The sequence below is a fragment of the Macaca thibetana genome, chromosome 2 (genome assembly GCF_024542745.1).
Source record: "Macaca thibetana thibetana isolate TM-01 chromosome 2, ASM2454274v1, whole genome shotgun sequence".
Classification (NCBI taxonomy): domain Eukaryota; kingdom Metazoa; phylum Chordata; class Mammalia; order Primates; family Cercopithecidae; genus Macaca; species Macaca thibetana.
This window is the reverse complement of record NC_065579.1, coordinates 169,864,733-169,936,821: the sequence shown is the minus strand read 5'-3', so window position 1 is coordinate 169,936,821 and position 72,089 is coordinate 169,864,733. Positions and strand designations below refer to the sequence as shown.

The window sequence follows — 72,089 nt, the reverse complement described above, 5'->3', positions numbered from 1 at the left end:
GATTCCTGATATTTAAAGTCAGTACAGAGGTTCTTAACTGTTCTGTGCATGGACAACTAAGGTTAACATGGAAAGTTTCACTGTAAACAAATCCTTTGAAATTTGAAGTTCTTTTATTCTAAAAAGAAAATTTGTGTTACCACATTTTCAAAGACCTGTGTCAAAAAAATATCTAAGAATCACTACTCTAGTCACATATTCTATCCTATCTTTTGAATCAAGTAGCTTACCAGCACTTTTAAATAATTTTAAATTATTCTTGTTATAACAGAAATGTCTAAGTATTGCAAAAGACTGCTAGAAATTTTGTAGAGACTCTGCTTGTGTTACTTTGTTTTACTCTCTAAGGTAAAAGGCAGTAATTAGGCCCAACTTACCAAGTTACATGTAACTTAAATTTTGGAGCAGATTTAATTCCCTGACATATACCAGGATACAGATAAGTAGTGTCAAAGAGTATAACCCCAGATAGCTAAATCCAGAATTATTAAATTTGAAGCTTATTTATGTATGAAATTAATTACAAATACAAGAAATATTTAACCTAAACAACAGAATTTGATGGAAGTGCATTAATATAGGCTATGAGGTTGTTATGTAACTGAGAAACTCAACTAACAAAAAGAAAAAAAGGTGAGGCAATGACAGATATTCATTCAGTAAGTCTTCAATAACAGAATTTTTAGAAAAAATCCTTATTCTTTTAGCTTAATAGATTGCTTTGTCAGAAGCATTTAAATGGGAGGTGAAAGAGCTACTCTTAAAAAATAGTTAGATCATAATGTAATAATAGGATATATAATAGACAGAGGTGAAACTGAAAGGCAAGGTGGGCAGAAGAAACATTATAAATATGCCTAAGGAAAAGGAACTTAATGAAAATTGGCAGTGGCTCTCTGGCCAGCATAGAAAAAGTTATTTTTTAAAAAGGAAGAGCTCGAGAGAAAGTTATGAATTCTCTTGGGGAAAAAACATATTCCCTTCACTTGTCAGGATTAGAAGGATTATTTGATACAAAGCCACAAGTTGAGAACTGGCTGAGACGTCCGTGATGACTTCATAGCTCATAAATTCTCAGAAGGCAGTAACTATAGCAGATCAGAGTACAAACACATGGCAATAGGCGGGTGGTGAAGAGGTAGCTCCTCTTCCAGAATGTAATGGAGAGAATTTTCAGCCCCTTTCTAAGATCCATTGCCTCCTATGTGTGCAAGAAAAGGAAAAAGAAGCATGCGCTGATGAAAAATTGTCCAGTACCAGCCTTAAGGAGTCCGGACGGAGTCCATTTAGTTTCTGGAATACTGAACAGACAGGGATAGTTACATTTGCATCAAAGGCAGCATATACCCAGAAGGTTCCATAGGTGAGTGAGGAGTTTTCAGCCTTGCAAAGGCTGCGATGGCCCAGGAAACTGCTGTATCTTTCTGTGAAGTACAGTTAGTGCTTATTTTGGGTAAAAACTGGTGTTTACAGTGAGAGGGAATATTCCTGATTCTATTACAGTTGTAGTATTGCTAAGTGTAGGAGCAAGTAAGAATTTGACAGATAGACATGAACATAGAAATCTGAGAGACAAGATTTCAAATTCACAGGGCAATATAACTTGTTTTACTTTCTACCGTACACCTAAACTACAGTCAGATTTTCCTGAAAGCTTTTATCCTAGAGAAGTCAATCTTCTATTTTAACTTCAAATAAAGAGCTATAACAGATTTACCGACTAGGATTTCAACTTTAACGCTGTTGACATTTTAGTCAAGATAACTCTTCACTATACGGATTCTCCTGTGCATACTAGTAGCAGGTTCTCCCCTCATTGTTAGAAATGTTACCTGCAGGACAAAACTGCCTTGATGAGAACCAGTGCATTATGCAAGTGGAATGTGGCAATGGCTGGAGGCATTTTTGGTTGTCACAATTGGAGGTTGGAGGTATGCCGCAAGTATCTAGTGAATAGAAGAGATTCTGCTAACTGAGCAAATAATTATCCAGTTAAACGTGTAAATATTGCTGAGATCCTGAAACCCTACTTTAGCATAATAAAAATAAAATCCTCTTCATTGAGAGTGATCTTTGTGAGCAAGCACTTTTTTAAAAAAAATAAATAAAACAAACAAGCATACTTTGTGAGATTTAGCAGAGTAAAATACTAAAAAATCAAAATTGGATTCTAATATTATCACCACATCAAAACCAAACACTGAGAACAGCAAACATAAAAAACAAATATTAGAAGATCAAAGTATATGAAATAATAGAGTTTTGTGAGGTGTCGCCTTAATTAAAGAAGTCTCACACAAAACTTTTCAAAATGATGCATAAAGAGAAGATATGATTTGATTTTTCAAGTGTAAAGAAACCAAGGTGGAATTGCTATTAGCTTCCATCTTCTTAGTGAACAGCTGTAGGCAGTGTGGAGGGAAAAATTCTGAAAATGCAGATTATTTTAAAATGCTTGAAGGGCAAGTGCACAGCTTCCTCCTCATCCATTTCAATGATTCCAGAGGATATCTCTGGCACACTGCTCAATGTTATCTAGAGACATTACAGAGACTGAGTTTCTGGAAATGAGTTTCAAAAGTTTGGCAGAAGCATTTTGCACTAATTTTATGAAAATGTGTACTGGGTAGGTGACAACAAGTGAGTTGTAGGATTCAGCCAACAGAAGACCAAGATAACTGATGCTGCCTAAAACATCCCCTCCTCTCTTAAAAAATACTGACCAGATTGTAGAGAACACAAACAATCCCTTTAAGCAGACACTAAATAGATTAAGAAAACAGCCAGACAGCTTAACACGCCATACGTGACTTTTTTTCCGCCTTTCTCTCTTCCCTTTTCTTCTCATGGTAGAAAAGACTAGAGAGGCATGCAGTGCAAGCTGGGAGATCTGCCACATCTTGCTGCTGCCCAAGACCGCCTCTTTATCTTTGTATGCAAGTTTCCACTGAATAAATCTTTGACTACCTACCAACCTGGAGAGGTCTGCGTCATTTGGTCTGCGCTTTCCTTCTGCTTATTGGGGGCAGTTCTTGGTTGTGGCAGGGAGTTTTCCCAGCAACTGTGTAAACCAGAAGTATTAGGTTGGTGCAAAAGTAATTGCAGTTTTTGCCATTACTTTTAATACAAGGCACTAAAGAAAGTGTTGAAATAAAAAACAACCTAAATAAATGAACTTTGATTCAGAATCTTTGGCCAATGACCTCATGAAAGCGACTAATTTTCAAACATGATACCATGAGAGGTCACTTCTGAAAATTTCAGATGATCTGAGTTGTTTTTTTTTTTAATTATTTAATTTAATTTTATGTTCTGGGATACATGTGCAGGACATGCAGGTTTGTTACATAGGTAAATGTGTTCCATGGTGGTTGCTGCACTTATCAACCCATCCCCTAGGTATTAAGCCCCACATGCATTAGCTATTTATCCTCATGTCTTCCTCTCCCCACACCCCCCCAGTTTTTAACTCAACTGTCAGATACTCTCTAGCTAAATATCTCAAGCAGGTTAGTCACCTTATCTGAACCACGATTCTCAGATCTACAGAACAGTGATATAAAAACATGCCCACCCTACTGAAATATATTTTTATTGAAACAGAATACGTATATAGAGTTGTTCATTTGTATTTACAAGGGATTGGTTCCAGGACTCCCTCAGATAACAAAATCCTAGGATGCTCAAGTCCCTTATATAAAATGGCATAGTATTCACATATGACCTACACAATTTCCCCTGCATAATTTAAATCATCCCTAAATTACTTGAAATACATAATGTAATGTGAATTCTGTGTAAGTAGTTGTTATATTCTATTACATTACAACAAAATAGTTTTGTTATATTTTGTCAAAAAATCCATTTTTTTTTTAATTTTAGGGATACATTTTAAGAAAATTGTAGCCTAAATAATTAATTTAATTTAATAAATGTATAAACATAATGTCATAAATTACATTTTACATAGCTTGTTCCTGGATGGAACATATATAAAATGTCAATTTATATGCTCCCGTTTTCTATTAAAAATTTGCAGGCAAATTTTGTTTTTCTAGTGTCATTTCATTCACTAAGCCTGAAGAAAGTATTTCCCCTGTGCCTAAGCACTATCTTAGACCTGACGTACTTTCGTTGTGGGTCTGTTTCTCCCACATTTTCACTATTTTACAGGATTAGCTCATGTTAGAGAATTCCTTATATAACATCTAACATTTAAAACAATCTTGAATATTCTTCAGTATTCCTCATGTAGGAGACCCATTCAAAGGGATTGCAATTTACATTTTGTTAACACCAAGTTTCATTTGCATTTCTACTCCTTAGCCCAATTTTTCTTGCTATGTTCACTCTACCTAGCTTCTCCACATATACTGTCTTGTATCCTACAATTGTCAGTAAACATTGACCAATTGATATCATACCGCTATGAAAACAATTTTATTAGTCCATTCTCACCGTGCTATTAATAATAAAGACATACGCAAGACTGAGTAATTTATAAAGGAAAGAGGTGTAATTGACTCACAGTTCAACATGGCTAGGGAGTCCTCAGGAAACACACAATCACGGGGGAAGGGAAAGCAAACATGTCCTTCTTCACATGGTATCGGGAAGGAGAAGTGCAAAGCAAAAGGGGGAAAAGCCTCTTATAAAACCATCATAGCTCATGAGAACTCACTCACTATCACGAGAACAGCATGAGGGTAACCACTCCCGTGATTAAATTACCTCCCACCAGGTCCTTCTCATGACACATGAGAATTATGGAAACTACAGTTCAAAATGAAATTTGGGTAGGGACACAGCCAAACCATATCAAGAGTCTAAAAAATTGCTCACTTTATAATAAATTATTAATATAGTCCTGAAGTTAGCCTTATGAGTAAAACTACACACAGTCCACTGCAAAGGAAAATAATTTGAACAACTTAGTCCTAAGTAAATAGAAGTAAGTAGGATAGTTAGTATTACTAATGATTTTGTGACTATATCACTACTTGCTAAAAATTAGTGCAGGGTCTTAAACAATTTGGAAAGCTTCAAATTATAGGTTATATATTTTAGGAGCTTAATGGCTGAATATTGTTGAATGAAATATACATGACTTTTTCAAAAAAATATAAGAATACAATTGCTTCTTTGTAGCCTCTTTTCCTAATCTCTGAGTATATTTTTTTTCCTTAAAAGGTCTTATTTAAAGAAATGGGTTCAAAATACAATCGAACTTTAAAAATATCTTAAAGATCAAATAATTCTTCCAGTTATTTTATAGATGACAAAAATGATGCCCAGCTAGCTCTAAATCAAGGATTAAACCTATCTTCTAACTTTGTCTATGGCATTTATTCCATTTTATTATCCTATTTTCTTTGTCTTTGGTGACAACATGTTAATTGATTCTTTTTAAGTATTTATTACTGAAAACTATCTTGAAAAGAGGAGCTTGATTGGTGGTGCCAAAAATAAATTCTTGGGCAATGTTTTATGAAATAGCAACCATGATTACATGTGACCTTAACTTCCACAGACTTTTGTCCCTTTCCCAAGGAAACATTCAGATTCCATGTCCACATATTAATTAAAGTGGATTTCACATAAAGCCTTGTTGGTTGTTGCAGGTTTCTTTTTGTCTCCCTGAATTTGATATGCTTATTTTACATAATGTTATCTAACGCCACCGGTAAGAAAATGAAAAAAGATAAAAAGTAAGTAAATCTCCTTGAAGAACTAGGGAGATTCTTTGTAGAAAATCAGCTTGCTTTCTTCTGAGTAAGACTGGGAGGAAATAGAATATGAGAAAGCTTATATTAAATGCAGTACAGGCAATGATCCGCAGCTGTGACTGGGCAAGTGGGCAATGTAGAAAATAGGAATTTGTTGCTCGACAAACTAATCACTAAACCCCAAGACTCTTACTTTGTGTATGATAGGCTAAAAGAGATTTGAAGAAGATAATAGCCTGTTGTGATACATATGTTATAAATAGAAGGATAATTTTTGGAGAAAGAAAATTCCTGAACCAATAGAACAATGTGAAAGACCATACTGTGAAAAATAACAAGTGATTGACATCTTTGGTTAAATTTGAAGTAAAATAAAATCTAAGAATATTGGAGGAGGGAGAGGGATTTTGTGTTTAAAGAGCCAAAGACTGTACTTTATAATTATTTTGATTAAAACCATTTGCCATCAGTTGAAGAAGGGTAGTGGCAATGGGAAAGATGGCAGATTGTTATTTTCTCAATAAAGGATGTTTGCCAAAGGTACTGTGGAATAACCTGGGAGACATTATCTTTGGCTAAAGCACCAATTATTTGAGGATTGTGCAAAGTTACTGGTTTAGATTTTCTTTTTTAAGAGGGGAAAAACATAAAGATTAGAGTAATCCAACATTTATTTTTGGGATCTGGGGTTATTATCATGATTTGTGGTGAACAGGTTTTAAGGGGTCCTGCATAATATTCTCCTCTTCATGTTTACATTCTTATACAATACCCTCACCTTTAGTGTGAGTGAGATCTGTGAAATGCTTCTAATCAATCAAATACTACAGAGATGATAAAATGTGGATCTTTTAAGTACATTACATTATAGAGGATTTCATCTTGGAAGACTTACTGTCTCCCCTTCTGATTTTGAAGAGGCCATGTTGTAAGAGGGCCTATGGAGAGGTTCACATGGCGAGTACATGTGTATGGTTTCTAGAAACTAAGATGGCCTATGCCTGATAGCCAGCAAGAAACCAGGGCCTTCAGTAATACCACCATAAGAAAATGAACTGTCATCAATCTTAGTGAGCTTGGAAGTAGACTAGACCCATTGCCAGTCAAGTCTCCTGGTGAGAGTAAGCCCTGGCCAATATCTTGATTCCAGTCTTTCAGAGGACCCAGTTAAGCTATTCCCAGACTCCTAGTTCAGCCAAACTGTGAGACAAAGGTGTGTGTTGTTTTAAGATACTAACTGTGGGATAAATTGTTACTTAGCATAAAATTTAGCATGTTGTAAAAGAACAATGGGAGAGAATTAGCATTTTTAAAGGTCGGCAGAATGGGTATTATTACAAATTGAACTATGCTAAGTGTATATTTATTAATAATTCTGCAAAGTGATCTTAAAAGATAAATTATTTTTATTTTATTAATAAGAATACTGATACATAGAGATATTAATAAGCTTACCTAACTGACCTAAAATTAATAAAGGACTGCCAAATAATATTTATCCTATCAGTGCCATGTCCTGCCTAATGATTTCAAAGCATGAACCTTTATAACTGGAATACCCATTCTTCCACTCATAGCCATCACTGCCTGAGATCAGCTCCCATAACACCATGATCCAGCCCATTCTCTGAAGATTCAGGCTTCAGGTCAGCCATAGCATCAGACCAATCCCAACAGACCTAGTCTCCAGAGTGGCCCCTGGATACCCAGGCTCCAGGTCTTCCCTCATACCAGGACAGCTCAAGGCTCACTCTAGTCTGACTTTTGTGGTTCTAGGCTCCAATTCCACCTAAGTGCCAGAGACACAGTCTCCAAACCTGCTCCAGCTCTAAACTGACCCCTAGGGACCCAGGCTCTAAACCAGCTGTATTAGTCAGGGTTCTGCAGAGGGACAGAATTAATAGGATATATGTGTATATGAAAGGGAGTTCATTATGGAGAATTGGCTCATAGGATCACAAGGTGAAGTCACATCATAGGCCATCTGCAAGCTGACAAAGAAAGAAGCCAGTAGTGGCCCAGTCTGAGTCCAAAAGCCTCAAAAGTAGAGAAGCTGACAGCACAGCCTGAAGTCTGTGGCCAAAGGCCAAAAAGACCCCAGCAAAGCACTGATGTAAGTCTGAGGGTCCAAAGGCCGAAGAACCTGGAATCTGATGTCCAAGGGCAGGAGGAATGGATGGAAGTATCGAGCACAGAAGACAAATGAAAGCCAGAAGACTCAACAAGCCAGTTTATTCCAAATTCTTCCTTCTGCTTTGTTCTAGCCATGCTGGCAGCAGATTGGATGGTGCCCATTCACACCGAGGATGGGTCTTCCTCTCCCAGTCCACTGATTCAAATATTAATCTCATTTGGCAACACCTTCAGTCACACCCAGAAACAATACTTTACCAGCTATCTAGATATCCTTTAATCTGATCAAGTTGAAATCTACTATTAACCATGGCAAGTCCACCCCTAGTCAACTTGAACCCATATACATCTCCTGAAACCATATTTAATCTTCAAATGAAGACAATAGTAAGGTCATAATTATACCTAACATAATACAATTATCCTTCATACAACCGGAAACTCACTAATTATTAACCTAAACGCTATTATTACACAAAGTTAACAACACTTAAATGCTTACATGAAGTCAATAAGCTTTGACTTCATGTAAGAATATGTCACACAATAAAGGAAAAAGAAAAGAAATAAAATGATGATATTTTCTTAGTACAAGTGCATACATGCACAAACATATTCTTAATAAAATAAGGAGGAAATATTCATGATAATTAGAGTCATCGTTTCTGGAAGATCAAATGGTCGTAGCTGGCATTGATAACCACTTTCTTCTATTACCCATTCTGTATTACTTTGGCCTTCAGCAAGCACTTTGGCTGGTCAAAGATTTTTACCTGGTGGAGTGACCCAAACCTTCATTCCTGAAGGGTCTGGGCCATTTGTAGGTTTGCCTGGATTGAGTTGTTGTAGTTTCCCATTGACCTTAATCACAGGTCACGGTAATACTAAGAGATGCCCTAAGGGATCTCCTGTATTCCACAGATGCTCCTCCTTACCTTTGTTGTGAAGTGGTAGACTGATTTCATCTTGATAATCTGGGTAAATCACTCCAGCCAACACTGTAACTCCCTTCTTAGTCTGTTGACTTAGAGGCAGGAGGAGCCCCAAGTGGCCAGGTGGCAATCTTAACTTCCAGTTTAATGGAATCATTGTGTGTCCTGGTGGCAGTATTGCTCTCTCTGAAACTAAGACCTCTAGGCCTGCAGAACATAATATTGCAAGAACAGGAAGCAAAATTTTGCTAGTAGCTCACTAGGGATGATGGTGTGTGGTGCCACTTCCACTTCCAATCCTTGATTTCTGGGCTCATTAATCCTGGCTATGGGAGAAACAGTGCCATATATTGGATGTTGATTCAGAACACATACAGCCTTCTGGAGAACATTGTCTCTGTTTGCAGATGACTGATCATATATATATATATATGTGTGTGTGTATATATATGTGTATATATATACACACATACACACATACACACACATATAACCTGACATTTGTTAAAAATGATAATTTAGTAAAGCTGCAGGATAAAAAATAAACATGCTAATTCAGCTGCATTTATATACACATGATTAATTATCTGAAGAGGAAATCAAGAAAACAATCCCATTTACAATAGCTATAAAGATGGAATAAGGTACATAGGATAAATTTAACCAAGGAAGTGAAGGATCTATACACTGACAACTAAAAGACAGTGATGAAAGAAATTAAAGAAGACAAAAATACATGAAAAAGAAATCCAGTTTTCATGGATTAGAAGAATTAATAATGTTAAAATGTCAAAATTGCCCAAAGTAATCTACAGATTCAATGCAATCTCTTTCAAAATTCCAATAGCGTTTTTTACTAAAATAGCAAAAGCAATCCTGAAATTCATATGGAACTCTAAAGGACCTCTAAAGGACCTCAAGTAATCAAAGCTGGAGGCCTCACACTACCTGATTTCAAAATATACTACAAAATGAAGTCACTCAAGACATGATGGCAGTGGCATAAAAACAGACATGTAGACCAATGGAACAGAAGACAGCCCATGCATTTATAATCAATCAATTTTCTACAAAAGTTCCAAGAACACACAATGGAAAAAGGACATTGTCTTCAATAAATGTTGTAGGGAAAACTAGATATACACATACAAATGAATAAAATTGAACTCTCATCTCATACCACATACAAAAATGAACCCAATAAGGATTGAATATTTACACATGAGATGGGAAATTATAACAGTTAAAAAATGTGTAAAAAAGTTTCTTAACATTTTTCTGGTCAGTGATGTTTTCTAGATGTAACCACTAATACACAGACAGAAAAATCCCCAAAGTAGACAAAAGGAATTGCATCAAACTAAAAAGCTCCTGAACAGCAAAGAAAACAATCAACAGACTGAAGAGACATTTTTTGGAATGGGAAAGAATACTAAGAATACTTGCAATACTTATACCTAATAAGGGGTAAATAGCCAAAATTTATAAGGAGTTCAAACATTTCAATGGCGACAAATAAATAAATTATTTATTTATAAATGGGCAAAAGCTGGGTGGCAGCATCTCACACTTATAGTCCCAAAGTTTTGGCAGGCCAAAGCAGGAGGATTACTTGAGGCCAGGAGTTCAAGACCAGCTAGGGCAACATAGTAAGACTCCTGTCTCTACAAAAAGATAAAAACAATAAACAAATTAGCTGAGCATGGTGGTGCACACCTACAGTCCTAGCTATTTGTGAAGCCGAGGCAGGAGGATTGTTTGAGCCTGGTTCAACATTACAGTAATCTATAAACACATACAAATGACCAATAAGTATATGAGAAACTGCTCATTCACATCACTAATATTAGGGAAATGCGAACTAAAATCAGAATGAGATATATCACCTCACTCCTGTTACAATAGCTATTATCAAAAAGATACACGATAACTGTTGGCAAGGATGAAGAGAGAAGAAAATTCTGTGTTCTATTGGCAGGAATACAAACAAGATTTAAAATGTACTGAAAAGGACCATAATCCTGTGTGATAAGGCAGGTGAAAGAGTCACCAAACTTTAATCCAATCTGAAGAACACATATTTTCAAAATTTAAAAATAAAATCACAGTGAGCTATGGAAAAATATCTAACAATCTATCTAACACACTTCCATCAAAAGTTGCAAGGAGAGAAGCATAAAAACTAGACAGAACAAAAAGACCAAATAAAATAAACAGTGAAAGACCAAATATTTTTATTACAATTTGTTGCAAAATGATAAAAGGGGCCTTGTGCGGTGACTCGAACCTGTAATTCTAGCACTTTGGGAGGCTGAGGCAGGCAGATCACTTGAGATAGGAGTTCTAGACCAGCCTGGCCAACATGGTGAAACCCTGTCTCTACTAAAAATAGAAAAAATAAAAATAAAAATAAAATAAAATAATTAGCCAGGCATGGTGGCCCACTCCTGTAGTCCCAGCTACTCAGGAGGCTGAGGAACGAGAATTGCTTGAACCTGGGAACCAGAGGTTGCAGTGAGCCAAGATTGCGCCACTGCACTCCAGCTTAAGCAACAGAGTGAGACTGTTTCTCAAAGAAAGAAACATGAAAAATAATAAAAGGTACAGATCGAGGAAACTCAATGAATCTCAAACTGCCAAATACATAGATTTCACAGTGAAGCACAAATAACCATATTACTAAAATAGTCAATTACTGAACATGAAAAAAATGGAGGGGATCTTGAAAATAACTAGACAGAAAATTATGATAATATAAACTACAAGTAACTTCTATTGGGAACAGTGATGGCAAGAACATAATGAAATTACATCTTTAAAAGGCTAAGAGAAAAAATAAAAACTGTCAACTCAGAACCTTATACTTAAAAAAAAAGTTTTTGCTAAAAATTCTTCTACAATTAACGTTGAAGGACGTTCTTTGTTCTGTCAAAATTGACAACATATTGAAAATAGTATCTACAAGAAGACATTGGTGACTGAAATAGCAAATATGTAGGTGAATACAGAAGATGATAAATTTATTCTGTTAATTCTCTTGAAAGATGGATGACAACATAAAGCAAACATTATATCAATGTATTATTATATTAATGCCAAAAGCACAAACTTTAAGGGAGTTGAAATAAAAAGTTGTAAGTTTGTTATATTTTGCAAAATATGCAAAATATGTTCTAAATAGACTGTGATAGAGACTCACAATATAAGACGTCAGAAACAAAATAATAAAATAAAATTATGAAAAAAGATATACCTAAAAGATTAAGTGATTCAAACAAAACAATACAAAAGTCAAATAATTTTAAAAAGGAAGTAAAGAAAAAAAATTTTTTTAAATAAATCAAAATAGGTGAAAAATAGAGGATTTCTAATAAGATGATAGTTAAGTATAATCATTTGGAAATTGCATAAACTGTAATCAATGAACACTAACACTTAAGAAGAAAGATATTCAAACTGAGTTTTTTTTAAAAAAATGAACAAATTAAACAAGGCTGTAAGATACGCATTTTAAATAAAAGAATAGATTAAAAGTAAAAGGATGATGAAGTAGATTTCATAACAGCAAAAGTATATGAAAACGAAAGTGGCTATATTAATATCAGGCAAAACAGCTTTAAGGTCAAGAAGAATTACTGACATGAAGTACTGACAATGAGGTATATTACTTATGATTAAAGTCTAAATTCATCAAAAAAGCACAATCATAAATGTGTATATAACCAATAATAAAGCTGCAAAAGATATGAGACATTTAATTCAGTTAAAGGGAAAAAAAGACAAATCAAAAATGATGGTTGGATTATTAAATACTTTTCTCTACAAAATTGATAGTTACTAAAGAAAAAAGAAAATATATTAAAAAAATGGACAATGTCAATCCCCTTGACGAAGCTGACATTTAGAACATTAAAGTCACTAAGAATAACCATTTTTTTCCAGAATATATGGAATATACACCAAAAAAGACCTTATCCTGGACCATAGATAAATTTTAACAAATCCCCAAAGACTTATATTTTCAGAGACTGTTTTCTGAATAATAATGATAATAAACTAGAAGTAAAAAAACACAAACTGGAAAATTCCTATTTGGAACATAAACATCATGTTTGTAAATATCCCTGAGTGAAAATAGGTCTAGCAAAAAATCTAATAAGTCTAATAAAGAAACTTAGAACATATTTTGAATTAACTGATAATGAAAATATATCAGTGATAATTTGAGATGAAATCAAAACAGTTCTCAGAAAAAAATTAATGACTTTAAAAATCCTGGCAACTCAGAGTGGCTCATACCTGTAATCCCAATGCTTTAGGAGGCTGAGATGGGAGGATTGCTTGAGCCCAGGAGTTTGAGACTAGCCTGGGCAATATGGTGAGACCCTGTATTTATGAAAAAAATTTTAAAATTAGAAAATTACCCAGACATGGTGGTGCACACCTGTAGTCCATGCTACTCAGGAGGCTGAGTTGGGAAGATCTCTTGAGCTCAGGAGGTAGAGACTACGATGAGTCATGATTGTGCCACTGCACTCCAGCCTGGATGGCAGAGTGAGGCCATGTCTCAAAACAAAAACAAAGACAAAAAACAAAATAAAAATCCTTAGAGAAAACAAACTTTTAAAACTTAGTGATCTGATTTTCCACCATGTAAATCTAGAAAAATGTCCAAATAGGCTTGAAAAAATAGAAAGGATGTAGTGCAATAAAAGCAAAAATTAATGAAAAAGAAAACAAAAATAGAAAAAATCATCAAAGTTCTACTTTTCCTTGATCAGAGATTTAGAAACCAATGATACCTTACTTATATGATCAACATAAAATGAATAAAGAACACACATTAATAGTGTTAGGAATAAAGGATGAAACATTCAACAGATGCTAAAAGGAAAATGCCAAATAATTTTATGACAATAAATTCAACAAATTAGATGAAATGAAGAATTTCTTTGGGAAACAACTCACTAAAACTTACATAAAAAGTAGTAGTATGTTTTAATAGCCCTACATTTATTAAATAATTATTTTAATTGTTAAAAAGTTTACCAAAGAGAAAGTTCAAGACCCAGATGATTTTACTGGTTAATTTCATCCTACATTTAAATACAAAATTCTATAATTCTCACACAAAATAGATGAGGAGGAAACAGATTTCACTTATTTTATGAGACACCAACAGCTAACAAGTACATTATAGGAAAGTGATGACTCATACTCTTAATGATTAGAGATACAACCATCATTTTAAAATTAGTTAATAAAGGCTAGGCTCATGCCTGTAATCCTAGCACTTTGCAAGGCTGAGGTGGAAGGATCACTTGAGCCCAGAAATTCAAGATCAGCCTGAGCAAAATAGTGAGACCCTGCCTCTACAAAAAATATAAAAGCCAGGTTGCTAGCATGCGCCTGTAGTCCCAGCTACCAGGGAGGCTGAGGGGGAAGACTGCTTGAGCCAGGAGGTCGAGCCTGCAGTGAGCTGTGATAATGCCACAGCACTTCAAACTGGGCAATAGAATGAGATCCTGCCTAAAAACAAAAAATTAATCAAATACAGAACTATCTTTAAAAAAGACAATACATCAGAAATGCAAAAGTTGTTTATTGTTTTTAAAAAATTAATGAAATTTATCATGTTAGCCATAGAAAGCAGAAAAATACTTGGATTATCTCAATAAATAAATAAAACCACTTGCAAGAGAGACCTTTAAAACTTTAAAAGGATACTGGACGTTTATACCTTCAGAAAGAGTAGCAATTAGCTGCAATCTGCCCCGGGAAAGAGACGTGGTTTTGAGCAAGGTTCCTAAGAGGACTTGTAACTCTCATAAGGCAAAATTTTCGGTAGCTGAGGGAATAAGGCCTGAAAAACTGGGTGTCTCTGCACACCATCCATTATAGTCTTTCGTGCGCACTGCAGAGATTCACTTGCTTAGCACAAACTCTAGGAGCATCTGGTCTTGACGCCACAAATTATATTGATTCTCTCCTTCCTCTGTTATTCATTCTAGATTCCTTTTACTCTCAGCTAGTGTCTCTATATTGACACTAAAGGTTTACCTGCTAGAGTAACCCAGAGTCTCATCCTGAACTAGTCCACATTCTTGGTCACCATGCTCAGACCAGATTGTGGCAGCTGCATTTATCTGTTCATCATCAAATCTGAGAAAGGGTACAATCGTATTTTCAATTAGTTTACCTGGATGACAAATATATTCCTGCCTTATCTCCTTTATAAAGGCAGAACTACTTCCTTCACATCAACAGGGTAATTTACATTTGCCAGGATAGTGACTCCTTTACTTCTTCCCTCTTGACATGCAGAGACCAAAGTGTTCAGGCAACAGGCCTAGTTCGATTGATGTCCCCGTAAGAGGGATCATGCAGTATCTGTCTTTCTGTGACTGACTTATTTCTATTAGCATAATGTCTTTAATGTCCATCTATGTTGTCATAAATGGTAGGATTTCAACTAAAATAGTCAAAGGTAGAGGATAGAATGATGGTTAGCAAGGGATGGAGAGGGGGAGGTATGAGGAATCATTGTTCAATGAATATAAAGTTACGGTTACCCAAGAGGAGTGATTTCCCGAAGTCTTCTGTACAACATAGTGCCTATAGTTAACAATAAGTTATTGTGAGCTTAAAAATTTGTGAAGAGGATAGATTTCGTGTTAAGTGTTCTTACTATTGTTGGTGGGCCAGTTCAGGATCTTGACATTGCAGCACAAAAGAATTTGAGAGTGAGTTCAAAGTAGGAGTAGGCAAAGTAATTTATCACAAAGCAAAAATACACTCTGAGAGGCAGAGCGAGTTTCTCAGAGGGAGAGACAGCAGCCAGTCCCTTAAGAGGAATTTCTTTTATGGGAGTTGTTTATGCATATTCATAAAATACTGCTGAGATTAAAAATGCAAAGGCAAACCTGCAGTTGGTGCATGCACTTAGCGACTACATGCTCTAACATGCATGACTTGTATCATTAGCATATAAAATCTCCATCTCACGGTGTGTTTTTTACTATTAAGATGAGGGAAAGGTCACTATAAGCTAAACCTTGGGCCTCACTGTGCATGTGAGGCACTGGCAATAATTTGTAGCAAATAGCTTCTTAGGCTTTTGGTGCTGATTGGTTGGAAATTGGGAAAGCTACATCAGGAACAAGGGGTTTTTGTTCTCTTTTCTGGGCTGTACTAGGTATCAGGGACTTGTAACCATCTGGAAGTCTACTGGTATCCTGTAGGACCACTTAGCTTGCAAAAACTTAGGTGTTGGTGCATGAGCGTGCAAGAGAAAGGAGCCTGCTGTGAAAGCACCCTGTGGAGCTTCACACAAAGGGACGAGTCAGTATGACCTCCTAACATTACTTATCCAACCTCATTTCACACACACACACACACACACACACTCACACACACAGACACTCAAAATAAAATCATTGCCGTTTCTCTTAGTGACAGTATACCCCGTTTAAGAACCAGGAACTCCAAATCCATAGAGCCCAGATTTGTTGGGACAGAAAGCAAAAATTCCCCAAGTAGGTCACTGGGAGTCATGCTAAACAGAGCCACTTTCTATTCACTCCTTGATTTCTGGATTCATGTATTCAATGTATTATAGCACCATAGAATGGTTGTTGATTTAGAGTTGTGTATTACATCCTAGAGGATGGAGGCTTGAGGGTACCATTTCATAGCTGACATCTCAACTGCATCTTCAAAAGTCTCTACCATTTTTCTATTCGGACAGCAACTTATGGGCTGTTCTGTATGTGATAGGATTTTAGTCATGTGCCCACTGACATATTTCCTTTTCTGATAATTCAGTCTTTTGATCCAATGCAATATGTGGAATTTCATGTTCGTAGGTGTTCAGAAGCCTCATTCTAAAGGACAAGCCTTTTGGGTAGAGAAGGCAAACCCATGCTGGGAATATGCGCTGATTCTAGTCAGATTAAATACTTCCAGTTCTAGGGTAGAAGAGAAACAACGTAGTCATCTTGAGAGCAATGTGTCATGTTGGTCTCTGAGAGTAGGTGTTGGCAAATTTTTCTGCAAAAAGATAGATAATAGATATTTTAGGTTTTGTGGGCTAAAGTCCACCATAACTCAACTTTGCTGTTGTTGCATAAAAGCAGTCATAGAAAATGCATAAACATATGAGAGTGATTTTGTTCAGATAAGCTTTTATTTACAAAAAAGGCAGTGAGTTGGATTTTGATCATGAGCCATAGTGTGTCAACCCCCGGCTAAGAGAACTGCAGTGAGTTGGATTTTGATCATGAGCCACAGTGTGTCAACCCCCGGCTAAGAGAACTGCTGACGTCAAGGTGCTTAAAATTGGTCTCTATTGTTGAGAAGTTGAACAGCCAGCAGCAGTAGTAGCTAGATCAGTATTGATGAGTGACTTTGTTTTCAGGGCTATGCGTAGCTTCCAGGCCTGCAAGGGCTACTTTATGTATGTGTTTATATTGCCAGCAGGTGACTTACAAGTTACAGAAACTAATAACTTTATGAATCATTCTGTTTAGTTAATTTAGTACCTTTTGATTGGTGAACAGTCTCTAAGGTGGTCCTCTGAAACTGCATATAGAGTTTATCTCCCAGCCTCCCTAGAACACATGTATCTTACTAAGGCCTCCAATGCACTGGCCACCTCTTGCTCATTTGTTCTTATCAGCTTGAGTCCATCAATATAGTGAACCATTCTGATATTATCTGGATGTGCAGACCTTTCAGGTTTCTTTGAATTTAAATTATACTAGAAGGGAGAGCAGACAATTTTGTGTAGCCTTGGAACAAGACTGGAACTGTTAACTATTATCTAGTCTAAGAGAATCTTGGCTAAACATGGCCAAAGCATGGGTGGAGGAGCCAGTCTCAGAGGCTTTTACTTGTTCCTTACAAATGAAGTTGCCTTTAACCTGCAATCCAAGGTATTGCTATGCCAGTCACCCATATGTCTATCCCAATGATGTACTGAGGAACTGGTGAATAGCCATCACAGAGTCTATGTTCCCAATAGATGACTCACTCTGAACTGGCACTATACCAGGACTTGGTTTACTACCTGCTGTTTATATACCTCCACTCTTAGTATTAGTAGAGTGGTGATCCTTTTAATCCTGTATATCAATGTCTGTTCAATCCTTGTATGTCCTCCAAATATCTGGTTATTCTCCACACACCAGCAATGCTTCACAAAGAAAATACAACTATGCATTCCTTTAGGAAAGAATTGAAAGATTTTATATTTTAAACACGTGTTGTAGTGCTGCAGGACACTTTCTCCTAAGGATTCATGTTTTCCTTAGTTAGTGAGTTGCATGTTTGAAAACAGCTCAGTTTTAGAACCTGGGCACAGGATTATTATGCCTTTCTGTGAGGCCAGCTGCCATCAGCCTCCTGAATATACATTCTTGATTTCTTTGGCTTAAATATTTTAAGCAATGCTTTGTCGGTCGGTCTTCTATCTTGCTCCTGGGAAAGCTATGTTTCATTAAGCGTCATTTCAGTTCTCTTCAGATCAAACCCTCCATGCTCCCACTAAAAAAATTCCACTTGCTATGAAATTGTACCCACCTTGCTTCTAATAGTTAAGAAACACTACTCAGACTTTAGGATTTTACGTTCCTAGCATCCTCATTGCTAGTAGAAAACTCAAATAAGTCACCATATCTCCTATCGTCAACCCTAGCCTAAATAGGACAGCCACCAATGAATGGCTCATTGGTGCTGGCATCCTTTCCAATAGGCCATTATTGCAATTATAAATAGAATCCTCTCCAAACTTTTTGTTGCAATATAATTATCTAGTGAGTATCCTGGCCTTATTCATTATATTCATTCTCTAGCATGCTTAAGTTTCTGGGCCTTTTGATCCCTTTTTGTATCATCTTTGATTGTAGTTCTGGCTTTTCTTTTTTTTTTTTTTTTTTTTTTTTTTTTGAGACGGAGTCTCGCTTTGTCGCCCAGGCTGGAGTGCAGTGGCCGGATCTCAGCTCACTGCAAGCTCCGCCTCCCGGGTTTACGCCATTCTCCTGCCTCAGCCTCCTGAGTAGCTGGGACTACAGGCGCCCACCACCTCGCCCGGCTAGTTTTTTGTATTTTTTTTTTTAGTAGAGACGGGGTTTCACCATATTAGCCAGGATGGTCTCGATCTCCTGACCTCGTGATCCGCCCGTCTCGGCCTCCCAAAGTGCTGGGATTACAGGCTTGAGCCACCGCGCCCGGCCAGTTCTGGCTTTTCTACTTTGCTTTTTATGTGCTTCCATTTTCTCCAAGTTTCTAAGAGCCTTTCTATCAGCATATTAGCATTTTTTTCTGAGATCTCTTGCTAGGGTGTTAATGTTATCATGAAAATATTATCATATTAATAATGTGATTATCCAAATTTCTGTTCTGCTCCCTTTGACTCAGCATCTTCTCTCTCCTACATACTCTCTCAGCCCCTCCTAATACCTATTGGCCAGTTTATAGCCCCTATCATCCATTTGCTACACAAGACTTTCCTGGAGTGGTTATGTAGTAACTTAACTCTGGTTATTGGTTTAGTGGCCATAATGGAACTTGGGGATGATTGTGGTGGGGTGGGTTCTTTTCATACAGGGCCGAGTCCTGTGCAGCATATTAAAGAAAAAAGATCAGTTTCTTAACTGCTAAGAGTGGGGATTGAAGCACTGCTTCTAAAAACTTGATGGTTTTTAGGGATTCTAAGAGTTTTATGTACCAACCCAGATGTTTCCTTTTAGAGATTTCAGTTGCATTCCTTCACAGTCAGAGTCCTGACCTCAACATAGCAGACCTGCCTAGTTGGAAATGCAACATTCTTTGAAGTTCTATTACTCAAAACTGAATTCTGGACCAGATTTCCAGCTTTCTCTGCCCTCTAGCTGCAGGAAACCAGAATATCTTCACTTGCTGCCAAGGAAGCTTTCTGGCTTTCACATATAGCCTTTAATTACTGATTAACTACCTTCAACCTTTCATTATCTTTCACCACAAAGTTCAGGAAAGTGCCCCAAGTGAAATTCATCCCATTCAAAAGCCATCAATCTAATTCTTTATATTACAAATGACTGATAATATTGTGCCTGTTAGTATATTTTCTTCCACAGTTTATTCCATCCCAGTTCTCCATGAGAGAACACTTTAACAATTGTGCTGCTATCTTAAGCCGGGCTATCTCTGTTCCATTACCACCAGTGAGGTCCTCTGCCATCTGGCCAACTTATGATCCAGCTCTAAGATATTAGCGTGAGGCCCACTTTCTTTGCCAATAACCATTATCAACTATTATATGTTATTTACCTGGAAAGCAGATATTGAGGTGGAAACTGGCATGTGGAAATTTATAGGGGAATGCATACCAGTGAGGGAAGGAAGGAGTCAGAATTAGACTGAAGGAAAATTTAGCTACAATGAAGTCACAAGAAGGCCCTGTGAAACTGGAATTACTTTTCTGATTTATCTTTAGTTGGGGAAAAGGATAGGAAAAATACAACTCCAAATAAGCCAGTCATTAGTTTCAGGCTGACCCTAGAAAGAATGTGTGGTCTTGTCAGCCATATCTGGAAAAAGCTGTCAGCTGAGAGCTCTTAATCAGCAACACTCTCAGAAGTTGAAGCGAGGGTTTTGCTGGTTGAGTGCAATATGCATTACCTTAAGGTTACCACTATTTTGTTTCATGTTACATGAATTCTCAGCAGTATTTGATAGTCATGATGTGTATGAAATGACATGATTTGTTTTTTGTCTTCTTCTGGTTACATCTTTTTGTTTTTTACACTTAATGTATTCTTTTCTTGCTCTAAACTTGCTTTTAGATTATCTCATCTATTCCCTGACTTAAATATCATCTATATAAATCAGGACTGCGTAATTCATGTCTCCAGTCCACATCTTTCCTCTGAGTTCTAGGCTTACATATATCCATTTGCTTGTTAGACAATTCTGCCTCATTGTCTAAAAGGTAATTCAAAATTAAATCTCAAAAGTAAAAGAACAAATTTTGATTTTATTCATTATCCCAGACTAAATCTGTTTGTCTACCAGTTTCCTAATTGTCAGCAAATGTAATTACTATCTAGCCTGGTGATCATATCAGAAATATTGAGGTTATTATTTATACCTCCCATGGTCCTCACCCTGAATCCAATCCATAATCAAAGAGTATCAGTTTTCTCTACTGCCTTCACCTTATTTTGAGCTACCGTATTTCTATTCTAGACAAAGTCAATAGCCTCCTTATTGATTTTTTTGATTCTATACTTGTCTCCTCATCACTTTCTTCATTCAACATTGAGAGTAAACCTCTCAAAGCATAAATCAGGTCATTTCACTGCCACCATTGCGATAATTTTTTAAATATTATTTATAAATTAAAATCTCCTTATTATGGCCTGCAAAACCCATCTTGCTTGTGGCTTCTCATTATCTTGGCTTCCCCATACTTACAATCTATATTTCCATTTCACCTCCCTATTCTTATTTCCTCAAATTCAGCAAGTTATTTCACATATCAGGGTCTTTCATATGACTTTTTGTTTTTCTGCATCAGACTTTCTTGAGTTCTTCCCGTGACTGACAGCTGCCTTCTTTTCTTCAGACTTTAGCTTGTCACATTCTCAGAGAGGTCTTCCCTGCCCACTGTTTCTGAGTATAGCCCCCACACTGGAAGCTTGTTGTTCTCTATGCCTGCACTGTGATCATTTATGTAACTTATTGCCATTTCTCATCCTATATTTTTTAGTTGTTTGTGGTCTCTCTACTCTAATAGACTTTGAGCTTCATGCAAATTTAGACTTCATCTACTTTGTTGTTTCTGCTGTTAGTTTATGTGAATATTTGCCTGAAATATAGTGGACTTCTATTATATTTTTTATGAATATACATAAATATCAATTTAGTGAATACAAATTGGGTTTTACAGATGAATCACAGAAAGCTTGTGCTGCTGTGGGCATGTCTACATTGTAGATACCTAATACATCCTGAAAACAAGCACATTTACTTTTTCAAATAAATCATTTTTAGCCACATGAATGGGAAGCTTCCAGCAAAAATTTCTAGTCTTATTGTGAGTACAAGGCTGGAGTGAAGCCATCAAAAATAGTATCATAGTTTAATAAAATTAACACATGAGATATAACACATTTAATCGTTCTATTGAAACTATTTTACCCTTATTTGACAGCAAAACTACTTATAGATCTACCACAAGGGATTTTAAGATATTTAGGATTTAAAAAGAAAGAAAATAACCAATACTTCTGCAATCAAAGGAGAAGCAAGTGAATTTACCTATATGATGCTTTACAGTTTTTTTTATAGTTTTCTGAAATTTGAACATTTTATAATGAAATACATATTATTTTGAATATTAAATTAGTCATTCTATTATTAATTGTTCTATTATATTTTTACACCTCATTTTTTACTGAGGCCATATGTAATCTTGACAGCCTTTGATTTCTTTCTACTTTGCAGCCACTTTCTACATCCTTATACTCAAGGGCAACAATATCACGAAACTACTTTTAAATACCATAATCTTAAAAAAAATCAATTTGTTATTTTATACATACAACATTGGGTGTATTTCATTTATTCTGTTCATAGGAATGAGAATGTCTTAATCCAGGATCATATTTAATATTTCTAGAGAGAGATTTCATTCATGATCTTTCCTGTAGCCCTAGATTAACTACCAGTTGCTACCATTCATTGGTTTGAGCTATTTAAATATTTCACAATCACCTAGCTTTGCTTCTTTACACAACCAATGCTTTTTTATTATTATTATACTTTAAGTTCTAGGATACATCTGCACAACCTGCAGGTTTGTTACATAGGTATACGTGTGGCATGTTGGTTTGCTGCACCCATCAACTCGTCATTTACATTAGGTATTTCTCCTAACGCTATCCCTCCCCCAGGCCCCCACTCCCCAACAGGCCCCAGTGTGTGATGTTTCCCTCCCTGTGTCCATGTGTTCTCATTGTACAAATTCCACTTACGAGTGAAAACATGCGGTGTTTGTTTTCTGTCCATGTGATGTTTTGCTGAGAATGATGGTTTTCAGCTTCATCCATGTCCCTTGCAAAGGACATGAACTCATCATTCTTTACAGATGTACGGTATTCCATAGAGTATATGTGACACGTTTTATTTATCCAGTCTATTATTGATGGACATTTGGGTTGGTTCCAAGTCTTTGCTATTGTAAATAGTGCCGCGATAAACACACATGTGCATGTGTATTTACAGCAGCATGATTTATAATCCTTTGGGTATATACCCAGTAATGGGATTGCTGAGTCAAATGGTATTTCTAGTTCTAGATCCTTGAGGAATCGCCACACTATCTTCCTTAATGATTGAACTAATTTAAATTCCCACCAACAGTGTAAAAGTGTTCCTATTTCTCCACAATCTCTCCAGCATTTGTTGTTTCCTGACTTTTTAATGATCGCCATTCTAATTGGTGTGAGATGGTATCTCACTGTGGTTTTGATTTACATTTATCTGATGACCAGCGATGATAAGCATTTTTTCATATGTCTGTTGGCTGCATAAGTGTCTTCTTTTGAGAAGTGTCTGCTCATATCCTTTGACCACTTTTTGATGGGTTTGTTTTTTTTCTTGTAAATTCATTTGAGTTCTTTGTAGATTCCGGATATTATCCCTTTGGGAGATGGATACATAGCAAAAATTTTATCCCATTCTGAAGGTTGCCTGTTCACTCTGGTGATAGTTTCTTTTGCTGTGCAGAAGCTCTTTAGTGTAATTAGATCCCATTTGTCAATTCTGGGTTTTGTTGCCATTGCTTTTCGTGTTTTAGTCATGAGGTCTTTGCCCATGCCTGTGTCCTGAATGTTATTGCCTAGGCTTTCTTCTAGGGATTTTATGGTTTTAGGTCTTACATTTACATCTTTAATCAACCTTGAGTTAATTTTTGCATAAGGCGTAAGGAAGGGATCCAGTTTCAGCTTTATGACTAGCAAGTTTTCCCAATACCATTTATTAAATAGGGAATCCTTTACCCATTTCCTGTTTTTCTCAGGTTTGTCAAAAATCAAATGGATGTAGATGTGTGGTGTTATTTCTTAGGCCTACGTTCTGTTCCGCTGGTTATATATCTGTTTTGGTACCAGTACCATGCTACTTTGGTTACTGTAGCCTTGTAGTATAGTTTGAAGTCAGGTAGTGTGATGCCTCCAGCTTTGTTCTTTTTGCTTAGAATTGTCTTGACTATGCGGCCTCTTTCTTTGTTCAGTATAAAATTTAAAGTAGTTTTTTTTACAATTATGTGAAGAGAGTCAGTGGTAGTTTGATGGGGATAACACTGAATCTATAAATTACCTTGGGCAGTATGGCCATTTTCATGGTATTGATTCTTCCTGTCCGTGAGCATGGAATGTTTTAACGTTTGTTTGTGTCCTCTTTTATTTCATTAAGCAGTGGTTTGTAGTTCTCCTTGGATAGGTCCGCCACATTCATTGTAAGTTGGATTCCTAGGTATTTTATTCTCTTTGTAGTAATTGTGAATGGGAGTTCACTCATGATTTGGCTCTCTGCTTGTCTGTTCTTAGTATATAGGAATACTTGTAAATTTTGCACATTGATTTTGTATCCTAGGAATTTGCTGAAGTTGCCTATCAACTTAAGGAGATTTAGGGCTGAGATGATGGGGTTTTCTAAATATACAATCATGTCATCTGCAAACAAAGACAATTTGACTTCCTCTTTTCCTAATTGAATACCCTTTCTTTCTTGTTCCTGATTGCCCCGGCCAGAACTTCCAATACTATGTTGAATAGGAGTGGTGAGAGAGGGCATCCTTGTCTTGTGCCAGTTTTCAAAGGGAATACTTCCAGTTTTTGTGCATTCAGTATGATATTTGCTATGGGATTGTCATAAATATCTCTTATTATTTTTAGATATATTCCATCAATACCTAGTTTATTGAGAGTTTTTAGCATGAAAGGCTGTTGAATTTTGTTGAAGGCCCTTCTTGCCTCTATTGAGATAATCATGTGGTTTTTGTCATTGATTCTGTTTATGTGATGGATTAGGTTTATTGGTTTTTGTAAGTTGAACCAGCCTTGCATCCCAGGGATGAAGCCAACTTGATAGTGGTGGATAAGCTTTTTTGTGTACTGCTGGATCCAGTTTGCCAGTATTTTACTGAGGATTTTTGCATCGATGTTCATCAGGGATATTGGCCTGAAATTTTTTATATTATGTCTCTGACAGGCTTTGGTATCAGGATGATGTTGGCCTTATAAAATAGATAGGGAGGATTCCCTCTTTTTTTATTGATTGGAATAATTTCAGGAGTAATGGTACCAGCTCCTCTTTATAGCTCTGGTAGAATTCAGCTGTGAATCTCTCTGGTCCTGGACATTTTTTGGTTGGTAGGCTATTAATTATTGTCTCAATTTCAGAAACCATTATTGGTCTGTTCAGAGATTCAACTTCTTCCTGGTTTAGTCTTGGGAGGGTGTATATGTCCAGGAATTTATCCATTTCTTCTAAATTTTCTAGCTTATTTGCATAGAGGTGTTTATAGTATTCTCTGGTGGTAGTTTGTATTTCTATGGGATCAGTGGTAATATTCCCTTTATCATTTTTAATTGCATCTATTTGATTCTTCTCTCTTATCTTCTTTATTAGTCTTGATATCAGTCTATCTATTTTGTTGATCATTTCAAAAAATCAGCTCCTGGTTTCTTCTCTGGTTTTTCCCCATCTTTGTGGTTTTATCTACCTTTGGTCTTTGATGTTGGTGACATATGGATGGGGTTTTGGTTGATGTTGATGCTGTTCCTTTGTTTGTTAGTTTTCCTCCTAACAGAAAGGCCCCTCAGCTACAGGTCTGTTGGAGTCTGCTGGAGGTCCACTCCAAACCCTGTTTGACTAGGTATCACCAGCAGAGGCTGAAGAACAGCAAATATTGCTGCAAAAACCTTCCTCTGGAAGATTCATCCCAGTGGGACACCTGCCTGTGTGAGGTGTATGTCAACCCCTAATGGAAGGTGTCTCCCAGTCAGGCTACACAAGAGTCAGAGACCTACTTGAGGAGGCAGTCTGTCCATTATTGAGCTCAAACGCTGTTCTGGGAGAGCCACTGCTCTCTTCAGAGCTGTCAGGCAGGGACGTTTTAGTCAGCACAAGCCATCTGCTGCCTTTTGTTCAGAAACTCCCTGCCCCCAGAGGTGGCATCTAGAGAGGCAGTAGACCTTGCTGAGCTGTGCACTCCACCCAGTTCGAGCTTTCCTGCTGTATTGCTTACACTGTGAGCATAGGACTGCCTACTCAAGCTTCAACAATGGCGGACGTCCCTCCCCCCACCAAGCTCCAGCATCCCAGGTCCATCTGAGACTGCTGTGCTAGCAGCAAGCAAGGCTCTGTGGGCATGGGACCTGCAGAGCCAGGCACAGGAAAGAATCTCCTGATCTGCTGGTTGTGAAGATCATGGGAAATTCACAGTATTTGGGCAGGAGTCTACCATTCCTCCAGGTACAGTCACTTATGGCTTCCCTTGGCTAGGAAAGGGAAATCCCCTTACCCCTTGCACTTCAAAGATGAGACAAAGCCCCACCCCGCCTCAGTTTACCCTCCATGGGCTGCACCCACTGTCCAACCAGTCCCAATGAGATGAACCAGGTACCTCAGTTGGAAATGCAGAAATCATCCATTTTCCGCATCAGTCTTGCTGGAGCTGCAGACTGGAGCTGTTCCTATCGGCCATCTTGGAAGTGACCCTACACAACCAATTCTTATGGAACACTCCCTGCATTCCAGTTATTTTTCTACCCAGTGTGGTTACTCTATGCAAAAAAGCAGACAAAAATCCCACCTTTGAAAAGCAAATATTGTTAAAGGATGACAGACACGGAACCATAGTAAGTTGTAGAGTCCATTAATAGACATTAATTGCTACTAAAATAAACACAGAACGAGAGAAAACAGCATGTAAGAGGAATTTAGAGTATGGTGTTGGCGAAAAATGTTACTGTTATGAATAGTTAATATTTAACACTCTTAAAAGGATGCCTCATGAAGAAGTTATCTTTGAACAGGCTTGACATTAGTGAATAAAGGAGCTATCTGGATATATGAAGGAAGAGCATTTCAAAGAGAAGCAGCAGCTAATGGAAAGGCCCTGAGGTTGGTGTATCCCCAGCATTTCTCAATATGACACAAGAGACCAATATCCAAAGTGTACGAGAGAAGAATAGGTCAGAAAGAAAATCTTTAGGACAGGGGCTAGAAATGGGAGTCAAGCAGATCTCTTAATGTCTCAAATCTATAATACAGACTTTCATTTTTATTCTAATTTGATTTTGGAACTATTGGACGGTTCTGGGTAAAGTTGTGATGTTATCTGACTTGTTTTTTAAAGCCCATTTTGACTGCTGGATTAAGAAACTATTTTAAAAACCTAAGTAAGAGATAATGGTGGTTTTGACCAGGAGGAAAGTGGTTAAAAGTAATGCAATTCTGCATATATTTTGAAAGTAGAGCAAAAAGAATTTACTTTGAAAAATGATATCTGTCAGCAAACAAAAGATATTTTATTTCTAATACTAAAATATATTTCAGGTTATTCTATTCCACATCCGTAAGATACCTATCACAGGAGCATCCAGGCACTTTGCAGAGGAACTAAAGATAAAATACAGATAATTCCCATTATATCACCAAGTGACAGAATCTGGGATGATACTACTGTCAAAACCAATATTCTTATAAGATAAATATATGTGCATTGCCTATCTTGCAAGAGTAGACTAAAAATTTTCAGTTGGGTTAAATTTTATAAGTGATTTGAACATACATAGACAAAAACATCTCATGTATTTTATAGGTATACATGAATCTATAAATAAAGAAATGAAAGAAATACACAGCACCGAGATCTGTTACAGCAGAAAGGAAAAGAAGGGTCCATTAAATTTTTGCTGTGAGGTATGCAGTGGTAATAACTCATCTGCTCCCTGTGGTAATAACAGCTCTGTTGCCAACATTCAAGATTTTTTAAAAATACTATTTGTTGAAAATGAATTGTCTGAGTGTTAACCACCAGTATTTTTCAAATAGTAGTGTTTTATTTCCAGTTAAATTATCTTATTAATTTTTCCTATCAGCATAGCAGTGCAGTGGCTACTACTATTCTTTCCCAAATTGGAAAAATGAATAACCCAGATACTCTTTTAAAAATATTCATTTCAATGTGTTTGCAGTATTGAAATAAAATTTAAAAATGCAAGTGACTCTAGATGACTGAAAATGTCTTCAATATATGTAAACAATTAACTTTATTAGGAAAATTATCTTCAATGTACAGAAACACATGCATGCATATTCACATTCTATGTTTAATTTAACATTTAAATTCTAATGTGTAATATATAGACATCCAACAGATTTATTTTGTTTTCCTTTTATTTCACTCTCTCTGTCTGTTTCTCTCTCTTACTCATTTTATTTTTGTTTGTTTCTATTATCTGCTCTTCTAAAAATTTTAAGTGAAACAGAATATTATCTCAATATTTAAGTTGAGACCATTGTACACCTGATATCATGCAGTCATTTTTATTAAGATCACTAATATAGATGGATCTTGGTTGTTCTTTGGGTTATAGTAATAATTCTATCAGTGAAATCAAAACAACTATTAAGCAGTCTATGCACAATTTAGAATTTACTCTTTCAATATAATTTTAAAATACAGAAAAGTCAACCATACTTGATATAATTTTAAGCATCTAATCCTAGAAAATTAGCAAAATAATATACAAAAATTCAGAAAGAATTGATGTATGTTTACCATTGCAAAATATGAAATTAATATATGGCTTTTTCTTTTTTTATTTCTGATTAAATTATAGCTGAATTTTTATATTCCACACAAATAGATAAAAATAATAAGTGAAAAGGGAATTTGCTGATAGTATTAACACCTTATCTGAAGATTTAACTCTTGCTGCTGGTTCTTCATCTTTTCATGTAGGTACATTATTTACCACGTAACATTGTAGTTCCTCCCACAGTTTCAGAGGACACTGTTCTCTATCTGGTTTTAGGTTTAGCCAAGTGAATTGATTTGCCAAATGGGGTGGGTGTGACATAAGGAGAACCTTAAGATGTGCTTGTGCAATGGGATTTTTCTTTTGTGTTTTTAACATAACCATGAGAAGAGATTTCCTCTTCTATCAGTTGCATCTTCAGCTTGGACCTAAGAATAATTTCTTGTGGCACATAGCCTAAAGAGTCTGAAGAAAAAAAAAAAAAAAAAACCCAGAAAATCTGAATAGAACTACAAGGAATAAAGATATTGGATACATAATTAAATACCTATAAAAAAATAAAATGCCAAGGCTAGATGGTTTCACTGGAAAATTCCACCAAATATTTAAAGAAAGATTAATATCTATTAATCTCAAATTCTTCCAAGAAGTAGAAGAGAAGGGAATACTAGTTAACTTATCCTATGAGGCTGGTATTACAAGGACATCAGAATAAGACACCTGCTTTCACCACTTTTACTTAACATAATACTAGCAGTGCTGCCTAAAATATGACAAGAAAAAAAAAAAAAAAACAGCATCCAAACACAAAAGGAAAAAGGAATGGTATTTTCTAGATAACATGAGTCTATATATAGACCATATTAAAGAATCCAGACATACCCAAAAACTGTGGGAGGTAACAAGTGAAGTATCAAAGTTGCAAGATACAAGATCAATACTCAAAAAATTATTTGCTTTACCATAAATTACCAATCAATGATCAGAAAAGAAAATTAAGAAAATAATTATATTTATAATAGCATCACAAATGATAAAATACTGGGGACTAATTTAATCAAGATGGTACAAGACCCTACACTAAAAACCACAAATCATTGCTGAAATTAAAGTAAATCTAAACAAATAAAAATATGTTCCATATCCATTGGCTGCATGACAGCATTTTCAAGATGGCAATGTTCCCTAAAGCAGTCTATACATTCAAAGCAAAAATTTTTACATATCTGCACAAAAATGCAAAATTTCTGCAAAAATTTATCTTTTTAAAACAGAAACAGAAATCCTAATATTTTCATAAAATTAAAAGGGCCCAGAATAGCCAAAATAATACTGAAAATAACAAAGTTAGAGAATTCACATTTCTCAATTTTAAAATTTACTACAAATCTACCTTAATCAAAACAGTGTGCTATTGGCATAAGGCTAGACATAAGAATCAATGAAATAAATTGACTATTGAGAAATCAATACATACATCTATAGTAAATTTACTTTTGTCAAGGGTTCTGAGACCACAAAATAGGGAAAAGATATATCTTCAACAAATTATGTTATGATAACTGATATTCACTTGCCAAACAAAAAAATTACCCTATACCATATAGAAAAACATAACTAAAAATTGATAAAAAATCTAGATATTTACTAAAACTATGAAACTCTTAGAAATGTAAATATGATTACATTTTAAGGACCTTGGATTTGTTAAGAGATTCTTAGATATGACACCAAATGTACAATAAACAGTATATTAAAATAAATAAATACACTACACTTTATCAAAATTAAAATTATTTTTACATCAAAGGATACTATCAAGAGAATGAAAAGACAATCCACTGAATGAGAGAAAATATTTACAAATTGTTTCTCTGCTGAGAATCTAAGAATTCTTACAACTCAACAACTACTAAATAAACAATCCAATTTAAAAATTGATAAAGGACTTAAACACAATATTTTTTAAAAAGAAAGATATATTAATGGCACGCAAGCACAAGGAACAATGCTAAATACGATTAGCCATTTAGGAAATGCAATTTAAAACCACAATGAGATGCAACTTACCCAGGTTGTTAAAAGGAAAAGTTTTTGAAGAATGGTGCTACTCTAGTGAGCACACAAATAAAACAAAAGTAAAACAATCTTAATGCTGACGTGGAGGAAATCTTAGTGGTCTGGATAAAAGATCAAACCAGCCACAATATTCTCTTAAGATAAAGCTTAATTTAGAGCAAACTCTTAACTCTCTTCAATTCTATGAAGCCTGAGAGAGGTAATAAAGTGGCAGAAGAGAAGTTTGCAGCTAGCAGGTGTGGTTCATCAGGTTTTAGGAAAGAAGCTGTCTCCATAATATAAAAATGCAAGGTGAAGCAGCAACTGCAGATGTAGAAACTGCAGCAAGTTATCCAGAATACCTAGCTAAGGATTTGATAAAGGCGGTTACATTAAACAATAGGTTCCTAATGTAGACAACACAACCTTAAATTAGAGAAAGACGTTAAGAACTTTTCACAGCTAGAAAGAAAAAGTCAATACCTGGCTTCAAAGTTTCGTAAGAGACTGCCTTTCTCATTAGGGGTTAATGCAGCTCGTAACTTTAACTTGAAGTCAATGCTCATTTACCATTTTGAAAGTCCCAAGGCTCTTAAAAATAATGCTGAGTCAACTGTGCCTGTGCACCCTGCGCCCACTCCACCCACTCCACCCACCACCCCCACCACACCCATCACACGGCCATTGTCATCAGAGCACTGGCATGCACAAAGCCAGCCATCTGATCCCTTTCAGTGCCCTGCCCCTGCACCAGGGTTGCTGGCATGAAATTACACATGGAAAACAATGAATCCTCTCGCAGTGCTGAGGAGCCACTGTTGCAAGCCCAGCATGAACAAGACAGAGGGTGCATGCAGCCCTGGGCCTATCAGCACCCTGCTCTTGTGCTAACACTGCCACCAGTGCAAATGCATACACAGTCACCAGTGGGCCCCACCCCAAGCCACACTGCTACCACTGCTGCTGCAATGCCCACACAGAGGCTTAGAACCCTGGAACCTGATAGCTTCCTGCCCTAGCTGGTAAGCAGGCAGCCTGCCATGCTGCTGCTGCTGCTGCTGCTGCTGGAATTTATGAATGAGGATGGATCTCACTGTCACTGCCCCTTGAAGTACTTTGACTGGCACCTCCCATCAGAGTGTTGTGAACAGCAGTCTGAGAGCACCTGGACTCCTCCAGGGCAGCAAGTTCAAGGATCAGAGGTCAAAGTCGGGAACCAATAACAGTCCCCCAGATTAGAGTACACAGCTCAGGAGTACTGAGCTGAACCTTGGCCCCCTAAAATGTTAGAGTAATAAGACCAGCTGATTGAACCTACTTTATACACAATCAAACCCCAAGGTCATCTAATAGGATAAAAGCAAAAAATAAAACTCATCCAAAGGACAGCAGCAGCATGGATCAAAAGAATATCAGTCCAGAAAGATGAGAAAGAACCAGCACAAGAACTCTGACAACTCAAAAAGCCAGAGTGTGTTTTTTTTATCCAAATGACCACATGAGTTGTCCAGCAAGAGTTCTTAACACAGTTGAGATGACTAAAATCACAGAAACAGAATTCAGAAAGTGGATAGGAATGAGGATTATCAAGATTCAAGAGAATGATGAAACCCAATCTAAAGAAGCTAAGAGTCACAGTAAATGATACAGGAGCTGACAGACAAAATAGCCAGTATAGAAAAGTACATAACCAACCTGATAGAACTGAAAAACACTCTATAAGAATTTCATAGTGCAATAACAAGTATTAACAGAAAAATAGATGAAGTTCAGGGAAGAATCTCAGAGCTTGAGCTTGCTTTCTTAAATAAGACAGTTGACCAAAAAAAAAAAAAAAAAGAACAGAAAGGAACAAACAAAACCTCCAGGAAATATGGGATTATATAAAGAGGCCAAATTTATGACTTATTGGCCTCCATGAAGGAGATGGTAAGAATGGAACCAACTTGAAAATTATATATCAGAATATCATCCAGGAGAATTTTCCCAACCTAGCTGGAGAGGCCAACAATCAAATTCAGAAAATGCAGAGAACTCCCACAAAATACTTCACAAGAAGATTATCCCTAAGACACATAATTTTCAGATTCTCCAAGGTGAAAATGAAAGAAAACATGCTAAAGGCAGCTAGAGAGAAAGGACAGGTCACCTACAAAGGGAAGCCTATCAGACTAACAGCAGACTTCTCAGCAGAAACCCTACAAGCAAGAAGAGATTGGGGGCCTATATTCAACATTCTTTACAAAAACAAATTCCAACCCAGAATTTTATATCTGGCCAACCTAAGCTTCACAAGCAAAGGAGAAGTGCGATCCTTCTCAGACAAGCAAATGCTGAGGGAATGTGTCACCACCAGACTTGCCTTACAAGAGATCCTGAAGGAAGCACTGAATATGAAAAGAAAAGATTATTACTAGTCACTACAAAAGCACTCTTAAGTACACAGACCAGTGACACTATAAAGCAACCACACAAACAAGTCTGCATAATAAGCATCTAACAACAAAAAGACCAGAAAAAATCCTCACATATCAATACCAACCTTGAATATAAACAGGCTAAATGCCCTAGTTAAAAGGCAGAATGTCAAGCTGAATAAAGAAGCAGGACCTAACATTATGCTATCTTCAAGACACCCATCTCACATGCAATGATACCCATAGACTAAAAATAAAGGGATGAAGAAAAATTTACCAACCAAATGCAAAACAGCAAAAAGCAGAGGTTGTAATTTTAATTTCAGACAAAACAGAGTTTTTCAATCAACAAAGATTTAAAAAGACAAAAGAAGGGGATTACAGAATAGTAAAGAGTTCAATACAAAAAGAAGACATTGCTATCCTAAATATATGCACACCCAACACTAGAGCTCCCAGGTTCATAAAACAAGTTCTTAGAGACCTTCAAAGAGACATAGACTCCCACATCAGTAGTAGGAGACTTCAACAACCCACTGACAGTATTAGACAGATGATCAATGCATAAGATTAACAAAGATATTAAGGACCTGAACTCTACATTGCACCAAATGGATCTGATAGACATCTTCAGAACTCTCCACCTAAAAGCAACAGAATATACATTCTTTTCATTTGCACATGGCATGTACTCTAAAATCAACCAAATAATTAAATATGAAACAATCCTCAGCAAATGCAAAAGAAATAAAATCATACTAACCTCTCTCTCAGATCACAGTACAGTAAAAGTAGAATTCAAGACAAAAAAAATTCTCAAAGCCATAAAATTAATTAAACAATCTGCTCCTAAATAATGTCTTTTGGGTAATAGATAATTTAATGCAGAAATCAAGAGTTTCTTTGAAACCAATGAGAATGAAGACACAATATATCAGAATCTCTGAGACACAGTTTAGGCAATGTTAAGAGGGAAATTTATAGCAGTAAATACCCATATCAAAAACTTAGAAAGATCTCAAATTAACAACTTAAGATCACAACTGAAAGAATGAGAAAAACAAGAGCAAACCAACCCCAAACCTAGCAGAATACAAGAATAACCAACATCGTCATTGACTTTAAGGAGATTGAGAAGCACAAAATCAACCAAAAGATCAATGAACCCAGGAGCTGTTTTTTGAAAAAAAAAAAAAAAAAAAAGTAGTAAGATACATACACAACTAGCTACACTAATAAAGAAGAAAGAGAGATGATCCAAACAAACGCAATCAGAAACAGCAAAAGGAATATTATCATTGTCCCCAGAGAAATACAATTAACTATCAGAGAATATTATGAACACCTCAATGCACACAAACTAGAAAATCTAAAAGAAATGGATAAATTCCTAGACACACACACCTTCCCAAGACAGAATCAGGAAGAAATTGAATCCTTGAACAGACCAACAATGAGTTCTGAAATTAAATCAGTAATGAACAGCCCATCAACCAAACAGCCCTATGTCTGATGGATTCACAACCAAATTCGCAATCAGATCAAAGAGTTGATACCATTCCCACTAAAAGTACTCCAAAACATTGAGTAGGAGGAACTCCGCCCCAACATATTTTATGAGGCCAGCAGCATCCTGTTACAAAAATCTGGCAGAGAAACAACAAGAAAAAGAAAACTTCAGGCTAATATTCTTGGTAAATATTGATGCGAAAATCCTCAAATACTAGCAAACAGAATCCAGTACCACATGAAAAAAGCTAATTCACCACAATCAAGTAGGCTTTATCCCTGGGATGCAAGATTGGTTCAACATTCACAAATCCATAAATATAATTCATCATATAAACAGAACTAGACAAAAACCACATGATTATCTCAATAGATTCAGGAAAGACTTTCAATGAAATTAAACACCCTTCATGTTAAAAACTCTCAGTAAACTAGGTATTGAAGGAACATACCTCAATATAATAAGAGTCATCTATGATGAACCCACAGCCAACATCATACTGAATAGGCAAAAGATGGAAACATTCCCGTTGAAAACCAGTGCAAGACCAGGATACCCTCTCTTCGCTTCTATTCAACATAGTATTGGAAGTTCTGTCCAGGGAAATCAGGCAAGAGAAATAAATAAAAGGAATTCAAATAGGAAGAGAGGAAGTCAAACTATCCCTGTTTGCAAATGACATGATTCCATAACTAGAAAGCCTTATAGTCTCAGCCAAAAAGCTCCTTCAGCTGATAAATGACTTCAGTAAAGTTTTAAGATACAAAATCAACGTACAAAAATTACTAGCATTCTATATGCCAACAACAGCCAAGACGAGAGCCAAAACAGGAATGCAATCTCATTCACAGTTGCCACAAAAAGAATTAATATGCCTAGGAATACCAGATAACCAGGGAGGTGAATACTATCTACAATGAGAATTACAAAACAGTGCTCAAAAAAATCAGAGATGATACAATTCAAAAGACATTATTCAGGAGAAGATTGAAATGGCCATACTGCCCAAAGCAATTTACAAATCCAATGCTATTTCTATCAAACTACCAACAACATTTTCACAAAACTAGAAAAAAAATTATCTGAGACCAAAAAAGAGCCCAAATAGCAAAGATAATCCTAAATAAAAGGAGCAAAGTGGAGGTATCACGCTACCAGACTTCAAACCATTCTCCTGCCTCAGTCTCTGGAGTATCTGGGACTACAGGCGCCCGCCACCATTTTTTTTTTTTTGTTTATTTGTTTTTGTTTTTGTTTTGTTTTGTTTTTTTGTATTTTTTGTATTTTTGCTAGAGACAAGATTTTTACTTGAGACCATGCTGGCCAGGCTGGTCTCAAACTCCTAATCTCAGGTGATCCACCCGCCTCAACCTCTCAAAATGCTGGGGTTACAGGTGTGAGCCACTGTGCCAGCCTTTTAACATTTTAAGTCAAAATGCAGCCTATTCACTGCTTAAAATTCCTTTCAGTGTTAACATTTGGATCCACATGCAGAATGATCATGTAAATCAAGGTATTTACAGAGTTCTATGACTTCACTCTATGACTAAAACTATGTTTTCTTCTCAAGTAATAATAACACACATTTATTGAAAAATTAGAAGAGATGTGAACGGTGCTGTTTTATATGCATTATTCTCATGTAATCAGCAAATCAACCCTTTGAGGAAGTTGCCTTATGATCCCCATTTATATAAGAATATCTTGAAGTGCCCATAGGCACACAGCTAGATAGAATGTAGCACCAAAAAAAAAAAAAAATCCAGGTTTTAAAATTTCATACCTATACCCTTAATTATTAAGTAATAAAGTCCCCATTTAATAACATATTTTTATGGACAAGTCACAAATGTCTGCCTCATTTTATAAGTCATGACAAAGCCTAAAGTCAGATATCTGAAATATGTAACCACACGAGATCTTTCAACAAAGGCTCCATAAATGTGTGAATATAGTCTCAATCTTCAGTTATGAAAATAACCCTTGCTCATGTTTTTGTATTCCTCTTTTTAATGGGACCCCTGTCACAAGTTTCAGGTTTATGCCAGATGGTTGTAAATGAAAAAACAAATAAAAGGGGAAATAAAATATCCTTTTGCTTTTGCTCCCTGGCCACATATATCCAATAAAAACAGTAGAGAGCAGATTAGTTTTGATAATTAATTGACTTTTACCAAAGAGTATGTTACCTTAAGAAAAAATCTGACAAAAATGTTTTATACGACAATAGGGAATGTGTGTCCTTTTAACAAAGTAAGAGAAAAGGAACTCTAAACAAAGGTAGAACTTATAATATATATTTCTAGAAATAAAGAGCTCAAATCAGTGAAGTTCTAAGTCTCTCATGGTACTGGAAGCTGGCTGGAAGTGGTGATAGTGAAAGAGAAATTTTACTGAACCATAAAAATATGTCAAATGATTGAGCTCTCTTTTCGAACCATTCTTCAGTCTTGTCAGACTACTTTCTTTTATTATATTTAAGAATTCAACAGTCAAAAAGAAGAATCTATTTCCAAAAAAGCCAGAGGAAAATGGAAGTGTCTTCATTCCTTTTGCAAATATTCTCCCTTTTTATGAGAAAAGAAAGCCATTCTGACAGAAAAAGTGAAGAATGTGCTCACTGAATCTCTTTTATTGTACAATACCATGTCTCTTCCTTTGTCTACCTTGTCATGTTTCATAGTCATTTCTTCACCTTTTATCATCAAGCTTTTTTTACCTTTTTCTAATCTTTCCCATTCTTCTTAACAGTACCTTTTCTTCATCTCCCTTCACAAAATACACCATATTTCATCTTCACACAATATATACTTTCTTTTTTCTTCACTGTGACATTAATTCCTTACTTCTAAATGGGGTAATAGGAAATTGAATCACTACCAATTTCCTTCTGGTCTAAGTGGAATAGCAAAAAATCAATAACCAGGATTAGGTCAACCAAAGGTCTTGTAGAACCCCATTAATCAGTGAAATAACATCTAGTTGTGTGTGTGTGTGTGAGTGTATGTGTGTGTGTGTGTGTGTAGATGTGGTACTTTTTCTCTGTATGTTTTCATGTATATATGCCTATGTGTGGTATAGATATGCTTGTGTATGTGTGCATATATGGTGTTTATGTGTACATGTTTCTGTGTGTGCTGTGGGTGTATGCTGGCAAAAATATCCAATGTGTAGGTAACTCATGTCAGATCTTGCAAAAAATGTTAAGTCTTAAATATATTTTAAATAGGTTTATGGTGAGTTCAGAAACTCTATTTGTCTTCATTTAAAGTCTGATGTGGAAAAAAGTCAAGAAAAATATACTTGCAAAAGTAATTCCCTAAGAAAGGAAGTAGAAGGAAGTTTATGCTGCTTGCATTTTATAATTTTAAAAGTAGTTGTACCAGTTAGATACATTAAAAATCCAAATATCTAGTGTCTTTCATTGTATACAGAAAGAGGTAACATCTGCTCACAAAGGTAAATAATTTGTTACAGAATCATTTTCTTCCAGTGTGCTCATTGTGATACCAATGAGGCTTCTACAAATCCAATCCAATTAATTCATTAATATAGTTACGGGGAAAATTTCCAGTGATAATAATGTCCTTATTGTTTTGACTTAAGTGAAGTTCCGTTGTATTTTCTGAAGGGTTATTATAATCAGGAGTCAAATACTTGCCTAGTAAATTCATCCGGTATACACAAGTAGCCATGGCTTCAGTGTAGGTCTTAAAAATATGTTTTAAATTTCATTTCTGTAGTATATTAATATGTAAGCAACAATACACTGAAAGTGCCATTTTGTGGACTAATGCTGAAAAGATGAAAATACCTATTCCAATAAATATTGCAATACAAATGAGTAAATAGTATTTTATTTGAAAACTGAAAGTAAATATCAAGCAAAATGTTGTTCTTAATACAAAATCCCTCATTAATATTTCTGGTCTCCAGTCTTATTTTCAACACACTTAGTGAACCATATGTTCCTTCTAAGAGATAGTTTGGTAAATTTGTCTTTCTCAGGAAAAGCAAGCATGAGAGGAGTAAGATGAACCGGTGATGGTGTTTTCTGTTGTTATTAGTCTTGGTAGAAATCATGAAGAGCCTAATGTAGTTGAACTAAGTAAGCCATATGGAAACAGAAAGAAGTCATATTCCTTATTGGATTCCACATAAATAAATTCTACATGTAAAAAGAACTACAATAGAATCGTAAATGATTCCCTCTGTTAAAGAAATACTGACGGAAACATTTCAGAATAATGCAAATAAGATAAAGAAGAACATATAAAACTGAAACTTAATGGTAGAATAAGTTTTATCCTATTGAAGTGACTTTTAGGTAAAACTAAATGCTAGAATTTGTTTTTGTGTTTTAAGATTTTCATCAACCATCACAAATGAGTGAAACCAACATACTCAATCAGAAAATAAATTACACTGTTCTAACAACTATTTTTCCTAGATAACTTTGTATTAAATATAAAGCTGAAACAAATGTTGATATCAAATAATCCAGAAAGGTTTAAGAAAATTATTACTTTTAAAAAATAACCTGTGTTAGAAAGTTAACAGTATTACAGATTGCAAAATAGATAGGAAAGTGAAAAAAAAAAAAATACATAGATTCCCTGTGTCTATAATTGCTGAGAAATTATCTGAATGCAACAAATTCCATAATGTTTAAATGTCAACCTTAAAGTATTGGAAAAAACTTCTATTTGTGCTGGTTATGAAAATCAGCTAAATGAAACAAAAATCTTAGAATGAATATTGTTATAGTCCTGTAAAATGATCTCCATATAGAAAAACACTATCAATCGCCAGGCGCAGTGGCTCATGCCTGTAATCCCAGCACTTTGGGAGGCCGAAGTGGGTGGATCATGGGGTCAGGAGATTGAGACCATCCGGGCTAACACGGTGAAATCCTGTCTCTACTAAAAATACAAAAAATTAGCCGGGCGTGGTGGCAGGCACCTGTAGTCCCAGCTACTCAGCTACTCGGGAGGCTGAGGCAGGAGAATGGCGTGAACTCAAGAGGCGGAGCTTGCAGTGAGCAGAGATCGCCCCACTGCACTCCAGACTGGGCAACAGAGCGAGACTCCCTCTCAAAAAAAGGAGGAGAAAAAAAAAAAAAAAAAAAAAAAAGAAAAACACTATCGATCAATGCATGATCTAGGAAATTATTTGGGTCCTATCTTCAAAATATGGAAGTCCATCTTCTCCTATTTTTCTCTTCTTTATCTTAGTGAATTTCAGCAAAATTACACTTTATAAATAGTTGTGTTGACATCCTTGAGGGCAATGAATCTGGAAAGAAACCATTAGGAGTCTTTTGAAATATTCAGTGGAGAGGAATAGTAATTCTAGAAATATTTTGAAGGTAGAATCAATATGGTTTGGTCAACAATGGAATGTGTAAAGGTAATTACAAGGAGCTTATTTCTCGTTTCACTACATTGAACAAAATTATAAAGGTATCATACATTTATTTTAAAACAAAAATAATTTTAAAAATTAGATAAGAGGTCAGGAGATCGAGACCATCCTGGCTAACATGGTGAAACCCCGTCTCTACTAAAAAATACAAAAAACTAGCCGGGCGAGGCGGCGGGCGCCTGTAGTCCCAGCTACTCGGGAGGCTGAGGCAGGAGAATGGCGTAAAACCCGGGAGGCGGAGCTTGCAGTGAGCTGAGATCCGGCCACTGCACTCCAGCCTGGGTGACAGAGCGAGACTCCGTCTCAAAAAAAAAAAAAAAAAAAAAAAAAAATTAGATAAGCCACTTATCTGTGTGTGAGGATGTGTGTGTGTGTGTGTGTATGTGTGATGAGATGTGACTCATGTTATGGGTGACATTATAATACACAGTCAATAAATTAATGTATAAGCTAATTTTTATAGTAATTAATTATACTATCCAAACAAGTTTTATATACTTGAAATTTTATTACAATGTATATATACCCTGTACATGCTTCTTTACCATTAATGTTTCTCCTATAACATTATTTAAATAGATATATATGTTGGTAAAATATTTGGATATAACATAAATTATTTAACCAATCCACTATTTTTAGAAGTGTAAATGGTTTGCAGCATTTTACTATTAGAAGCAATGCTGCAGTATACAATAATTTATGATACATTTTCAGAAATGAAATTAAAGGGTATGTTTTGTAAAACTTGATAAATATTCCTAAATGTTATAACCTGCTAAATAAATAAAATTCATATTAAAATTGTACATTTTTTCTTAGACGGCAACCCTGAAATCTGCATGTGGCAAAGTGTTCTCTCTCTGGATTCAACTCTAATTATTAATAATTTGATGTAGAGTTATATTTAAAGATTTTAAAATAATTACCTGACAAGGCAAAATTATTATCCATTGTTCTAATACTTGAATCCCTGTTTAAATTTCTCTAATCTTGTACTTAGTCACTTTTTATGTGAGCCGATATATTGGTACAAATTATATTACCTCCCAGGCACGCCACTTGAGAATGGAAAATTCTCTCACCAAATTCTTCTTTGCATTGATATTGTTCTTTGTCTAGTCCTTGTGTATTGCTCTGGGGGCAAGCAAAAAAAGTTTAGTTTATCTTCTTTTTAATATATACATATATTTAATAGGGTTTTGTTTCCACCTACTTACCACCTTCCTCCTCCTCCTCCTCCTCTTCTTCTTCTTCTTCTTCTTCTTCTTCTTCTTCTTCTTCTTCTTCTTCTTCTTCTTCTTCTTCTTCTTCTTCTTCTTCTTCTTCTTCTCCTTCCTCTTCTTCTTCTTCTTCTGTTTTTTTTTTTTTTTTTTGTCAACTTCATATGACATGATTTGAACTTCTGCCAGAGACTAGCCACTTTTTCCTTTACCCCCTGCTTATTTTTTTATTGTGGTACCTAGACCTAAAAGGAATCTCCCAGTTATCTTTTGAATAATAAAGAATAAAATTAAGCTTATCGTTGCTAATTGATTATCATGCAACATGTATTTACATTCCATTTATTGGCACGAACACCTATTAGATCAAATTAAGATTTATTTCAACTAAAATTCTTCCCTTTACCATGATATTTAAAAGCCTATATATTTCTATTTTTATTCTGTGCCTTTGTAGCTTCTCTCTATATCCCTCACGCACCATGTTTCTTTGAGGCATGAATTAAAACATCTGGCGAATAGGGATACAAAAGTGATTGTTCAATGCAGGATAGTCTAGCTTTTAAAACGTTATTTTTTGGCCACTTTATGAGATATGAAACCACCATTTTTTGTGCTATTTCCCACAATTTGGAGAAAATGCTACATATCCAAATATTATGAATAAATATTAAATTATTTAATAGCCTAACTAATCATACGACTTTTAATATAGCAACAAATAATACATGAAAATGAAAAATTTTATCTGTAAATACACCTGGACATTTTTACACTTGTAGAAAATTGTTGCTTGACTATGTTTCATACTGCCTCATTTTCATTTTCAGATTTGAAATTTTTTCAGCTTATTTATTTATTCAATAACTATTTACCTCAGTAAAACAACTTTGTGACAGCAGTTTTCCAGGTACTGAGAATAAATCTGTAAATAAAACAACTCAATATTCCTATGCACATGGAGTGTACAAACTAGTAAGGAGAAACAGGCAATAAATAAACAATTTAAATCTATAGCCTGTCATATGATGATAAAGATTATGGAAAAATTCTAGCAGGGAAGAACATTAAAGAGGGCAAAGGTCAGGGTACCATTGTTAATAGGATGCTCAAACAAGATCTCACTAACAAAGTGCCATTTGTGTGAAAATCTGAAGGAGAGATAAAATAAATGAATCATGCAGAGATTTGGCTAAAGAGCATTTGAGATTTAGAAAATGAGCCAGACAGAATCCATGAGACAGGCACATGCCTGGCAAGGAAGCCAGTATGATTTGGGAGGGAATAGGATGTGAGGTTAGAGGAAAAAGAGAGGGCCAAAGAATGAAAATTCTTGTAGGTGACTTCTTGTAAATTCCTTGGCTTTTATTCTCGCAAAGATGGGAAACTATGAGGAGTTTGAGAAGAATGAGAGTATTTGTCTTATATTTTTAAAGGATCACTCTGACAGTGTTCGCTTGAGAATAGACTCTTGTGGGCTAAGAGTAGAAGCTGACACAGTGATAAAGTCTGGTGCTTTATTTTTGCAGCTTATATATGCTGGAATTTTATCTTGCCAAGTATTGCCTTATGTTGCTACTTATTTACAGCTGCATAAAATCCTTTTCCACAATGGCATCACCTGATGTTCTGTGGTTTTCTTCTATATTACAACGGATAAAAGATATGGCCCCCTTGAGGAAAGATAAATGACAAAGGTGAATGGCAAGGTAATTACAGAAAGGTTCTCTCTATGTTTTATAAGCTTTAATTAAGTCCTACAATATCCTTCTCTAATGCACAAATACTGTGAAACCAATTTTATAGAGGGTGAAATTGAGGCAAGCTGAAAAGTAACCAATCAAAAAAGTTCCAAGACCGGAATTGTTTTTCTCTATGGAAAATATGTGCATCCTTTTTTTTTATGGATGAAAACCTTGTTTCTATCTCCATCAGTTTTTCTTACTATTTTCTTGATGCTCTGCTTTTGGCTGACAGACTTTCTTTTCCAGGAGATAATTAGGAAGTAGAGTCATGTGAGGAGCTGAACTGAGCTCTAGTGGTCATAACATGGTAGGTAAACTGTTGGAGATTAATTGCTTGCTGACACTGTCACTGCTGAGCACTCAGAATGTTTTAGCTTTACTGGTTTCATTAAATGTGCAGTAAGAAAATTGTTTGGGCTGTTGAAAAATTATTCATGTAGCTGAAGGAAGAGTAAGGATGTGAAGAAGCAAAGTTAGTGGCAAATCCCAGATATTTTAAGGTGTTTCATCGTGAGAGGCAGTTTAAATATTATAAAAGACATGTAAAGAATACTGACTATTGAATTTTTCCTGATTTTGATTCATTTTATAAAAAATATTTTGAGGAACATGTCTTTTTTGTTGAGATCTGTGTTGTGCACATGGGAGATAAGAACGTAAACTAAGGCCATAGTTCAGAGCAGAAGCAAAGAAGTCAGCCACCTTGTATTTAAATGTAGCTTCTGCCACTCAATGTTTGTAATACCTTGTAAACACTACTAGACCTCTTTGTGTCTCATCTCTTCATCTATGAAATGGTAATAATTATAACATCTTACTGAGTTTTGTAAGACAGAAATAGATAATATATATTCTTAGAATAAATATAATAAGAGCTCAATAAGTGTTATATGATTGGTATTATTGTCATATTCATATAAGGCATGTCCCTGCCTCAAGAAGTTCGTATTCTATCCTGAACTATAAAAATAAGGCCTTTCAAAGAAAATGTGACGTATGTGATAAAGCAGGTGGTTCTACAGAAGTTCAAAGTAGGAAAGGATGAGTAATCTGGTACAATGGCCAGAGAATGATGTAGTAGGCTTTAATTGTGAGCCAAGCCTTGAAAAAAATGTATTAGAACTATGGTTCCAACAGATATAGTTCAAGGAGAATGGCAGCTCAGAGAACAGAAGGAACCTGTGTAAAATTGAAAAAGCTGCAGTGAGTTTTCATATTTTATAAGAGAGAGGTAAAATACGATCCTATGTTAAGGTATGACTCGACTATGGAGAACACAAAAGGCCACATAGGTGACTTAGAACATTGGAAGCTTTTGAGGATATCTCACTTTATTTAAGAAGCGCTTACAAAATAAAATGGCGGCAGAGGCCAGGAGAGATGCCTAGTTGCAGTCTGAGTGAGCCAGTATGGGGTTGATTTAATAAAAACCTTCCAATTGTGAGCAGCCAAAACTACAATGAAGGCAGTTGGACAAAAAAAAAAAATTGTTTAAGTTTTCCTAAAAAATTACTAAAGACTATAATAACAGATTAGATATAGGGGAAGACACCGAGGAAGCCTGGGATGAGTGACAGTGGCTCCAAAATTTTAGATAAACTGGAAAATGTTGACAGAGACTCGGAAAATATCAGAAGTCACTGGAAGAAGGGGGTGAGTTGGACAGATAGGTCAGTTAAAATTTGGAAATGTTAAGATTACTATGACATTGGAGATTCAAGTGGAAATTGCCATCCATTGGACTGGAGTTCAAGAAAAGTAAGATAGATATAAAAAAATATGAAAAAGATATAGAGTTTCTATCATGTATTCAAACTAAAATAGTTTCAACATGTTTCCAGTAGATTTTTTTTATTATAACATTCAGAAAAGGATGGAAAAACCAGTTAAGTCTAATTACAACCTATGAACACAGGGGAAAAAAAATTCATTGTCACATTAAGCAAGAAGTCAAAAAATAACAAATACTTAACCGAAAGTTCTCTACTGTAAACCCACTTTTCTTCTTTCTCAACCTAACATCTATGTATAAACTAAATCAAGCAGCTGAATGGGAGGATCTTTTGAGCCCAGGAGTTCCAGGCTGCAGTGAGCTATAATCGTTATAATCATGTCACTGCACTCCAGCCTGGACAACAGACAAAGACCCATCCCTTAAAAAAAAAAAAAAAAAAAAAAAAAGTATAGAACTTTTATTTTTGATTCAGAACCAACCATTCTTTCATCTCTTAAGAACTTAAATTCTATTAAGTAGCTGGGACTGGAAGAATAAATTGCATAAATCTATTTGGAGAAGTAACATGGAAAATTACAGTGTCACAGCCATTATTTCCTTATATTTTATTGGTTGTGATCTCCACAGAGGATTTAAATAATTGAATTTGTTACTTTTTTAAAATTTTTATTTATTTATTTTGAGATGGAGCCTTGCCTTGTTGCCTAGGCTTGAATGCAATGGCGCGATCTTGGCTCACTGCAACCTCCACCTCCCGGGTTCAAGCGATTTTCCTGCCTCAGTCTCCCAGCTAGCTGGGATTACAGGTACTGGCCACCATGACCAGCTAATTTTTGTCTTTTTTGTAGCGGCGGGGTTTCACCCTGTTGGCCATGCTGGTCTCAAACTCCTGACCTCAGATGACCCACCCACCTCGGCTTCCCAAAGTGCTGGGATTACAGGCATGAGCCACCATGCCCGGCCGAATTTGTTACATTTTAAGACAGTAGTTCTGCTCTATGGGACTTTGAAGCAGAGGTGCAGGTGAATGGAGGAGATACAGTGCTTTACACTAAATGGATCCAGCCAGCTATGGTTTCCCAGCTCTTGAGCCTGCGCTTTATAGTTTCCTTTAAAACGGTTATATCTGCTCTGGGAAGGTAATGCCAATAATCAAGTTTATTAGATGTGTACATAAATAAAGTTAATAGTCCTTGAGAGGTGTCTTGAGGGCCCTTCAATGAGGAAAGGACATGAGATTTCAAGGCATGGGCTTCATAAAATCTCTTTTGGTTACTCAGATACATCCTGTAGTTTCTTTTTGTTTCAGTGTGAATTTGAGGGTACTTAGACAATTAGAGTGTTACTGTGAATACATCCCTAAATTTACTGTTTATTATCATGTAATATACCTTATTAAAATCTCCTTGCAAATTTTCAAATTATTTCTAATGCACATAGAGAATATGGCAGATTTTTAAATATTTGGGATACCAAATTGATTAAGAATATTAAATTCAATATTGAGAAATAATATGAATTAAAATATGTAAAATTTAAAGACTGTTTCAAACATGCCCTCAAGTATTAAAATTTTCCTAAATTTTATGTGAATCCCATTTTTAAAGTTGAGAATGAAGGAATTCTATTTTATGCTGATAAAAATCGATTGGAGTTCTCATACAAAGGTAGTCCCTCCCTTCACAAATTTAGTTGGGAAATTTCAAACACCATTCTGTGAGGATGCCAGGAATTATTAACTTCAAACTTTTCAGTCCCATTCCACACACATATCTTCACACAAAAAACTAAAGCACACAGTTACAGCAGATGTCACATAGCTAACAGTTGTGATCCTGGGATGTAAAATGTGACTTATATTAAAGGCTCTTTAAATATGCCCTTTGATTTTGTCATCATTTGAAATTTTTTACTGGTTAACTTTTTCCAAAGTGGCAGGTTCTTTCTATGGGTTTACTGTGAACTCTCTCCATGATTCTCCATCCACCTCTTTACTCTCTTCTCTCCTCACTCCTGTATATTTTTATTGATTACTCATATAGAGAATTTAGCTATCTCTTTGTGTTTTGATCATCCTCAATAGTACTTACAAATTTATTTCCAATTATAAAATGATTTCCTGCCTATGATGAATTCTAGCATTATGTATTAAAATAGCAATTCATATTTTTCTTTTCCCTACAAAATGTTTAAGTATAATGTCATTCACATGACTTTATTAGGAATCTGGCTAAATGTATTGCTTTACATTAGTGCAGTACAGCTCTGGACAAACTGTTTTTTCTCCTTTTAACTTCCTGGAATTTGGGGAAATATGGTTGCTCACACAATGAGTCTTGTCTTTTGTTTTCTAAATGTCCAATATGCTCAAAAAGGCACTGAAATCATTTAATGTAATATTTAAGCCCATTTATACTGACATTGCCTTAATGAATATGAAAATTGTTTGCATTTCAGCTGAATATCCTCACAGTTTTAATCTACAAATTCTAAGACCTGTATAGTATTAAAATTTTCCCATGTGATGAAGTAAGAAAAATAGCTATAAGTGGGAATTATAAAATGCAAGTATGTGATACTGTCTTGGTCCATTTGTGTTGTTGTAAATGAACACTTGAGGATGGGTAATTTATAAAGAAAATATATTTATTTGATTCACAGTCCTGCAGGCTGTAAAAGAAAAATGGCACTAACATCTGCTTCCAGTGAGGGCTTCAGACTGCTCTCACTCATGCTGGAAGGCCAAGAGGAACCAGCATGTGCAGAGATCACAAGAGAAAAGCAGAGAGATGGGGAGAAAAGTGCTAGACTCTTTTAAACAACCAGCTCTCACAGGAACTAGCTGAGCTAACATTCACTCAACACTCCACCTCCCAGAAAATATATGAATCTATTCATGAGGGATCCACTCTGATAACCCAAACACCTCCTACTAGGCCCCATTCCCAACACCAGGGATCAAATTTTCAACATGAGGCTTGTAAAGTCAAATGTCCAAACCATAGCAGATACTTACACAAATCTATAAATTACTTGTGTGAAAGAGATTTTAGATTTTTAGCTCAAAAAATGAATATATAGATTTTTTTTCAATGGATACTAGTAATTGAGTTTCTACCCTGAGATAAAAAAGGGAACAGTTTGTTATACCAGAATATTTCAAAGTAAATAGCACAGAAATATATGTGATTGTTTCTAGATGCTAAGTAGTAAGTACTTTTGATCAAGAAATGAAAAACCAAGTGGCAAAAAACACCCTACAAGGGATTATGAGAAACCAGACCAATACAAGAAATTGAGAAAAATCTGAATCTATGTTTAATATTTCATATATATGTTTTTAAATTAATGAATAATATTTCCACATTGTATGGGGTACATGAAATATTTTGTTAATTGCATAGAATGTGCAATAATCGTCAGGATATTTTGGTTATTTATCACCTCAAGTGTTTATCATTTCTGTGTTGAGAACATTTCAAGTTCTCTCTCCTAGCTCTTTTGAAACAAACAAAGCATTATTAATTTTTTTTTTTTTTTTTTTGAGACGGAGTCTCCCTGTGTCTCCCAGGCTGGAGTGCAGTGGCGTGATCTCGGCTCACTGCAAGCTCCGCCTCCCGGGTTCACGCCATTCTCCCGCCTCAGCCTCCCAAGTAGCTGGGACTACAGGCGCCCGCCACCACGCCCTGCTAGTTTTTTTTTGTATTTTTAGTAGAGACGGGGTTTCACCATGTTAGCCAGGATAGTCTCGATCTCCTGACCTCGTGATCCACCCGCCTCGGCCTCCCAAAGTGCTGGGATTACAGGCTTGAGCCACCGCGCCCGGCCAGCATTATTATTAACTATAGCCACCATACTCTGACATCAAACATTAGAACTTATGTCTTCTATTTAACTATATGTTTGTACTCATTAACCAAGGAGAAGCTGGAGAGACAAGTGGTGGATCTGATAAAGAGCCAGGCGCTGCCGGCTGCGGAGCTTGCAGAGTACACCACGAAGATCGCACTCCTGGAAGAGGCACAGAGGCGCAAGGAGCACGGCGGCGCAAGGAGGTGAAGTTGAAGAGTGGCAGCAGAGAGCCAGAGAAGCCCAGGATGACCTGGTGAAGACCAAGGAGGAGCTGCACCTGGTGATGACTGCACCCCCGCCCCCACCGCCCCTTGTATAGAAGACGGTGAGCTACCATGTCCAAGACAGCTTGCAGGACGAGGGCTCGGAGCCCACGGACTACACAGAGCGGAGCTGTCTAGCGAGGGCATCCGGGATCACCGAAACGAGGAGAAACACATCACCGAAGCGGAGAACGAGCGCGTGCAGCGGCCTCTGCTGACGCTGAGCGGCGAGCTGTCCCAGGCCCAAGATGAGAATAAGAGGACTCATAATTACATCATCCACAATGAGAACATGAGGCAAGGTCGGGACAAGTACAAGACGTTGCGGCAGATCCGGCAGGGCAACACCAGGCAGTGTATTGATCAGTTCGAGGCCATGTAATGGCCAGGCCAGGACCGAGGGCAGAGACGCTCTGGGGCGGACGCTGCCGCCCTCACCCCCAGCCTCCTCACGCTTCTGTCTTTAGTGCTCCAATTCTAGGAACCTCCTCATCAGATCTCAGTTCCTTTTAAAAGCAGTTACCCAAGAGAAACGTCCTGGTCTGAGAAGCAGTGCAGGCGCCCTGGTTTGTTTTCCCTGATTGTATCATGGTGCCAAGCAGGCCAGATTCTGGCTATTATTCTCCAATCACCTCCTGTGTTGTGCTGGGAGCAGGACTGATTGAATTAAGGAAAACGCCTGTAAAGTCTGAGTAACAAACTTCATGCTGGCCAGTGTGATACAAGATTCAATATCATTAAAGGAAACCATGTCGTGGCTTACACCTGTGCCATACTTTTTCTGTATTTGAAATAAACTCAAATTGATTTTTTTTGTTTTTAATTTATATGAAGGATCCATCTTTGTATATTTACGTGCTTTTAGGGGTAAAACTTTTGGAAATTGAGTCTGACGCACTCTTGAACACACACAATGATTCTTTCCTCCTGTCACTGCACGCAGCTGACAGAGATCGCAGTGGTCACCAGCGTAAGCGGCGTAGGACACTCGGATAAATTTGAAAAAAAAAAAAAAAAAAAAAAATATATATATATATATATAGTTTTTGCTTAACAGTTAGAAGAATACATTGTTGGACTTATACACCTAATTAATGAACAGCTATATAGTATTTATATACAAGTGATAATACAGATTTGTAAAACATTAATTTTAAACAGGAAAAGTTTTGCTCTGTATATTTTGTTACCTTCACAAAATAAAAGAATTACATGTTAAAAACCAAAAAAAGGAAAAGATGTCAAAATGACAGAAGTTTTTACCTATCTATAACAAACTTGAACGTAAACAATTTAAATTTCACAATTAAAAATTATTGACTGGCTGAATGGATTAAGGAAAAAAAAAAAAACAAGACCCAATTACATGCTGCCCACAGAACTTCTTTCCACCTGTGAAGACACACATCGACTAAAAGTGGAGAAAAAAAAAAAATCCACAAAAACAGAAATGAAAAGCATCTGAGAATAGCTATACTTAGATATAACAAAATTTAAACCTAAAAGTACAAAAAAAGACAAAGAATGTCATTATATAGATTTAAAAAGTCAATTCAGCAAGATAATATAATAATGGTAAATATATATGCACTTAAAACTAGAGCACCCAGATATATAAGCATGTATTGTTAAAGCTAAAGAGAGAAATCATCTCTAACACAATAATAGTTGTGGACTACAACATCCTGTTTTTAGCATTGGACAAACAATGTAAACAGAAAATCAACAAAGAATTATTGGACCTAATCTACATTTTAGGCCAAATGGACCTAAAATATATTAAGACAACATTTCATCCAACAGCTCCAGAATATGCCTTCTTCTCGAAAGCACATGGAACATTCTCCAGGATAGATCATATATTAGGCCATGAAAAAAGTCTCAACAATTTTTTAAAATAGAAATTACATCAAATATATTGTCAGACCACATAGACTAGAACTAGAAATCATAAGTAGACAATTTTAGGAACTGTACAAATACGTGGAAATTAAACAATATGCTCCTGAATGACCAATGGGTCAAGGAAGAAATTAAGAAATAAATTTTATCGGGCATGGTGGTGTGCAACTGTAACCCCAGCTACTCCAGAGGTTGAGGCAGGAGAATCACTTCAACCTGGGTGGCAGAGGTTGCAGTGAGCTGAGATCACGCGCCACTGCACACTCCAGCTTGGGCTAAGGAGCAAGACTCCACCTCAAAACAAAAAAAGAAATTTTAAAAATTCTTTTTTTTTTTTTTTTTTTTGAGACGGAGTCTGGCTCTGTCGCCCAGCCTGGAGTGCAGTGGCCAGATCTCGGCTCACTGCAAGCTCCGCCTCCTGGGTTCACGCCATTCTCCTGCCTCAGCCTCCCGAGTAGTTGGGACTACAGGCGCCCGCCACCGCGCCCGGCTAGTTTTCTGTATTTTTTAGTAGAGAGGGGGTTTCACCGTGTTAGCCAGGATGGTCTCGATCTTCTGACCTCGTGATCCGCCCGTCTCGGCCTCCCAAAGTGCTGGGATTACAGGCTTGAGCCACCGCGCCCGGCCAAAAATTCTTGAAAAAAAATGAAAAGGAAACACAAAATACCCAAACCTATAAGATATAGGAAACGTAGTGCTGAGGGAATTTTATAGCAATATTGGCCTATGTTAACAGAAAGATTTCGATTAAATTATCTAACAATGCACCTCAAGATACAATAAAAGAAAGAATAATCCAATCCCAAGTTTACAATATAAAAAGAAATATAAAGACTTAGAGCAGAACTAAGTGAAGTGGAGACTATAAAATAGTACAAAGAATCAATAAAATAATTTTTGAAAAGATGAACAAAATTGACAAATTACTACTAAAACCACAAAGAAAAAAGAGAGAAGACTCAAATAAATAAAATTAGAAATTAAAAAAGGAGACATCATTACTGATCATACAGAAATAAAAAGGATTATTAGAAACTATTATGAATAATCATATATTAACAAATTCAAAAACCTAGAGGAAATGGAAAAACTCCTAGACACATATAACCTACCAGGATTGAACTAGGAAGAAACATAAAATAAACAGACTAATAATGAGTAACAAGATTGAATCAGTAATAAAAGATTAACAGAGAAAAGCCCAGGACTGAATAGCTTTAATGCTGAATCCTACCAAAACTTTAAAGAACTAACACCAATATTTCTTAAACTCTTCCATAAAATTGAATCGGAAGGAATTCTGCATAACTTATTTCCCTTGCCAGCATTATCCTGATACCAAAACCAGGTAAGGACACAACAAAAATAGCAAACTACAGGCCAACATTTCTGACAAACATAGATGCAAAAATCCTCAATGAAATAATAGGAAACTAAGTCTAACAACATACCAAAAATTTTATACATCATGGTGAACTGCTGTTTATCCCAGGGCTGCAAAAATGGTTTTAACATATGCAAATCAAGAAATGTGCACATCATATGAACAGAATGACAGACAAAAGCCATAGGTTTATCTCAATAGATGTAAAAAAAGAAAAGCACTTGAGAAAATTCAATGCACCTTTATGATAAACACCCTCAACAAATTAGTCCTATTTTTAGTTTTTTGACAAATCTCCATGTTGTTTTTCATAATAGGTGTACTAATTTATGTTCCCACTAACAGGGTATAAGAGCTCCCTTTTCTTCACATCCTTGCCAGCATTTGTAATTTTTTGTCTTTTTGATAATAGCCATGTTAATGGGTGAGATGATATCTCATTGTGGTTTTTATTTCCATTTCCCTAATGATTAATTATGTTGAGCATTTTTGTATACCTATTGGCCACTTGTTTTTATTTTTTTGAGAAAATTATTTCTCATTTTTTAATGTGCACGTGTTGGTATTAACCACATAATTACTGCATGAGATTATGACTAATTTGACAGTTTCCGCATTCACCTGCATAATCCCATTCTCAATTCTTTCAGATAACATAGGTTAATAAATTAGTGGGTATCCTTCCTTAATCTACCCCCATGTTCATACTATATGGAGAAAATGTAGATATAGACTTATTATACACATGTATACTGTAATAGGTTTTGTCATAATTGTTCTTTTCAAACCAGAGTTATATTTTACACACGGTTTTGCATTTTGCTTTTCTTTGTAAGATTTTGCAAAATCTGACCTACCCCCACGCCCAGTCTGTTTACTTGTTGAGTCCTAATTCATTCTTGTTAATAGTTATATATTATTCCATGGTGGATATGTAATATCCAATGTATTTAATTACTTCTCATCACTAATCATCCAGTTTATTTCAGTTATTTTGCCATAATAGGCAAAAATCCTTGAATATATAACCATTTCAGCTGGGGCATGTATTTCTAAAGGATAGGTTTCCATCAGTGAGATTTTTGAGTTAAAGAAATAAGCATTTTTTTTTAAAGTTTTGCAAGAATACTTTCATAAAGAAGTATAAAATTGTAGTTTCTATTAAGGGTATATGATAGTGCATTTTCCTCTACATTATTAGCTACATTCATTTTAAACTTTTTTTCTAAGCTAGAAGATATAAATAAATATCTTATTATTAATTTCAATTCCATCTTTTAAAATTCTAATGATTTTATGCATCTATTTATATTTCTTTACCAGTTGCTCCTCTGTGATTTGCCCATCTTTGCACTAGTTTGTATATCTATGTACAGATTATAGAGTATCACTTTTATTATAAATAGAGCACCCTTATTTGATATTGTCATTGTGCGTTTTTAAATATCTAGCCTTTTTACTCACTATGTATGGTGTGTTTTGCCACACAAAGGCTTTTCGTGTCTACATGGTGAAATGTTCATTATTCTTTTATGAATTATGTGCAGTTAGCATTCCCTACCGTGGAGTATGCCTCACTGATTTTTATTTCCTGTTTTGATGTTTCTGGAACTGATTTTGTAACTGGCTTAAATGCTGCTCCAATTTTATTGTATTTCAGATGGATAACCTATATTATTTTATTTCTAAATAAACTATTCTTTGCATATATTAGAAATTATATAATATACATTTATATATAATATATATTTATATATAATATATAATATATATATAATATATAATATATATATTTATATATAATATAAATGTATATTATATATATAATATACATTTATGTATATTAGAATCTTATTTTAGGGGATCTATTTCTGTATTGTATAGTCAGTTCCACAGGTCACTAGCTTTTCAGATCTGTGTTCTGATAGCTGAAAAGGACACTAACCATTCATCATTCTATTTCTTCACGTATTTCTTTCTATTTGCCAGCATTTATCCTTCCATATAACTTTAAAGAGAAATGAATACTGTTTTTAAAAGAGTGAACTTTGATTAGAATTTTTTTTTTTTTTTTTTTTTTTTTTTTTGAGACGGAGTCTCGCTCTGTCGCCCAGCCTGGAGTGCAGTGGCCGGATCTCGGCTCACTGCAAGCTCCGCCTCCCGGGTTTACGCCATTCTCCTGCCTCAGCCTCCCGAGTAGCTGGGACTACAGACGCTCGCCACCTCGCCCGGCTATTTTTTTGTATTTTTTTACTAGAGACAGGGTTTCACCGGGTTAGCCAGGATGTTCTCGATCTCCTGACCTCGTGATCCGCCCGTCTCGGCCTCCCAAAGTGCTGGGATTACAGGCTTGAGCCACCGCGCCCGGCCTAGAATTGTTTTAAATTTATACAGTATATTCAAATTTAGTTGAATCACTAGAGCAATACTATTTTCTCAAGAAAATGGCAAAGAAAATGGCAAACCAAGGATGTGCTTTTCACTTGTTATGATTAGTTTTCCATCAGTTAGTAGAAATTCTGGCTATATTTTTATTGATCCTTGGTCAATATTAAATTTAATCTTTAAAGGTTACAAATTTTTCACCATCTTAAAAATATTATCTTCCATTTTAATTTTTTGGTATTCAATTTAGTTTAAAGTTATTATTTTTCTGTGTTTAGCTTGTATGAATCTGCTTTACTAAATTTCTTTTATTAATTCAGTCTAGTTGGGCTTCTTTTTCTAACTAGAACCCGCTCTTTGTTTTTCTACATTAAATGGCTTTAGAGTTGATTCCATGTAGCCATTTTAAAATGGCTATCCAATTAAATAACTCACGTTTATAAAAAAGTCCAACTTTTCTACTTACTTATAATGCCTGCCTTGATTTTATATATTACATTTCTAAAATGACTTGGATTTATTTGTAGGCATCCTATCGTGTTCCATTGGTTTGTCTCTTCTTCCAGTAAAACTACACTATTTTAATTTAAAAAAATGTAGTATATAATTCTGTTAGGACTAACTCTCCCACATTATACTTTTTTCAGTAATTTTTATCAAGATCATGTTAAATTTGTAAATTAACTTAGAGGAAATTGACACATTAACAGTGTTGAATACTTCTATCCATGAATATTTGTTGAGTTCTATTTCAATGTCTTTCTAAAGTGTTTTACATATTGCTTAGATAGGTCATACACATTCTTAGGTTTATGACTCTCACTCTCATATATATATATGGTTCTATAGGCTATAAAAATGAAGTCATTTATTTTGTCATTTATTAGTTATATATATATAGTTAGCATATATAGTTACATATAGTTTTATACATTTAGTTAGCATTATATGATATACAAAATTCATTGTTATACTTTGTATATTAATTTTATATCCTGCTATTTGCTTAAGCTATTTTACTTTTAAATAGTTTTTAAAAAATTATTTGTTACATGTTTATATAATTATATTAAACTGAAAAAATAATGCTTATACTTCCTTTCTAATCCTTGTTCTTGAAATACATTTCTCATGCTTATTTTGGTTGCTTTTTATCCCTAACATATATTATTATATAGTTGTGGCAATAGTGGACATCTTTAACTTGTTTCTGACTACAGCAGGAAATATACCTGTCTTTACTCCAAGTACATTGATGACTTTCATTATATATTTTTGATATTTAAGAAATATATTGCTGGGTATGGTAGCGCACCTTTAATCCCAACACTGGGAGGCTGAGACGGGAGGATCCCTTGAGCACAGGAGGCTGAGGCTGCAGCAGTGAACCACGTTAGTGCCACTGCTATACAGCCTAGGTGACAGAGTAAGAAAAACCCTTTCTCAAAAAAAATTATTAAATCCAGTATTTTAGGGTTTTTAAAAAATAATTGATGTTGAATTATCTTCAGTGTTTTTTCAACATCTCTAAACATATTTAAAATTTTCTCCTTAGATAAATTAATACAACTCACATTGACAAATTTCTCTATGTTAAGTCAGAATTGTTTTTCTGAATGAATTTCGCAAGCTCATGATGAATTGTTTTAAAAAGTATATATTTAATTATTTATTAAGAGTTTGAGATTGTTCAATGATATTCACATAAGATAGTTTGTTAAAAAACATTTATTACATTTTTGCCTTAACTTTATCCTTGATTCACAAAAAATAATTCAATGTATTACCTACTTTTTATGCTCTGCATTTTTTAAGAACATTTAGTCTAGTTGAGCTTCTTTAAAATTTTGGTCAAATTTAACTCTACCAAGGCCTAATGCTTTGTTTTATAGAAACTTATGTAAAACTCTGCTTTTATGACAATTTTCTGTTTTGAGTTTCTATCCTTAGTAGGTCACCTTGGTGAAACTATATTTTCCTAGAAAACTTTACGTGTCATCTAAGTTTTCAACTGTGTTTGCTTAGCAATGTGCAATGAATACTCTTACTAGTTTTTCAAAATTTAATCCACTTGAAGGGTTATTCCTTCCTTTCCGTTTTTATTTCCAGATATCTGTTCTTTCTCTTCCTTCTCTTTAATTAAGTTGAAATAGTTTGTCTTTTTGGTTGATGTCTGTGAACCGTATTTAACTTACATATTAGTTTTACATGTTTATTTGTTTTCTAACACAATAATTTTTTTTTTTTTTTTTACTTTATGAATTCCTTACTTTGACTATCCCACTTCCAAGAGAAGAACGTCTTTTCTTTCTTTTTTACAATATTTTATTAATTTCTCATTTTGTTGCTGTCATGGGGCAGATAATCATAGATACATATTGCTAGTAACTCACAAATGCACATATAAGGTAGGGTTTACTTGGGGGAAGCATACCAGCAGAGAAGTAGCAGACCACACACAGTTCTGTGAACCTGACATTTCACAGTATAGGCTGAGCATAACTGTGCTGAATGCACTTGGAACAAGGTTCCAACTGCCTGGACATCTAATTGAGAGGCCTCCAAGGTCAACTATGAGCTCCACTCCAACAAAATGCTTGTGGAGTTTCCTAAAAGGCATTGGGGAATACTTAGCTTCTCTAAGTAACAAAGGACAGATAAAGGAATCTCCAGGCCCAGAAGTGATATTAGCAATTCTGCAAGTCAAGAGCCAAAGTCTTCACACCAAGACCCCAGGGCAGGGGGAACAGCCTTGCATGCCAGCCAGACTGACATTAGCCAAAAAGATTGCCTCTGCATAAATATCCTCAGGGCAACTGAAACTGAGCCAACTCTTTTCTGAGCCTCTAAAAGGAGAAAGGAAATGAGCCTCTGATGCTATTCAGATATATATCACAGCGGTTGCACCATGGTCGGAGAAAACTGTTTCTAATATTCATAATGTTGCAATTTATTCAAGTTTTCTTTGTCTTCTACCATGTGGTCAGATTTCATGCCCTTGTAAAGAAGGTTCTCATATTGGAATATGGAGTTTGGTATACCCTAATTGTTTATGTCTAGTGTGAGAAAAGTACATTAAAATCTGTTTTTGTTCTCTTTGTTTTTCTTTTTGTCCATGTCTATTTTACCTTTCATTACTTAGTGGGTTTTTAAATAACAGATGTTACTAGTTTATTTAGTGCATTGATATTAATAATTGTCACATTCCATTAGGAATTATAACTTTTAGTATTAAAACAATTTTTTGTCTTATGTAATGCATTTGTCCTATTTCAGATTTTTACAATTTTGTTTGAAGTGTTTTACTCAATCACTAAGATAGGGTTCCCTACAAGCAGTGGTGATGGACTAGAGTATCTTTTTTTAAGTTTCTGGGGTTTACATTTTGTATGACATTGTTACAGTGAAGAACTCAAACCATGATATCTTTTTGTGACCTCTTCTTTGTCTCCCAGAGATTCAGAAATGTGTTTTCTAACCTCCCGCTCTATGTTTCCTCAAGCCATGTAGTCCTTGTTTTTGAAAACAATTTTCCTACTTTTAGATGTTTATTTGGCTGTACAGTAATATCTGGATTTTCACTCTCCTGGGTATTTTGTATCTTGAAATCTGAACCTATTCTCTTTCTTATCCATAGTGTTTTTGCTTTGCTCAACTTGATACCTTTTCCTATGTCTCCTCTAAATTAAACTCAGTCCTTATGGGAGGGAAAATTTTTGGATGTTTCTGAAAACCACAGCAGTATTTGATCTTCTATTGTTAAATATTTGTGGCTATTTTGTTTCTTTGTCTCTGCCTTTACTTACAACATGGGGCTCATGAAGAAGTATCCCAGATATTTCTGATGTCCTGGGACTCACTCAATCAAGTTTCTTCTTAAAGTTTTGTTGTTGTTGTTTTCCATTTGGGGTTTTAATTTATTTTAATTAATTATTTATTTTGCCATATTAAGGTTCCAGAACTCACAGGGTCACTTTCCCTTTTATTCCTACTACACATGCCAACAAACTGCTAATTTTCCACTGCTCCTGCTGTTGGTGGTTCGGTCATACAACCCCCATCTGCATATCTTGTGCCTCATGGTGATGCCACATTTCTTAGTTTCTACTCTCTGGAAGATATTTTCTGTGGAATATTTCTTTTGCTGGCCAAGTAGACTTTTGGTTTTTAGGAGGAGTTTGGGGCAAATTCAAAATTATGAAGTCACAATGATCCCAACACCCACAATAAAAATATTATGTTTTAGTATGTGTAACCATCACAGCCTTACAGTTGCAAAAATATAAGAAATTGTTTTTCTCCACACAAATAGAGAATGTTGCTTGGTTTTGTGTTATGCAGTAATTTGTGAGCTATACCTCCTCTTTAAATTGCTCAGCATCACTAGAAGGAGCTTCAGTACTCATTTTTTATGCCTTTCATATTTTCATATGTTCACAACGTTTCATCAGTGAGGTTTCTTTATTTAAAAGCAAATAAAAGGAACTCAGTTATAAGCAAGATTCAGCTTATTATAGTGATTGTGAGAAAGCCACTTAATTCTTACAGGCTAGAAAACCAGGATTGGAAGCTATGTGGCCGAGAGCTATGCCCCAAATGATCCAGATTTGTTCAGTGAAGAGCTTTCTGCCAAAGCACCTGAGAAGAGTTATTTTAGCTTGCCCTGCTAACATTGCTCACATTGGCACTAGAAGCCACCCCTTGGAACAATGTCTTTGGTGCCTCTGAAACTAATTGCATGTGGAAGCACTGCTGTCACTTATTGTCTAAAGAGATCCTCATTCTCTACTATTGAATTTATAGGATAGGTCATCTCATTGAGGAACCTAAGATATATACATATTTTCTACTAAATAACTGTAATAGTAACAATAACTCAAATCTTACATTTTTAGTTACTTTAGTGAGAGATAGTTATTACTGCATAAGTTGAGAATATTCTCAGTGACAGAAGTGTATGCTTATTGGGCAGCAGAGAAGATGGAGTATGTCACTACAATAAAAATTTGCCTCCCCATATTATGATGTTTTTAAGAGGACATGAACTTTTTATGGTCATTATATGTGGATTGGCTTTGAAAGAAAACTATGCATGTGTGTGTATAAATATATCCGTGTGTGTGTGTACATATATATTATATATGCTGTCAGAAAGTGAAAATTTTCTCTCTAAAGTCTAAGAGTCTAAGTCAGCTGAAATGAATTGACAATAAATTAATAGAAGAAAATATAAACATATATAAATTTATGAATGGCCACATGGATAGAGGAATTCCACAAATATTGTTACAGGATTCCTTTGGTGCCACTTCTCCAGCAGGAAATCTCTGCAGCTACCATGACCCTTTTCTGGGGCCTCACTCGGGCTTGCTGGTCTTACTCCAACCACTCAGCCTGGTAGACTGTGCTTGGCTCACAGCTTGCCCTGGATCCCACACTGGAACAGAGACACCATGATCAGCCCATGGCTGGACCAGGGGCACCACGAGTGGCTTCCACATTGGGCACCTGTATTTAGACAAGGGGAATGTGGTGGCACTCAAAAACTCGGAGATGCCAGCAATCATGGAGCCCCAGGGGGTGTTATAGCTTTCGCCTGGGGAGTCCTGAAGTCTGAAACTCCAAGAAATGTTTTGGCTTTTGTAGTACAGAGAGCCAGCCAGGAGGGAATAGTACTCAGTGGCTTCACTTTTTTGAGCCCACAGCTAGGCAATGGGGGCATATTACAGCTCTCTCATTCCCATTGCCCACAGCTCTGTGAACAGCAGGGTTGACACTCATTTGTTCCTGCTGCCTGAAGCTCAGCGAGTTCTGGGTTCTTGTCCCAAAACCAAGAGGAATAAGGTGCATGGGCACCAGAGAATGAGTAAGGCAGATAAGAATTTTAAGTGACAGAAGGAAAGTTCTCAAATGTGAGAGGGCACCCTGAAGTCAGGTTGCCCTCAGCTGCAAGAGGGAGCCCAAAAGTGGGTAGCCCTTTTTGCAGCTGAGTCCGGGGTTTTTATGGGCTCATAAAATAGGGGAGTGTGTGCTGATTGGTTCATGAGTGGTCTTAGAAAAAGGACCACTCAATTGGTTAAAAGGCATTGAGGAAGTTCTCACTCCAGTCATGGGCTCTATCTGGAACCAGCAGCATGGTTTTCAGGTTTCAGGCTGTCTTTGGCTTGAAGACTGGGTTTCACTGGGGACATATCCCTGTCTGCCTAGGAATTTGTCTGTTTCCTGTCACTATCCGTATGAGACTCAACCAAGAGCCAGATAATTGAATTTTTTATATTGTGCATAAAGGAATAGAGGCTTGAAATATGGTGGCAGCTCAAGAGTTGGAGAGGGAGGAAAGATGTTATTAGCAAAATGTGTCTTGCTAGGCACATGAAGCCTGACAAGTAGCAGCCCTCAGAAAGAATAAATGGTAGTCTCCATTAGATCTTTAAAAGTGTCAAACTTTCATTCTCCTTCTCCTGTGAATTAATCTTTCCTAGATTTGGATAAGGGAAACTCAGAGAAAGCTTCTGCATCTGCTATTGACTAATGTAGATTCTCTCTACAGATGCAAATCTCCCCCACAAGGACAGCTTTTCAGAATTATTTCTGTGTCTGCAGCCCCTCTAAATAGACATTTCAAAATATGCCAAATATATTTTGGGGTGTCACATTTTGGTTTCCTTGAGTCCCCCATTTGAAACTTTATTTTCAGAAAGTTTCACATGTTAAAGTAAAATTGGTAGCTATGGTGATTTCTTTGAATTAGAAAATTTAAGAAAAGAGATTGGCAGAGGGGAAGAAAACATAGATTGGAACCAGCAGAACAGAAAAAAATTGAGTGCACTGTACCACATCTTCTTGAATCAGTATGTTAGTCCTTAGAGTAAGTCAGTTAAGTTAAATAGTTACGTCTTTTTTTCAGGTGGTAACACTGCAGATATACTTTTTCAAGGTGAAGGCTGTATATCAGAGATCCCCAACCCCTGGGTCACAGACCAGTACCCATCCGTGGCCCCTTAGGAACTGGGTCACACAGCAAGAGATGAGTCACGGGTGAGTGAGCATTACTGTGTGAGCTCAACCACCTGTCAAATCAGTGGCAGCAATAGATTCTTATAGGAGCCTGAACCCTATTGTGAACTGTGCGAGTGAGGGAGCTAGGTTGCATGCTCCTTATGAGAATCTAATACTTGATGACCTGAGGTGGAACAGTTTCATCCCAAAACCACACTCCCCCACCATCTATGGAAAAATTATCTCCACAAAAATTGGTCCCTGGTGGCGAAAAGGTTGGAGACTACTGCTCTATATGGTGGAAGTATACACATATTTAACAAGAGATTTTTTATTTGGAAACAAAAATAAAAACAAAGGTGTTAATAATGTCTGGAACAATCTTTAAGTTAGCCTCTGAGTCTTGAGGGTAGCCAGTGGAGAAGATTTTTGAATCTGGGCTGAAGCAACTTCAGTTGGACCAGGGTAATCAATGGCAATCTGACAGAGTTACCTACTTTGTGGTTTAAATATGATAAAGGTTGTCTAAACATAGGCCAGTATGGTGGTTTCTCTGGAGTCTGTTTCTCAACTATACCCACTTTAGCTCATAGAACTTCAGGAAAAACAGTTTTAATTATTAGTGAATCCAAGTCAAAAGGGTGAAAAAAATTATAAATGATGTTTTGGAGATTTATAGCCAGATACAGGAGGAAATTAAAAGTATTTGGTATTCAGTCCAGATAACAAACAAAAAATAAAATCTAAAAAATAATGATCTAAAATCCAATAACAGGTATACTATAATTTTATTCCAAAACATGATTTTTTCTCTACATACACCTCCATTTCTACCAAAGATGTCTATGTCAAGACTAATTTGTTTGCAAAATAAGGTTAGTCTTTGGTATGATTATCTGCATAGATTATTTACATGATTTAGCAAGAATAGTGATTGGTATTACAGGCTCTTTTTAAAGTCTGCTTTGCTGAAACTTTTTATAAGAAATCTCAAATTAGACTTCTTTTTAAGGCATCTCAAGGCTAGGAAACCAAGTAAAAGATTTGACCTCAAATTCTCCCTGCAATATCTGTAGTATCTGGATGAATTCCTCTCTGCTCAAGATTCTCAAAACATCCTGACTCTTCGGAAACTGCTGAGAAGTGGCGATCTTCACCTACCCGTAAGACAACCATGTGAATTGTGTATTTAAGGTACCAGACCAGTTTTTCCAAGAGCCTTTTCATTGGTTCCATAAAGTCAATCTTAATATCTTAAAGCACACTGGACAATTTCAAAGATATGACATTATGCTCAAAACCTTGGTAAAATGACCAGTGTTTCTAATTGTGTTCTGTTATAGAAGAGGACAGATTCTTCTTGAACTTATACTAATTACCATACTGCCATAAAATAAGAATAGTCACAAATAGTTTCTGAAATCTGGAGGGATCAGGCAAAGAGAAACATAAGTGTTTAAATGTTGCTCACAAAAGTATACATTACCAAATTGCTATAAAGCTATAGATAGTTTAAGAAAAAAAAAGTTTTCTTAACTTTAGAAAACAAAGCATAAAAAGAATCAGTAATACTTCATACAACAAAAAAGGCATAAAATTTTTTTCAGTACAATGTAACTAATTGTTGTTTTGCTTGATGTTAGGTTGGGAGTTTTATGAACCCATCAGTTTCTTCATAAGAGTTCTGGAAATTCTTACACAGTCCAATTACACGATTCTAAAATTATCAGAAATCTATATGCAAGGGCATTTGTTAGGGTCTTTCCCATAATTCTGCTTGAAGAATAAGCAAATTTTAGACTGTAGCTGATTGCAAAGCACTTTTAGAAATAGTATCAGAATAAAACAATTAACTGTGAGCAATGAGACTTAAAGTAGCCATGGCTAAAGGTCTTATGGTAGCTTATTGTCACCCGTAGAGGACAAATAAATGTGGTTAGTTCTGTAGAATGTAAAATTTAACATAATATCCAAAAATCATAACTGATGGCATACTAGATTTTTAGTAATCTCATACAATTTTGGAACACAAACATTTGCAGAACATTTAGCATCACTTACCTGACAATGCTTTCCATATAATTTGAAACATTGAATCTGGGTGATTAGTTTAATGTCTGTTCTTTAGGTGTTCAGGAGCCCTCTGGAACTCCAAAAGTTATTTTGGCATTAAAAAGATCAAAGAAGATCCCCAAAATTTGATTTTTGAGAAGTTTATTAAATATCAAATGATTGAAACACTTGATAAAAATAGAATCACAAGGAAACATGAAATGCTAGTAATTCAGGGTGATAACTAAAATATTTTAGAAGCCAATACAGGAAGTTACTTTTTTTTGTAGAAAAACTTATCTTTAATTCAGTTTTCCTAAATAATCAAAAGGCCTAGTAAAGATAACTGAGTCACACATAACATGTTTCTCTCTCCCTACTTTTTTTTTTTTTTTTTTTGTCATTTACTCCAAAGGTGAACAAAAATCTTTTATTATCTCTTATTAATACTACATGAATATCTTTAAAAAGCAGTTTCTGGTTTTGTATCAGTGTACTATTAATGTTAGGTCTCAATTTTAAAACCCTTATAATACATTTAGTAAATTTTTTTTTTTTTTTTTTTTTTTTTGAGACGGACTCTCGCTCTGTCGCCCAGCCCAGGCTGGAGTGCAGTGGCGCGATATCGGCTCACTGCAAGCTCCGCCTCCCGGGTTCACGCCATTCTCCTGCCTCAGCCTCCCGAGTAGCTGGGACTACAGGCGCCCACAACCGCGCCCGGCTAATTTTTTGTATTTTTAGTAGAGACGGGGTTTCACCGTGGTCTCAATCTCCTGACCTTGTGATCCGCCCTCCTCGGCCTCCCAAAGTGCTGGGATTACAGGCGTGAGCCACCGCGCCCGGCCACATTTAGTAAATTTTTATCATTTTAACCACACAAGATTTTTTTTCATTATCTTTCTTTTCCCAACCTTCTATATTTATTCAGGTTTAGCTCAGTCATTCTTATCTCCATTTATTTATTTTGAATCAAGCTTTAAATAACCTCTACCTAGATAAAATGATTTCTTTCCTCAACAAAAACACATGTTTATACCTTATAATATCTTAATTTGCCTGTACACTTTGTATACAGAATTGTTTCCTTTATTAGTAGTAGTTTTAATTATATATATTAATATCCAGTGACATAATCCTAATAGCCTTAATTTCTAGTGAAAATCTAGGAAGTAAGCAACTTTGAAGTCACATACCAACCCATTTTATGACTATATACTTAATGACTTCTAGAAGCATAGATTTCCTGATAGAACATATTTTCCAATGTGGAAAAGGACATATTTGCTAACAAACTCAAATATATTTTCTCTTTCTATAAAATATAAGATGCCAAATATAAATAAACTGAAACCTATGTTGAGCAATGAATGTTTCAATCTTTTATCTTCTTTAGAAATGAACTAGATATTCAATGAATAGCCATCATTTAATTTAACTTAACAAAATTCTAAAGACGTAGTTACCAAAGAGATACACCTTTATCTCACTCACATCTATTTGATTTACAATTTTTTGAACCAAAAATATTAAGCTAGTTTTATTTACAAAAAATTTATTCAAGTCATATGAATTTGAAAATAATTTGAGTTAGTTTCTATAATTTTAGGAGCCTAAAGTATTTAATGTATGCATGTTCATTTGTCTTTTAAATCAATTTGAAATTCAATGAAGGGATTTTGTATCATTTGGACACAACAGATATCATAGATGTATATGTGTATAAACATAAATAATCATACAGATAGATACAAAGATCTTATGGATTTTTTTCAAAAGAATGCTATCAAGTCCTAGAGAAGACAGGGTGAGAGATTTACATCTCAAAGGCACAGAGAAAGAATATAAGTTTTCTCAAAGAGTTTTGAGTGCTTTAGGTGAGATAAAGAGGAATATTTTAAATGAATGCTAAGGTAATAAAAAATCATAAGAATTAGAGGATTTTATAATAAAGTATACATGAAACTGCTTTGCAAAAATTATGACTGAGACAATTATTATAATGAAAGAGATTTGACCTAACAAAATTCATCTAGCTTCTAACCTCCAAGCTATCTTTGTTCATTCCTGGGCAGAGGCCAAACTAATTTTGGGAGAAACTTAGTTTATAGTTTAACTTTGAAACAGAGGTGATAACAGCCCTTTCCCCAAACAAACCCCCTTTCTGCTTGGGGGACCAGACTGTCTTTGCAGGACTGTCAAATTCTCTAAAAGATTAGGAATTATGGTTTAGGAACCATGCAGCTGGAGACTGCAAGATTCTAAACATCCCAAATTGTTTCTCAGGATAACATTACTATTGTAAAACCTAAGATCAATGTTTGAGATATTTTGCAGACCCTGCACTTGAGGGATCAGCTAGCACTACCCAGATCCAAAAACGGACTCATCTGGTCTTGTGGCCCCCACACAGGAACAGATTCAGCACAAGAGAACAGCTTCAACTCCCTAGGATTTCACCTCTGACCCAACCAATCAGCACTCCCCACTTTCTGACCCTCTACCCACCAAACTATCTATGAAAACCCTGATCCTTGTGTTTTTGGAAAGATTGATTTGAGTAATAATAAAACTCTGGTCTTCTGTACAGCCAGCTCTGCATAAATGAAACTCTTTCTCTGTTGCAATTTCCCTGTCTTGATAAATCGGTTCTGTCTAGGCAAGGTGAACCTATTGGGCGGTTACAAACAAATGAGCCTAAAAGACAATTCAGAAGCCTGTTTAAAATAACTGTCTGATTGTCATTTGGGTCTGACTTAGTCACATATCTGAGTCTTTTCTTACCTAAGCATGCAAAGAAATGAAGAAGCTAAAAAGTAAGAATTTGCCTTCTGTAGTAATAACTGGTTGCTGTAACATTGTTAGTTACCTTTAAAATTGTAGCACTTACCAGTGACTTGTCAGTTATAAAGCAAGCCTTAGTACCCCACTTCCTAACAGCCAGGAGATTAGGGAGCTTCAAATGAAAGACAGCAGAGCCTTGGACCTGAGAGGAACTAACTTCTCACTCTTAAGGCTTTGTGAGGATGGCAAAAAGAGGGTCAGTGGCACCTTTTCTTTGTTCCTCAAGGAGTATCAAGATGACAAAAGAAAATGAGGGCAGAGGTAAATAGAAGAACAAATTCTAAAGCAGCCAATTGGGGAGTTTTCAGAAAAGGTCAATAAAGTTGTATATTATTCTCAGCAAAAATCAAGCCAACAAAAAAGGAAGCAGACAGAGGAATCGAACATATAATTAAAAGGAGCTTCTGTGGACTAAAATAAATTCCATATTAGAAACAGGATCCAAAACAGAAAAAGCAGGCAGGCTTTAAAAAAATTGTAGCCTGAATATCAGATTTTAATTAAGTCAATTTTTGACCATAAAGCTCTTAAAAAAGAAATCTTTAAATATCTCATCAGAGGTTTTAGCCAAACAGCAAACATTTGGTTTCCTGGCTTTTCTTTCCCTGAAATTTGCATTTTAAAAGGAATTATTTCTCAGGTAAGACTGGAGAGAGAATTTACATCTCAAAAGGCACAAAGAAATAATGAAAGTTTTTAGAAGTTCAGGGTAATTACTAATCAAATTTCTTCTTTTGAATATAAAATTTCCTGTTAGCTCAAGTGAGAATGCAAGAAGCAAACAAATGAAAAGTTTAAAAAAAATTATTCTCTGAATATAAACCAAAATCTTAACTAAAGACATATCTAACAAGTGACTCAAGACTAAACTAATTAGCCTCTCTATGGTTGTAATCAAGGACTCCAAAGAGGAAAGAGAAAGACGTAGTCCTTCCAAGATTCAGACAACTTTCACAGAACAGCCAAAAAAATCAAAACTTCACTAGCTGCAAATGAGGTATAACTCACATTTCTGTTTGGCCATATTCTTGGGTCTCCTAAACTTTTCATTGTCCACCTGTGCATGAAGGCCAGATCATTTCATATGACCTGGATAAAACATCAAAATGAGAGATCAATCAATAGAAAACAACAACAACAACAACAGCCAGAAAAACAAGTTATCCATATTAGGGTGTTAGCAGCAGAACATATCCAAGTCACATAGCACCAATGCATTTTCCTGGCAGTAAATCCACACTGGTCTGCCACAATCTCATTTCTTGCCTCCTCAGAAGAAATAATATAACCCCGGAGGCATAAGGCGGAAAGAGACCAAGGCAAAATTTAAAGCAAGAGTGAAAGATTATTAAAAAGCTTGAGAGGCCAGGCAAAGTGGCTCATGCCTGTAATCCCAGCACTTTGGGAGGCTGAGGTGGACTGATCATTTGAGGATCAGAAGTTCAAAACCAGCCTGGCCAACATGGTGAAACCCTGTCTCTACTAAAAATACAAAAATTAGCTGGGCGTGGTGGTGCATATTTGTAATCCCAGCTACTCTGGAGGCTGAGGCAGGAGAACGGCGTGAACCCAGGAGGCACAGGTTGCAGTGAGCTGAGATCGCGCCACTGCACTCCGGCCTGGGTGACAGACACTTCATCTCAAAAAAAAAAAAAAGGAAAAGAAAAAAGAAAAAAGAAAATAAAAGAAAGGCCTAAAGCAGGAATAAAAAGAAGTACACTTGGGGCCGGGCGCGGTGGCTCAAGCCTGTAATCCCAGCACTTTGGGAGGCCGAGACGGGCGGATCACGAGGTCAGGAGATCGAGAGAGGATCCCGGCTAACACGGTGAAACCCCGTCTCTACTAAAAAATACAAAAAAATAGCCGGGCGAGGTGGGGTGGCGGGCGCCTGTAGTCCCAGCTACTCGGGAGGCTGAGGCAGGAGAATGGCGTAAACCCGGGAGGCGGAGCTTGCAGTGAGCTGAGATCCGGCCACTGCACTCCACCCTGGGTGACAGAGCAAGACTCCGTCTCAAAAAAAAAAAAAATTTAAAAAAAAAAAAAAGAAGTACACTTGGAAGAGGGCCAGCTGGGCAACTTCAGAGATCAATTGTGCAGTTTGACCTTTTGACTTTGGGTTTTGAGGTGCTTCCAGGATCTTGCATTCCTTCTCCCCTGATTCTTCCCCTGGGGTGGGCTGTCTATATGTGCAGTGGCCTGTCAGCACTTGTGAAGGGAGCATGCACAGGGTGTTTACTAGAGTTATGTGCATGCATACACTTGAGGCGTTCTTCCCTTATCAGTCAAATGTCCCTAGAAAGTCATACACTAGTTAAACTCTGCCATTTTGCTTCTTAATGTGCATGATTGAGCCAACTCCTCCAACTCCTGAAATCTTAGGAAGCTATTGATCAGCAGTTTCAGGTGTTTCTGTTTATTGGGAAACTGCTTTTCCCTGGCACTGACTGTGAACAATTATTATTTTAGACAGACAGTTAACAACTACCTGACCATCACCTGATGGTCACCTGACATTCGTGGTGTGTGTGTCAGGGAGTCGGGGAAGCCCTTTCCTGCTCTCCTCATGTCTGGATTAGCTACCTACTGTAACAAGAGGTGGGGAGGTAGGGATCATTAATGAATGTCAAGAATCATACAGATAGTTTCCAAATCTCCAAATGTGTACCTACTTCAATTGTGACTCAAAACTATTATAGTAAGCCCTTTTATGGCTTAAAATCAATAAACACAAGAATTTCATTTCAAAAAGGGTACACGAAACTTCTCCCAATATTTAAAGCTCCTCCTAAAGATAGCTCAAGAAAGCAAAGATGGGCCTGGCGCAGTGGTTCACACCTGTAATCCCAGCATTTTGAGAGGCTGAGGTGGGTGAATCACAAGGTCAGGAGATCGAGACCATCCTGGCCAACATGGTGAAAACCCGTCTCTACTAAAATACAAAAAACTAGCCGGGCCTGGTGGCACACACCTGTAGTCCCAGCTACTGCTACTTGGGAGGCTGAGGCAGGGGAATTGCTTGAACCAGGGAGGCAGAGGTTGCAGTGAACTGAGATCATGCCACTATACTCCAGCCTGGTGACAGAGCAGGACTCCATCTCAAAAAGAAGAAAGAAGAAGAAGAAGAAAAGAAGGAGAAGAAGGAGAAGAAGAGGAAGAGGAAGAAGAAGAAGGAGGAAGGAAGAAGGAAGGAAGAAGAAGGAAGAAGAAGGCAAAGACATTAATTTTTAGGCAATGAAGACTGAGATAATAAAGGCAATTTTTTGTTTGTTTGTTTTTTGAGAACCTACACATTTGGAAAAACAGACATTTCAGATTCCCAGCCTAGCGTATGTCTGGCAAATATGCCCTCCAGAGTAGTGGAGACCAGAAAATAAATTTGGGGATTTCAAAGCCAAGTTTCTCAAGACACAAAAACAAGATGATAGGAGGAGCTTATTATGGTTTTTCTCCTTATACCAAACCACACAATGGATAGAGACAAGAAAAACAAGGATTATCTTTGGATGTTTAAAGATTAATTACCAATAGTCCACAAGGGGCACAAATTTAAATAATTTTTAAAAATATTTTCTCTCCTTAAATTTGGAAAGAAGAAAACACAAAAATAGACTTTTACCACTCACCTGACTAGTCCTAAGGCAGAAACTCAAGGAGGCTTACTGGTAAGAAATTTCTTAACTTTTTCTTTTTGCTGTTGTCTGTCAGTTTCCATGGTTTCTTGCTGCAGCCTTGGGTATCGGCAGAGTGATTTGCTATAATCCTGCCAAATATACCAAAACTGTAGAGAAGTTCAAATTTTCCCCCTGAATGTTCAAGTCTGAGTCTGCTGAAATTAACTGACAATAGACAGATTAACAGGAGAAGAGGTATACAGATTTATTAATAAGAATATGGATGCTGGAGTCCTATGAATATGAGACTGAAAGCATAGCAGGATGAGCCACAGACAAAACTCCTCAGACACCAAGTTAAAGAAGGAAGGGGTTTATTTAAACTGAGTTAAAGAAGGAAGGGGCATCGGCAAGACTCCTGTCTCAAAATCTGAGCTCCCTGAGTGAGCAATTCCTGTTCCTTTTAAGGGGGTACACGTGAGAGGGTCGTGATCAATTGAGCAGGCAGGGGGTACGTGATTGGGGGTTGCATGCACTGGTAGTTAGATCAGAACAAAACAGGATAGGGATTTTCACAGTGCTTTTCTATACAATGTCTATAACCTATAGATAACATAACCGATTAGGTCAGGGGTCGATCTTTAACTACCAGGCCCAGGGTGTGGTGCCAGGCTGTCTGCTTGTGGATTTCATTGCTGCCTTTTAGTTTTTACTTTTTATTTCTTCGCAGGCAGAAATTGGGCATAAGACAATATGAGGGGCGGTCTCCTCCCTTATCCGCCCCCCCTTTAAGACTGTCACTCAATAGTGGGAGTTCTCACTTTCATTTTTATTACCCATGTCATCTTGCAAGACAGATTGATAGTGATTCATACAGTACACTTGTGCTGAAGCATTTTGGTAAACTAAGGTAGTGTTGAAGCTTTTTATCATTTGAAGAAGTACAGGTAGCACACAAGGGAGCAGTAAGCAGGTTCCTATTACTATTATAACTTTTATTATAAGAGTTTTAAATTTTTTTAGCGCTGGGAACCATTTTCTAAACATGGCCCCAGGATCAAATCTATGCCACACACACTTGCACGGGCACATGTGCCAGTTTTCTCATATCTCTAACTATGTCTTCAACTACTTGCCCTTGATTATCTATGTGTAGGCGGCAATTAGTAAGGTTAAATTTCCTACAGACCTCTCCTTCAGCTGCTAGCAAGTAGTCGAGAGCCAATCTATTTTGATAGCATTTCTCATCTGAGTTTCTGGCCGGGCCAGAATAGTCAAGACTCTGCCGGTTTTATTAGTGATTATTTTTAAGACAGCTTATAACCATATGATTCGGTTGATCATGTAAATGGGGGTCTGGTATCCTCACGAGCCATCTTGTGCCTAAGTAGCAGGCCTATAATATTGTATGATTCTCTCAGGGGGGCATTTATCATTTTTTCAATTTTCTGTAGCTATGCTTCTCTTTTCATGGGAAGCATAGACAGGGAAGCCTAGGGATTCACCAGTTTTTATGGGCAGTAGGAAGAAAGATGGCTTAATAGTGCCAATAACACAACTACCTACCTACTGGTATGGTAATTTGGCATAAGTTCTGTGCCTACATATCCAGTATAATCCAGTGAGAGCTGTCCAGTCCCAGTGGGACTCCGGGTGGGTTCACACAGTTTGCAACTTTGGGAATTTACCAAATGGATTTCTCTCTGTGTGATTTGAACTCCACCAAGTGACTATTTTTGTGGTACCATTATACAGTTTCTGTTTCAAACAACAAAGTCATTCTACAGGGTGAGTGAATTATTTTCCTTCTCTAGCTATGCAACATTGTCCAATGATTGAGGCTTTTCGGACCTAGAAATTATCAGGGTGATTCTTTTGAACTGGGAATTCATCAGGAACTCGGTCTGTAGGTACTAATTCTTGGGTTTCCTATGGCCATTGATGTCTTATTACAGTTCCTCCACATACATAACATGAAGTGACATTGAGACACTGGGTTACATGCTTAGTTAATTACCAAAACAATTTTTTGTTTTTCCTGGAATTTCTGGTACTGGCACATTTAGTTCATCATAGGAAGTTT

At 36.1% G+C, this 72,089-nt stretch overlaps 1 pseudogene; it reads left to right on the top strand.

The window, feature by feature from the left end:
* Positions 1 to 17,638: 17,638 nt before the first annotated feature.
* LOC126949024 (ezrin-like) lies at positions 17,639 to 49,350 on the top strand (annotated as a pseudogene).
* The last annotated feature ends 22,739 nt before the right edge of the window (positions 49,351 to 72,089 follow it).